This window comes from Anomalospiza imberbis, chromosome 8, assembly GCF_031753505.1.
Source record: "Anomalospiza imberbis isolate Cuckoo-Finch-1a 21T00152 chromosome 8, ASM3175350v1, whole genome shotgun sequence".
Lineage (NCBI taxonomy): Eukaryota > Metazoa > Chordata > Aves > Passeriformes > Viduidae > Anomalospiza > Anomalospiza imberbis.
In genome coordinates, this window is record NC_089688.1 from 31,766,256 (window position 1) to 31,830,141 (window position 63,886).

At 42.9% G+C, this 63,886-nt stretch overlaps 1 protein-coding gene across 1 annotated transcript; it reads left to right on the forward strand.

Annotated features, from left to right (window-relative positions):
• The first annotated feature begins 44,495 nt into the window (after positions 1-44,495).
• GPR26 (G protein-coupled receptor 26) lies at positions 44,496-57,674 on the forward strand. The gene is made up of 3 exons (XM_068198273.1): positions 44,496-45,671; positions 50,929-51,042; positions 57,288-57,674. The coding sequence occupies exons 1-3, from the start codon at positions 45,004-45,006 to the stop codon at positions 57,517-57,519; spliced, it is 1,014 nt and encodes a 337-aa protein (XP_068054374.1). The 5' UTR covers positions 44,496-45,003; the 3' UTR covers positions 57,520-57,674.
• Positions 57,675-63,886: the final 6,212 nt, after the last annotated feature.

The window sequence follows — 63,886 nt, forward strand, 5'->3', positions numbered from 1 at the left end:
ATTACTTAATTTGATAGTTCAACCTTAAAAAACCTTGTAGGAAAAGATAGTTAGCCATTTTGTAGCTTGTTAGTAGAATGCTGTAGAACTCACAACTTGTAATATAGATAAGAAATAATACATATCTGAGTTTAATAGTAAACACCAAATGCTGTCTTTAGTGCTTCAATCCCAACCTTGACAGAGGCAAAAAAGAAGCTGAGAACCAGCAGTGGAGCTCCAGCCCAGCCATGCTTTGTCCAGGTGGAAGGGAATTGCTGCTCTGAGAACGGGCTAAAGCTGGGTTGCAGATCTGGGAATGAACTCTCCAGAGGACATGGAAACCCACAGAAATGCCAAAGTATTTCAGTGAAGTTTGGGTTGGATTTAAAACATGCACCAGTTTAATTCTGCACCCGAACTGAAATTTGCACTTGAAGAGTTTCCTGTAGGATACTGGCACCTGGTGAGCTCTCAGGGCTGGGATGTATCCCGGCTATGGGCAGATCTCCATCACACCAACTTTAACTTGCCCACCTCTGTCTCAAACCCCTATAGCTGCTGCATCTGAACACTTTGCAGGCCATTTGCTCAGGCCTCAAAAATCCAGAGCTCCTGGCAAGTGAAGGAAGTTTGAGATGGAGGGTCTCTGTGGGATCTCTCTCCTGAGTTCCCATCTGCTGCAGCTGCCATGGGAGATTTCCCCATCTGGCTCAGCCTGCTCCAAACAGCTCCCTGCCCTGGGGGCTGTGACATGTGACCCTGAGAAAACAAGTTCTGCACCAAGAAAATGTGCAAATGTCAGATCCGGAACTTGGGTCTAGTTTTTTTGTGATCAGCAGTTTTCAGGCAAAATGTCAGAAAAGCCCTGTAAGAATCAGCCCATCCCTGCCCCAAAGAAGAATAATCCACACATCTGTTTGATTTCACAATAAAATGCAAAGTGAGTTAATCTTGTATGTTTGTATGTTCTCTTCAAGCTATATTTTGAAGGAAAACGCATTCTTCTTTGTAGGAAGTGTAGATAGTTGAGCAAAAATGGCACAGTGTCAAAAATACACAGTTACTCCCATACAATACCTGTTGCTTAAACCAGGTTTTTGATAAACCAACCAGTTTGCTGGAGAATCACATCAATCTTTATTTTAGTGCAAACTGATGCTTAATATTCACCCCACAGAGCTTTTTTTTTGGGGGGGGGGGGAATGGAGGAAACCAATTCTATAATTGATGGCAGAGTTTGTGTGTTGTTTCTTTATGTGGCTTTTTAAAATATTTTTTCTCTTTGCCAGCAGCCACTCTTTTTCCTTTCAAAAGAAGTTTCAAGGCACTGCTGAGTACCAGGTCATTGGGTCTAACCCACTGTGATGGACACGAGCTGGAATTTTCATAGAATCACAGTATCATTTAGGGTGGAAAAGTCCTCTGAGATCAAGTCCATGCTGTGCTTGATCCCCACCTTGTCACCCAGCCCAGAGCACTGAGTGCCACGTCCAGTCATTCCTTGGACACCTCCCAGTGCAAATCCTTCAATCTGAACAGCCCACTCTTGTTTTATGGACTCAGCCCTGTTTGAAAAGTAGGAAAACAATATAAAAGAGCCTTTTTGGGATGGCATTTTGTGTGGGCCTTTCAGAACCAATGCCCTTCCCTCAGAGCTGCAGATGTTGTACCATGTGCATCCAGATGGGTAGCATAAACAAGGCTCTTTTCTTTTTTTTTTTTTATGATTTGGAAAACAGTTGTAATTTCTAAATTGTTGCAGGATTGTTTGCTTTGGTCCACATCTGACAGAAATAATTACAGTCACTCAGCTGTACAGAAATTAAACCAGAATTATTTATATGTCACCTGGGATAGCAGAGCAAGCTGTGATTTCTGACCTCTTGAAGCAACTAGGGAGCATCTGATAAAAACAAAAAGCAAGGTTAAACTAAGAAAAAGGGGATCCTCTTTCCTGTGGGTGGTCAGTCTGGGACCTGGACCCCAAAGTGTTTGGGCAGATTCATGTAAAACCAAAAATTGTCATTTAGATACGTAATCTCTATATCTGACTCAAGAAGTCTCCGAGTCACTGATCAGCAGAAGAGGGATTGCTCTGAAAGTTTTCACTGTAAGATGTTCTGGTCTTCCTTAAGCCTCTGCTGTGGCTCTCTGCTAGACAGTAGGGAATTATATCAATAAATGTTGCCCAGATGAAGTGCAGCTGTTCATTTATTCACATTCACTGAGGAAGGCCAGAAATATTCAGCATCACATAGAAACAGCTCCTGTCATCCCCAAAACTTCAGACAGACCAAGTTCAGCAAGGTGTGCAAGCCCCAGGGGTGCTCATGTCTGGATTTTTGGCAAGCACTTGTACACCTGGATGTGCATCTTGAGGAATTGTAACTGTAGGTTCCTACCATGCAGATTACCATATATAAATCTATGGTCTCACTGAGTCAGGATGCTTTTTGGTCACATCTATATACCCTAGGAGGGTATGAAACAGCAAAGCTGCACAAACCTCCTTACCAAAGCCTCTTTCTCTTGCCAGCCTTTGATATTTTCCTTCTTGGCTCTTGATTTTTTAATGTTTTTTTATATTGACCCCTAAAATACAAGTTATCTGTGAAATTATAGTTATTGCAGCATCTCTATTCCATGGACAGGGAGCCTGAGCAACTGGCAACCTGAATCAACAACCCTGAGCAATTTGGTTGTGCTTTTTTTTGATGCTCTTGTTTTCACCTCGCCCAACCCTGTTCTGGCATGATAAGCATAATAATTTTCTCCCTTGGACTGTATTTAGGGCATATGCTGGAATTTGATCCAACACTCCCCATTTGCTAAGGATAAGAAATGGCTTTAATGCTGCACACCGACATGTGAATCCCATCAATTTTTCCCTGTTTCATTTCTTCCAATCACCCAACCAATTGGCTTGAGCAAGCAATTCAGGGAAAAAAAAATAAATGTAATAGAGTTCCCTCTTCTGAGAAAGGTACTTCTGTCCAATTGCTTTCATCTTGAGAATACAGCTCTGAGGTCTGTTTCTAGGGATGTCCTCCAGCAGGCAGCATGAATTGCAAAATCAGTCACACAAATGGCCTCCCATATATAAAAATAACCAATATATCAACAGGGCTGAAGCCAAGCAGCTGTTAAAATAACTACCAGATCAGTAGCACTAAACTTACAACAGACAGATGCATCTGAAAAGGGAAAGTGCACGGCTTTTTTAGTTTGATTTATGTTGTTGCTTCATTTTTTATTCAAGATAAAAACATTCTGAAAAGCAATGCTAAGACTATGAAGAGATTGCCATAACAAAAGGAAACACAGTGTAAGTGTAGAATTACTGGGGGAATATTCCTGTTTCTAATGAGGCAGGGTGCTGTGGCTGAGGAAAAAATTGGGATAAACTTTGTGGTGGAAAAGCCTTTTTGGGTGGGTTCTGCCATGCCTGTTTGTCTTCCTTGCTGCTGCCTTACCCTGCATGAGACAGCAACTCCCTTTCAGGCTGAGCTGTATTTACCCATATTCATGTTCCTAAAGTTTTCCAAGTGTTTTGGTTTTTTTTTTTTTTTTTTTTTTTTGAGAGTTCCAGCAGGAGGATGGAGGGGTCTGAGACAGGGAAGTAATGAGATAATGTGCACAAATAAAGCAGGGTTATGGACCTCTGCCAGGGACACCTTCCACTAGACCAGGTTGTTCCAAACCCTGTCCACCCTGGCCTGGAACATTTCCAGGATGAAGGCAAATAATGTGAATTTCTATTACATAATTATATAAGATGAGAATAACCTTGTCTGTTTATGAGTACTAGGATTTAATGAGAGTGTAGTTGCTGAAAGACATAATTGATCTGTGTTAGAAGAGAGACTCGTTGCCAAAATTCATGCTGACTTCAGTGAGGCCCGAATTTTACCTATTAATTGATTTTAAAAATGCAAATATATTCTCTTATCTAAATACAATTACTTTATAAATTGTTGCTTCCTAGTTAAAACTCATAGAGGGAATTTTACCCCTTTAGGTAAAATACATGTGCAAGTGAATACAATTCTGGCTATAAAAACAGTTGAGAAAATTCAGATTTAGTATATCTTCAAAGCTCAAAGTGTTTGAGTTGGGCCCAGGGTTAAGTATAAACAGATATTGAATCAATATATTCAACAGATTCCATTCAGACTGAATGGAGAAGGTTCATTTTGAACTCTAGCGACTCCTTACACAGCCCTGTGTTGATTCAGTGCTTTGGAAGCCCCGAAGATGAATTTCCTGTAGCTCTAATATTAATTTGAGCATGTTTTCTGCTGTGCTGGCAGCTGCCAGGCTTACAGGAGACTGGTAATTCATTTTATCAGATGGTTTTCAAGGGGTAAAACAGGTGCACCAGACTTCACAGCCAGTGCCTGGATACCCCACAGGCATCTGTCAGAGGAGAAATTTCCTCCCAGGGTTTTGATAGCTTTATTTATGTGAAATGTGTCAGCAGTGTTTACTTGATAATTAGGAATGTTTGCTTAGCAATTGGTAGTGTTTAATGAGGTATGTTGGTAAGGAGGGTGTCTTTTTAGGCTCTGGCTTTGAAGATGCTGTGCTGCAGTGCTGAACAGGGAATCATACAATTATACAGTTATTTAGGTTGCAAAAGACCAAGGGGAAAAAAGGTGAGTCCAGTGGTTCCCCCAGCACTGACCCACGTCCCCAGGTGCCACATCCACACATCCCTCCAGGGATGGGGACTCCACCACTGCCTTGGGCCTGTTCCAGTGCTTGACAAATATTTTGGTGAAGACGTTTTCTCTGATATCCAAACTAAACCTCTCCTGTCTCAATTTGAGGCCATTTCCTCTTTTGTCACCTCTTAGAAACCAACTGTCACCTGGCTGTCCCCTCCTGTCAGGAGCTGTGCAGAGCCACAAGGTCCTCCCTGATCCTCCTTTTCTCCAGGCTGAGCCCCTTCCCAGCTCCCTCAGCCTCTCCTGGGGCTCCAGAGCCTTCCCCAGCTCCGTTCCCTTCCCTGGACACACTCCAGCCCCTCAATTCCTCGCCATGAGGGTCCCAAACTGTCCCCAGCACTGGAGGTCCCTCAGCAGTGCCAGCACGGGTGACAGTCACTGTCCTGGTCCTGCTGCCACACTGCTCTTCACGGGCACACGAGCTCCTCAGAGGAGAATGATGGTTTGGGAGAGATGCAGGATTTGCTGTTTGACTCCAGCTCTGTCAGGGCATCCCTGGAGTTCCCCTTCCCTGCCGGGATCTGCCAGAATTTGCACAAAGCTCCCAAGCTCCCACGTACTTTCCAAAGGGTTGGCTGACATTTCACCCCAGTTCTCCAGTTCCAGCCCTTCCAGCATCTCCCTGTTCCCACATTTTCCGTGTCCCCCTTCGCCTGCCCGGCCAACGCCACGCGAGGGCGGCCTCGGGCTGCGCATCCCGGGAAAAGCGGGCTGGGATCACCTTCTGACCCAGCATCCCGGGTAAAACGGGCTGGGATCACCTTCTGAACCCGCATCCCGGGAAAAGCACGCTGGGATCACCTTCTGAACCCGCATCCCGGGAAAAACGGGCTGGGATCACCGTCTGAACCAGCATCCCGGGAAAAGCACGCAGGGATCACCTTCTGAACCAGCATCCCGGGAAAAGCATGGTGGGATCACCTTCTGAACCAGCATCCCGGGAAAAGCACGCTGGGATCACCTTCTGACCCAGCATCCCGGGAAAAGCACGCTGGGATCACCTTCTGAACCCGCATCCCGGGAAAAACGGGCTGGGATCACCGTCTGAACCAGCATCCCGGGAAAAGCGGGCTGGGATCACCTTCTGACCCAGCATTCCGGGAAAAGCATGGTGGGATCACCTTCTGAACCAGCATCCCGGGAAAAGCACGCTGGGATCACCTTCTGAACCAGCATCCCGGGAAAAGCACGCTGGGATCACCTTCTGACCCAGCATCCCGGGAAAAGCACGCTGGGATCACCTTCTGAACCCTCATCCCGGGAAAAACGGGCTGGGATCACCTTCTGAACCAGCATCCCGGGAAAAACGGGCTGGGATCACCGCCCTGCCCCTCCGCATCCCGGGAAAAGCGGGCTGGGATCACCTTCTGACCCAGCATCCCGGGAAAAACGGGCTGGGATCACCTTCTGACCCAGCATCCCGGGAAAAGCGGGCTGGGATCACCTTCTGACCCAGCATCCCGGGAAAAGCACGCTGGGATCACCTTCTGACCCAGCATCCCGGGAAAAGCACGCTGGGATCACCTTCTGAACCAGCATCCCGGGAAATACGGGCTGGGATCACCTTCTGAACCAGCATCCCGGGAAAAGCGTGCTGGAATCACCTTCCGAACCCTCATCCCAGCCCCACATCCCTGAAAAAGTGAATCTCTGCAGAACTCTTTGAACTGCAGATCCTTTAAGAATTCATCATAAATGTAACGGGATTTCCAAACTGCCCGCATTACACCTGTTTTTAATGCCTTTTGCCCTTCACCAGGACTTTGTAAAAATCTCACGCCAGCCGCTTTGATTTTGTGGGTGATTTACAGCAATTCACCCTCCAGGGACTGCTGTGCTCCTGGGGTTACAGTCTTTTCACCGGTTCTTGTCTGCTCTTTATTGCTTCTGTGCGATTATTTCTCTGGTACAAGGGGATAACTGAGTGAGATATAACCATATGAATGTTCCTCTGATTACTTGTGATGCCTGTAACACACTGAGGAGGATTTTTCAGCATTAGGAAATTCTCTGGCAAATTCCAGCAGAAACGAAGAGAATTTAAATATTTTAGAACTGAGTAGCTGAGGCCATAAATATACACCCATGCAAAGAGTCAGACAGCTGGGAAATAGCAGGGCCCTACAGCTAAAATTACCCAGATCCAACATTTAGTGGCAGACTGGAGGCTTTTCTTGTGAATTCAGCCCCAGAGGCAAATAACTGATGGTGGCAGAGGGAAGGGCTGCAGTGTCAGCTCACAACTGTCCCACCATCCCTGTACATAAACACACTCCACACAATGGATCTCTCCTTTCCAGCCCTCTGGATGTGATGCAATTTTTTAAAATTTTCTTCTTGATTCAGACTTGCTGATAACATTCCCCTCCCACCAGCAAATATCCAAAACTTTTCCTTGTTTACACACAGAAATCAAGTCATACCTTGTTTCTCTACTTTTTGATTCTCCTTATGAGTCTTAGTTTGGGCTGAGAATTTCCAGGTGAAAGAAAAAAAAAAAAACAACCAAAAATAAAAACACATTCCTTCCTAAAGAAAATGCATTGAAATCAGGTTTTTTTTGTTTGTTTGTTTGTTTTTTTTTTTTTTTAATAGCAACATGTGTGTGGTTTAGATTTTTTCCCCAGCAGTAACAGACCAAAGCAGCTGAGCATCCATCTCCTTTATCCACAGGATGTCAGTGAAGTCCCCTGTAAGACAGAGGCAGCATCTTTCCCTTGAGCAGTTATTTGTATCCAATATCTTCCTGATTAAATAATTTACTGGGACTTTGCATATTTATAGTTTCTTAATGAGATCAGTTAACGATGTGCTGTCAAGACCAGCTGGGAGGTCTGAGACGTGTTGGACACATCTTCTCCTCTGGCTGTACAAATGTGTCCCCAGCCTCAGCAGGTGACATGGCAGTGGCTTCGGTGACTTTCTAGAGGGAAGGAAATATAGAATACCCAAAAGGACATCAAATAAAGTCTCTTTTTGCAGGCAACCTGTGGAAAAAAAATGTCTGTTTTTACAAAAAAACCTACTCTTGAGATCCTGCAAAGGTGTACTGAGAGAAATTGCTGCAAAACAAAAGCAACAGGCAAGAGCTGTGATTCCGCTTCTCCTTATGGGTGCTGAGATTTTCTCCCAGTCAGGAGAAATCATCACACTGCTCCAGTGTGGTGTTTGCCACAGGCACATGAAAACCACATTAAACAGGATGGATGTCACCATGCATTAACCTGCTGTGCTTTTCCCCACCCCACAACAGCAGGTGATGCTTGGAGGAGCTTTAAAATCCCCAAACTGATGTGCTGAGAGGTAGAGCCTCCCCAGCCACTGCAGCTCATAGGTTTTATCTCTGGTGGCAAGATTTGTTTGCCCAGACATGTCCTTAATTTCATGTTTGCTGAAAGAAAAGGGATCAGGGCAATCAGTCCTGGCATCTCTGTTATTCAAGAGAATGCCAATTAATCCAAAAGCCACATGCTGATTATTCTCCCTGTTACTGTTACTCTGTATCATTTCCAAAGCTACTTGGACATTTGCAGGCACTCTCTGCTGTTATGGATCTTAATTAGGCAGTTTCAAGCCCTGGGAAGCTGTTCCTGGGTTCAGATGGCCATTATGGACTTTTATTGTGTTTTTTCTGAGCAAGTGGGTGGCAAGCAGAAAATATATGGGGCTATTACAGAGGATCCCCCCTTCCAGATCACAGAATCATAGAATTATAGAATTATTATAGAACTGTAGAATGGCCTGGGTTGGAAAGGATCTCAGAGCTCATTTAGTTCCAACCCCTTTAGATATCTTCCAAGGCAGGACTTCAGCAGCACCTCCAGGCCCACATGAAGGCCCTGCAGCAGCTTAATTTCCAAAGTTGTACAGATAAATTGTGGAAAACAAAAAGAAAACATGGCTTCATCTAGATCCTCACAGAAGAACATCAGGAGAGATAAGAATAGAGTTTTGAGGCAGGAAACTTTATTGTGAGAACATCCCTGGGTAAGGAACCTCAGAGCAGGGGAGAAAATTATTATAATATGAGTCAGAAATTATTATAATAATAAGCCAGAAAATGATTATAATATTAAATATTTGTGTCCAATAACATGCAGAGGAGATCCCTGTGGGAGTTCCCCCCAGGGTCACTAACAAGGTGTTGTCATTACTTTTCTTTCTGTTTGTCCCTTTCACCTGCTCCTGGGTAAAAAAAGAAAAAAATCTCTTTAGATAAAAGGTGTTTTAAAGTGTACACGACCTTTTGTCTGATCATATTGACCATGTAAACTGAGCTTCTTATGAAGCTTTTCAAGTTACCTAAATTTAGAGTGCACTGAAAAACACGTTAAAAAAAATACACAGTGATGAAGCACCCTGTGGAAAATGTGGGTGGGAAAAGAGGCCTGGGATTATCAGAGCTGAAATCCCAACTCTGTGCAGGCCAAGGCTCATTTGTGTCACCTGGGATCCTGGCGTGGTCCTTGGGAAGTGGCACCACATGGAGTCCAAGGTTGACAGAGATGGAAAATTGCATTTCCAGAAGCAACACAGCTGCCTTTGTGGGCTTTAATCAACAAACTGAAAAGCTGAAACTGAAGGGGAAACAATTAATAATGATGTTGAGAATGATAATAATAATAATAATAATAATAATAATAGCAACAACAATAATAAAAAGACACTTGGGGCGATCAAAGGCAAGGAGACTTTTCTGGATGCGACTGAGGAAATTCAGCCCAACCTCCCAGTATGGCTGTGAGGGAAAATTTTTTGAGCTATTGGCATCTTTTTGATATGTGCTGAGTTGTACAAGGCCCAGGAGTCCTTTGTCCTGGATTAGACAATTAAAAAATATTAAATACATAAAGCATAATTTCTTTTGGTGAAAACTGCCTCTAATCATGTGTTTAAAAGCTTAGCTGAGAGTCTGAAGGTTTTCATTTTCTGACTTGCAATAAGCAAGTTGCTGAAATTAAACACAATAACCTGGTGATTTTAATGAGTTTTTCAACTACAGCTACACAAATACCCACAGACAAATTAATACTATTTAAAAAAAAGTGTCAAAAATCCTGATGAGGCACCAAGCTAACCAGGGGATTACCTGTATTAGAAAGAAGTATTGGGGGAAAAAAATCCCATATTTTATAAGAATGGAAAAATGAAAGAATAATCAGAAAAGTGTCCTTATGCTCCATGTCATTAAGGAATGGAATAAAATGAGAAGTGACAAAAGTTATTTTTTTTTAAAGGCTTTGGGAAGGATTTTAATACAAACAGCAAAAGCTTGTTATAGCATGTAACCATGAAAAGGAAAGAAGCTGGATTATCATGCAGGAAGGATATTTTGGAGCTGGGAGATAATCCACATAAGGCCCAAACTTAATGGAAGTTCTGCTTCCTTTCTTTTCAGAGATAAAGAAAACAAGCACAGCAGAAACAAAATAAATTAATAAAGTGAATGAGGGTATGGAAATGGAAATTACTTCATCAAACTGCTGCATAAATGCAAACTGTCTGCAACAATTGACAGCAAAGAAAATGAAAGAAGCTGGTCATGAGAAATGACATCTGACACCATTATTTCTGAGGAATGGATCAAATTAGAGAGTGACAAAATAAATAAATTAAATAAGGCAAAGCTGGATGTGGCCCTGAGCAACCTGGTCCAGTGGAAGGTGGCCCTACCCATGGCAGGGGGTGGAACAAGGTGGTCTTTAAGATCCCCTCCATCCCAAACCAGTCTGGGATACTGACAACAGACCCAGGTGTTTTCTGCATCAAAACTGAAACAGGAAGAAGCAGCAAACTTAATTTTTCCATTAAAGCCTCTGGGGAAAAAAAAATAAAAATCCTATTTTCATGTTAACATGGGTCATAATGGCATAATGCTTGGAGCAGCCTGCAATATAAGAACTGTAATTTGCTGTGTCATTGGTTGTTGCAGTACACGAGGATAGGGAAACACATTTGCAGACAGCACCATCCTTATAAATTTTCACACCAAAAAAAAAAAAAAAAAAATCAGTTGCTAGCTTCTTTACACAGCCAAAAATCTCATTTATTTGTGTATGAAGCAATTTTGGAGTCCAGCAGATCTCTCTTGCACTCAGCCTTGGAAATATTCATGAGCTGTGATTGCAGCTGAGCACACAAATACATGGAAAAGCTTTCATGGAGCTCCTCTGAGTGAGGTTGCTCAAAGTGTGGCTGGACAAAACACAAATGCCACACCAGTGTTAATAAAAGTGATAAAACTGGGAGCAGTTCCTGCCAGTACAAACACATGGAAATTTTGAGCTGATCTTTCTCACCCTCACTGTAACTGCAGGGAAGGGGAAGATGGGACTCAATGGCATCATGGAGTTAGAGACTGCTCATCATGGACATTTAAATTATTCGCCCAGAGGCTGTAATTTCTTAGAGGAATGTGCTCATCCGAACTCATTTCACACACTAATCATGCCTGTGATTTGTTCTGGAGATTTCTGCCCTTCTCCGGTTTGTTTCTGGTCCTGTCAGTCCTCTGGGATGGCATCTCCCACCACGTGTCCCTCTGGTCACCCAGGGCCTGCTGGACTGGAGCAGGACAGTGCCTGGGGGTGTCAACTTCTCCCTGTGACCAGTGACACGACCCAGGGAACAGCTGGAGTGTCGTCAGGGAGGTTTGGGTTGGATTTAGGGAAAGGTTCTCCCCCAGAGGGTGCTGGGCACTGCCCAGGGAATGGGCACGGCCCCAGGGCTGCCAGAGCCCCAGGAGTTTGGACAGCCAGGGATGCCCAGGGTGGGATTGTTGGGGGGTCTGTGCAGGGCCAGGAGCTGCACTGGGTAATCCTGTGGGTCCCTTCCAGCTCAGGATATTCTGTGGTTCTATGAACCTCCCTAAACTGGAATCCTCTGATGGGTGGGAGGCACTGCACTCTGGATTTTGGATTTGGCACCTAAGGAACAGCTGCCCCAAGGAAGTCTTTCCATGATGAATACTTAAGTACCTCTTGCCCATTTTTCAGGAGGTTGGTGAAGACCAGATGACTCACCTGGGAACCAGTTAAGAGGAACAGAGAGTTTGGGAAAGTCCTTCTCGTTTTTGGGAGGAGCCAACATTGAACCATTTCAACTTAATTTCCCGAAATTAGGGTACAGTAGTGGCAGGTTTTGGGCCTCCTTGCCTGGTGCTTCAGCAATTAGTGAGGTCTGCTAGGCTCCCTGGATTTTACTGCCCTTAAAAGAGTGGAGTTTTCCCCAGAATCCCAGTGGGCTGTGACCCAGAGAGCTCAGGTGTGCCCTGGACCTGCTCCAGCCCAGCTGCTCTCACTGAGCTTTAGCACAAACTGAGATGCTGAGAAACCAGGGGCAGGTGCAGCTCCTGCACCCACCACCCCAGAGACCTCCTTGGTCACACAGGGAGGTGCCCAGGTCTGGCAGTAAAGGATTTGCAGCTTGCAGCCTTCGATTTAGGTGCCAAATTCCACCTAAATCCTTGTTTAGGAAATTTAATCCTGTATTGAGTGCAGCCTTCAGCTCTCTCTGCCTTAGTTCACCTGTACAGCATTTCTGGCCTGAGGCTGGGAGGTTTTTCGAGATGAGTGCCTGTTGCCTTTGGTTTGCAGCAAACTTGTCCAGCAGGGCCTGGAGAGGATTTCACAGCTTCTTGGTACTTGCTCACCAAGGAAGAGCAGCTCACTAACTGATGCCTTTCATTTGTGCAGCTTGAGTATATAAATGTCACCAAATCAGAAAATAACAAACGATGTGGAGGATTTCTTTGCAGCAGCTTGTTAATGATGGAAAAATGCCTCTCAGTGGCTCTGCTAATTGTTGGGATATTTTACAGCAGGGGAATTTTTGCTTAAGGATCTCCCAGCTATGTAAGAGCTGCAAAAATAAAGGAACGCAGGTAAGACTGAGCATTCAGGACAGACCTGTGTCAGGAGACAGGCTTGTTGGAGAGAATTAAAATCACAGTTTGTTCAATGCAACCAGACAGTGAGTATGCAGTCCTTGGCTATTTATATCTCACAAATAAGGCAAGCAGACAGCTAATATAGCCAGGGGCCAGCAGGAACAGAGCAGTGCAGCTTTATTAGCAAACCTAGGTGGACATGTCTTTTGATATAACCATGTGGGAAAGTATTTTTATGGTCTGTGTGTTGAAAAAGGTCAGAGATGCTTTAAAAATGAAATTAAATGAAATTAAACCTTATTGAAGATAGCCGTGTCCCTCAGGCACTTGGGGTCCCCCAGAGGCTCAAAGATGATCTTCAGAGAGAAGTGGGTTAATCACAGGGGACTTCAGTCTGTGTGGAAAAATCCAACATAGCCAGATTTGCACTAGATGGGGAAAGAAACACCATTTAGGAGCATATGGCAATTATCAAGCAATAGAGAATAATAGCTGCTTAATTATAAACTCCTGCATGCAGACTTTCTGACAGGCAAGCTGAAAACGCTCTCTGAAAATGCTGCAATCAAAATAATTCGATGGGGCTGTGATATCTGAGCTCCATGGGCCAGGCCAGCTGCAGCAGAGGGGTTGGTGGCTTTCACACACCTGTACTTGTGCTGGGACAAATCAAATAAAACGATCTGCCCCAGTCAGTGACATTTAGAGGTGTTTTGGCTTACTCTTTGTTGGATTTTTAAACTGGAAATATTTGCAATATTTGAAATATTTTGGTCTGCTTTTGTGCTGGAGCCCCAGTGAGGCTGTGGCAGTGCTGGGACGCCTCCTCTGCAGCTCCTGCTGTCCCTGGGGGAAAGTCACTCGTCCCAGGAGAGCCCCAACAGCATCCACACACTCAGCTTTTGCTTTGGCTAATGACTTTATCTTTTGTATTCTTAAAAAAACCCAAAAACTCAAACCATTTATGGAGGAAGCCTATAGTTTTTCTGTCATTTTTAAATACATTTCATTAAAAACTAAATCAGTGAAAAGAAGTTCAAACCACTTACAGTGACAGCTCCTTTTTTTAAAAAAAGAGAAAGGAGTATAAGTTTCTTCCCTTAAAATTGTCAAGAGGTGCAGTGTAAAGGAAAAAAGCTAAATGTGTAGGAGCTGTGTTCTGTTTGGAGGCACAGCAGTAACCATGCCTCAGGTAATTGCCCATGGAGTGATTTCCTTGTGCATGGGGACCTAAAGTAAATAACCTGAAATGTACTGATCCTTATTGCTTACTCATCCCTGCACTCAATAGTAATGATGGTTTAATTGTTGTGCAAAAGTTAGACATTATTATGCCTCCCTCTGCATTATACTGAATTCAAGTATGCTGTTAGCTTCTATTTTTGTCCAAATAACTTCATTTTCTTCAGGAAAAACCTCCATCCATCACTATTATAAATTCAAGACAAATTATTCCACCATCCAGAAAAAAAAAAAAAAAATCTGTTCCCTTTTTTTTTTAGCTCTCAAATGCATTTTATTACGTTTTTTAAAAAGATTTTTATTTGTGTCAGTGAGGATATGTACTTTCCTCAGGAACCAAGTCAATAGTAAGTGATTGGTGTTACTTTAAAATAAATGGCATCATAGAATCAAAGAATTATAGACTGCTTTGGGTGGGAAGGGACCTTAAACCCCATCCATTCCCACCCCAGCCATGGCAGGGACACCTCCCACTGTCCCAGGCTGCTCCAAGCCCTATCCACCCTGGCCTTGGGCACTGCCAGGGATCCAGGGGCTGCCACAGCTGCTCTGGGCACCCTGTGCCAGGGCCTGCCCACCCTCCCAGGGAAAAAATCCTTCTGAAAATCGAATCTAAACCTACCCTTTTTCAGTTTGAAGCCATTCCCTGTGCCCTGTGACCTCACACCCTTGGAAATATTCTTTCTGCAGCTCTCCTGTGGCACCCCTAGGCAATGGAAGGCTGCACAGTTTGCTTATGATTTCTTTATCCTTTTCACTTTTAAGCTTTTCCTCTGAGTCCATTTTTGATTTTTATCTCGGTGTTGGGAAAGGCAGCAGCAGGAGAGAATTAAAGGAGGTGTTTGTGTGCATTTGAACTCTCGTTACACTTCAAACCCAAAGGCAGCCAGAAATCAACCTTGCATTGCTACAGCCAGAGCAGGGAGAGACAGAGCAGAAGACTTCAGCTTGGAAGGCAGAGATTTTATTTTCTTTAATTTCTCTCAGTGCTGGAAATGCCCTTGAACAGAATGATGCCAGCCTGTGACACCAGCTTATGGACCTCTCTGCTCCTCACCCTCCCCCTCTACAGCAACACGAAATGAAACTCTTCTTGTGCTAGCAAAATTAGGGCAAGATGTGGTCATTAAAAAATTGAGAGAAAATTAATTTCATCTATCAAAGCATCATCCTTTTCACAGAGCAACCTGGAAGAACGCAAAGCCGAGTGAAAAATATGTAATTTTTATTTCCACCACTGCTTTTGATCTGAGGTTTGCTGCGGAGTGTCACAGGGTTTTATATTTTTCATTGCTTCTGGGAGCAAAATCTCAAAGAGTCCACTTGAATAACAAGATAGCTTTGAATTTAGTGAGTGGAAATCAGTAACTTAGGGGGGAAGAGGTTTCTTTTTGTTGGTGAAAAAAGCAGTTTTACCTTCTAGAAGCAAATTCAGCCTGCATGGGTCCTGTAAGATTTGCAAATGCAAGAGGATGTTGCAAAAATCAGAGGCCACAATGCAGAGAGAGAGTGCAGAGCCAGGTAAGAGCACACTGAATATCACTCAACAAGTGGACTAAAATGTTTGTAATTCCCCATTTTAACTTTTCACCTTTTCTCTTTTCTATAAGAGCAGACATCTCTTTTTCTAACCTGAATTAATCTTATTTGTCTTCTTAAAAACAAGAATAAAACCAGGTCATGTGCATAAAATCATAAGAATCTTTTGAAATGCTCAATTTTCAGTGTCTTTAGAATAAATATATTAGTTTAAATTTACTCAGTTTCTTTTTTTTTTTTTTTTTAACTGATGCATTAATAAAATATTTATTCCCTTGGCTAAGGACAATGTTGATACCACCTTTAATTCATGCTGCTATTTTGTCAATGGCAAACCAAAATATTTCCATGTGTAAGGAATGTTTCCTGTACACCATACTGCATAAAAAGGCTTGAAAATAAACCCATTCCTTCAGAGAGAAAAGGACTGGTGGAACTGGGAGAAGGTTCCCATCCCTATGAGCCAAATATTCTTCTGCTTAGGTCAAAAAGCAGCAACCCCCCCAAAAAAAGCAGTTTCCTTGTGCATCACCCACTACACTTGTCAAAAAATATTGTATATTATGTATTTAGAAGAAAACAATAACCAGGGAATTAGCTCAGGCTAATTCAAACCAAATTAATTAATCTACCTCAGGAAAATACAAATCAACTTCCCACTATTTTTTTTTCCACAGCTTTTTGTAACTTTGCAAAAGGAAAAATTCCAGAAGAGCAATCCATAGCTGCACATGCAGCTGCCTAAACCACGAAGAAAATAACTTATTTCTCTGTGCCTCTGACATTTTTCTTGGGTAAAAAAGATATTTAAGCTTCACAGCACAAATATCAAGACTACAGGATCTTCATTTTTCTGGGAGAGACTCATTGTGTGCTTGACTCTGTGAGATGAAGCAGAAGAACCAGGACAATCTTTTTGGCCCATCCTTTGTGTGTCCCTTGTAATTTTTTTTTTTTTTAAGGGTTTGTTTGCTTTCAACTTCAGTGTCTTCTGGGGACTCCTGTCAGTAATTCCTTACTCAGAAGCCCAGTTGCACATATTTTTACTTCCCTGCCACTTCATCTCTCAATGACCCCCTAGAAACACTTTCTGGGGAAATAGTTGTGAAAATCCACACTGATACCAAGAATTTATTTTTTTTCCCTAAAAATATTCTCATAAATAAAAAAAAGGTCACTTGCAGAGATATTCATGAACACTGTATAGTAGGGATTGCAAAGCCAGCCCAGAGGAAAATGTTGGTTTTATTCAGGTAAGCAGATAAATGATGTTTTTAGAAGCTGCATTGTGCTTGTGTGTGAATTTATATGCATCTATATATATAATATATGTATATATGTGCTTGTGTATTTATATACATAGATATTAGAGTTCTAGATACTAAAAATTTTAAACTTTCTGTACTAACAGACTCTAACTCCCAAGAAAAGACTAAATTTAACCTAAATCCATAGAGAAAGCTTCCAAAATTGATTAATAACAGTAAGATTACAAGAGTATAATTTGATTAGAAGTGTGTAATATCACAAGGCAGAAACCTTAAGAGTTTAGAATTTTAGACTATACAATATATTAATATATATATAACAAAATAAAGATTTTAGAACAGAAGCTAGTCCTTCCTCTTCAACATCTTCTTCATAAGTTTAAGTAATATATTGTAATTAAACAAAAAAATCTGCATTGTGGACTTCAAGTGATTAGTTAGTAAGTTAAAAGTAAAAATTGTCATTTCTTAATAAAATAATTTAAACTTAAAAGACCTTATAACTAAAAATAAGTAACCATTTTATACCTTATTAGTAAAATACTGCAAAACTCACTACCTGTGAAACTGTAACATAAATAAGAAAAAATAAACATTTACATCTATACACAAAATCCTATCTCAAGTACCTTCAATCCCAACCTCAACAGAAAAAAAAAACCAAAAAAAACCAAAACAAACAAAAAAAAAAAAAAACCAAAACCAAGAACCACCATCAGTTGGCTTCTATTGTCATGGGTATGTTGATGACAAATTTTTGTCCTGATGAGGTGTCCTGGGTTGCAAGATGTGGCTGGGGTGTGTATTCTATCCCCATCTGTCAGAGGTGGGGCAGTTGTCTCTGTTCATCGGGCAGTTTTTTCTTTATCTCTTCCACAGCCAATCCTCCCTCCAGGAGATCTCTTCTGCTCATGGGTCATTAGTTATTAATTATCTTCTGTTCATGGCCAGTGAGTGTCCCTGCATGGCTGATAAAATTCCATCATCCATGGGGAGATGCTCCACCCAGGGGAGGAGCCAAGCATTCCTACCTGGATACAATCTGACCTTGGAACACCACAGCAGCCTTTGCCCACTGCATTCCCAGAGGAGCAGCTTTCTTCTCCACTGCATTCCCAGAGGAGCAGCTTTCTTCCCCACTGCATTCCCAGAGGAGCAGCTTTCTTCCCCACTGCATTCCCAGAGGAACAGCTTTCTTCTCCACTGCATTCCCAGAGGAGCAGCTTTCTTCCCCACTGCATTCCCAGAGGAAGCCCAGGCCCATCTCCAGCAGCCCTGGAGCTTCAGAGGAAAACTCCAGCCTTGTGCAGGATCCCTGCTCCAGCAGAAGCACAGCTGGCACTGCAGGAGGGCTGAGCCACCATGGCATGGGACTGCTGCCACCACCCTGACCCACAGCGGGTCTGGTTGTGTTCTGACTCTGCCAGTGTTGGGTTTTTTTTGTACTACTGCATTTGTATTTTTAGTTTTTCTATTAAATAACTGTTATTCCTGCTCCCATATCTTTGCCTGAGAACCCCTTAATTTCAAAATTATAATAATTCAGAGGGAGGGAGTTTACATTTTCCATTTCAAGGGAGGCTCCTGCCTTCCTTAGCAGACACCTGACTTTTCAAACCAAGACATGAAGAACGAAATGACTGATTTGTAGCAGCTGTCTACCAGCAAATGCACCCCAGGGATGTGAGATTTGTCACAGGAATATGGAAAAAAAGTGGGAAAGTGTTAATTACACCTCCTGGAAGAGTCAGCGGGAGCCCCCACTGCTGCATCCCACAAACTCTGTTGGCACTGTGGGTCTCCTGGACTCACGTGGCAAAAGCCATGTGCAAAGTCCTAGGGGACTTCCAGCTTCCTGGGCCCTCTGTGGGTACAACAATGTCCACAGGGATATAAATATAGAAGGCATTTTACCCTAGAAATGCACAAAAAATAGATCCTTGATAAAAAATAATTTACAGCATCCATGAAAAATTACAAAGGATAAAACCCCATCCCAAAGCCAAATCATCCTCCCCAGCTGAAGACCAACCACAGACAAAACTAATAAGTAGAAGCAATTTATAAGGAGCTAAGAACGCCATGAGAATAGGGGAATATGAGACATTTTGACTAGAACAATATAATGTTATTGGCAACACAATGGCATACAAGCCTCTGGAGGTGTCATGCTGTCTTCCTTGATTAAAAGCTTGAAGAGAAGCATGAGTATTAATTTAGAAAAACTGTTTCTATCTTCTGTCTCTCTAGAATATTATTAATTGCAGTGTGCAAAATTAGGTCTTCAGAGCTCTTGCAAATTACTGTAAGCAGCAAGTCTTTATGCAGAAGGATAAAGCAAGTATTTCAGAAGCTTTGGGAGAAGTAATTAAGTTCTGTTTCTGGCAAAGTTCTGTTTGTTTACAGGAAGAACTTTCCCCACAGAAGTGGACATAGTTATTTTTCTTTGTTTTCCTAACAAATATTTCCTGAGGGATGGCTACAAATATTAATTAATTCCATTAAATCTAAGGCAGAAAACATCTCACTGCTGTGAGAGACTTGAAAATCTGCACTAGTTATCCTGGATCCTCAGGCTCCGTGACTTGGAGCATCAATAATATCACCCCATCCAAAGGCAGGGGACAGCTGCAAAAACGTCATTTGCAACAATTTCATTCTTTCAGCTGCCTAAAGAGATCAATTCCACTTTTATATGGGTTCAGGTAAGACAGACATGCCTCTCTGATCTTTCCTTTAGTGACAGCATGGGATCCATGAGGAGCTTTATTCCTTGGTATTTGGTGGTGTGGGAATGGAGAAAGTATTTTACATTTATCCCTCCTTTTAGGATTTGAAATCAACATCCACCATTCCTTTTCTATCTGAATCCATCTTCACATATCTGGATACTTTTAAGAGATACAAATCTGGGGCTTAAGGACAGAAAGCAAGCAAAAAAATCATTGAGTGGTTTGTACCATGGAGCAGTAATTTGAAAAGAAAAAAAAAAAGGGGGTCATATTGTGACCTAAGCACATTTAAATTATTCCCTAATTATCACAGCAGTCTCTTAATGGAGGCTTAAACTCTCAAGCTCTGCAGGTCAATCCCAGTGATGGTATGTTCCCGTGGATAAGGGTTAAAGGATTGGGAGCCCAAATCTGCAGCTGGTGCTGAGCAGAAAGCAGAGGCTGGGAGGATGATGTATGCTCAACCTCCAGCCAAAGCCATTACACTGAAAGTAAAGGCGCTCAGGGAGTGCCCATTGCCCAAATCCAATTTTCATAGCAATGTGTTGCTGAGAGTGCAAATTACTGAAAATTTGCCAATCCAAAGGTAATATTCAGAAAAGCCTTTCCAGTAAAAGTGGAAACAGCCTCTCAGTTAGCGGTGTTGCTCTTCCAATAAAGCACAGGTGGAATAAACTGCACATAATTTCAATAAATAAACCAAAACACAAAGCAAACAGCGTTGTAAAAATACTGGAGGGAGGAATTGCATTCTAAGGCTGAGCACATGGAAATAAACCCTTTTGGAATGTTTACACTCCAGCTGAGTTAGAAGTAAAATAAAACTTCATTTGCAGTCAAAGACTGATGGATTTCTTGGTGGGAGGAAAGTCAAATAGTTGAGTATTACCACTAGAAAAGGGGAAATGCTGCATCCTAGCAAAGCCTAAAGTTTGTCTGCTAAAGTGATTTTTCCCCACCTAATAATTTCACTGCCCCTCATATATGACATATTTACCTGCCTCCTTTTCCACCAGATTCATTCCCATATTTCTCCCTGTCCATGCCCACAGGAGATGGTGTGGCTGCTCAGTTCCCAGGTCTCTCACACCCCCCATGGAAAGGCTGTGCTGGTGGTGTGTCCTGTAACCCCTCTGTGGGTGCATCTGTGTCACCAGCCTTGGGTGGAGATCTCCAGAGGTCATGAACTTATTAATTAGTGATTTCCTTTCTAAATGTGGTAATCCAATGTCTAACCTCCCTGGGATGTGTGCCTGTGGATCCCTGATCATTGCTTTACCCCACAGGAGGGAACAGTTTGCTGGCACCACCTGGAAGCTGAGCAATGTCCCCCAGCCCCAGCCAAAGTCTTACTGATAAAAAGTCAAATATTGTGAAAGAAAAACTCATTAAAATTATGGTTAAACCAGGGTGCATAAGGAAAAATACAACTTTGATATGGTTCAATCCTGTAAATATAAGTGTGTGCTTCCACTATGGCACATGCCTATTTCTTTGGCCAGTTTGGGTGGGAATTTCAGAAAGGAGGAGTTGCTTCCATGTGAATGCTCCAGCACTGAGCCAGCCTGGCTTTACCTGGCATGGCATTGGACTGAGTTGTTGTCAGGAATCGTGTCTGCTCTAAAGGAGAGATTGTTTGGAAAATTGTATTTGGAAATCCAGGAGTTCAATGGAAAATGAAGTCCAATTTCTGTCAGTGAAGTTTGATTGCTGAGAGTCAATTTGGTACCTTATGAAACAGGAAAAATATTTTCTGCCTCAGGAAATACGGATGGTAACTGGATATTACTTTGAATATTTTAATATTCTGGCTGAGACATCTGTTCCAAGGAGATACAAACTTCTCTTTTGTATGGCACTTTATAATCTGGCAGCTGATGGAGGGAAAGTGATGAAGACTGTTTCAGAGGAAGATTGTTTCGAAACATGATTAAATGCTACCCTGGGATTTATAAACTTTAATTAGTCCCAGTTCAAGTGCTTTTGTTTCCAAGCAGACAGAAAGTGCTGATGCCTGGCCAGGGCCTGTGCAGCGCTCCTGGCCTTGGGGTGGGGGGCACTGGGTGCTTTTTTCTCCCCGTGCTTTCAGGAAAACCAAATCTCTGCCAGGCACAGCAGCGCACATGCGCTGCCACCAGATCCACACAGATGTGATTGTCTGCCATCCCGTAAACATTGCTTTTGACGATGCCCCAGAAAGAGAATCTAGTTCACTTCCTCCAGGCTACACAGAGCTAACTGGGATGGAAAAGAGTGAGCAAATAGGTGGAAAAGAGCCAGCAGAGAGAAGGAGCTCTAGCATTCCCGGGGAGCAGAGTGCCCTGCGAGGGAGGCTTTCCTGAAGCTGCCCGAGCACAGGGCAGCCAGCCCAGCCTGTTAAAAGCACATTTTCTGATGGATAAATATTGTGCCTGTCATTTGGAGAGGTGATTCTTCCCTATTGTAAATGCAGGTGAACCTGGTGGGAAGAAGTGCTGATGTCTGACTCCAGAAGGCTGAATGATTTCTTTATTACGACTATACTACAATACATTAATATACTATTATATACTATATACTACTAATATACTATAATATACTATTTAAAGGAGATACTAAAACTACATACCTGCTTTTCTAACTACCATATCAAACTCACAACTTGTGACCCTCTTGTGAGAGTCCAGACACAGGCGGATTGGATTGGCCATCAGGCCAAACAGAGGCTCAAACAATCTCACCAGAATCCAATCAAGCAATCACCCCAGGTAAACAATTCTCCAAACACATTCCACATGGGAAAAACAAGGAGCAGAAATAGAAATAGTTTTCTCTTTCTTTCCTCTGTGCTCCTCTATGAAAAAATCCCGAAAGAGAGAAGAATGTGTCTGCCACACTTCCCAGGGAATGCTCCCTTCCCCAAAGACAGGCACAGGAATGCTGTTAAAGCCCTGCTGCTCAGGGAGGGTGTGCCAGGGCTGCTTCCTTGTGGGAAATAGTAAAGGCAAGAAGATTTTCTGAAAGTTGCAGGCCTTAGAAAGAGAAAGAACAGAGAACTTAGAACCAGCTACAGCTGGAAAGTCTGAAGGTAGAAAAAGTTACAATAGTACAGCAAGCAAGGACATGAAACAATAGCTTGAGTTTTAGGCTTGGCTAAGATAGACCTTAAGACTGCAGGAAAATATGCTCAGCAAGATAGTAGAAGGTTTTAAGCTTAATAATGGATTATTGTGTATTGTTAATAGGCATACAAGCATTGTGTGAAGCAGGTGTATGTGTGCTTTTAGTGACTGGCTAGAACAATTGTCTGTAAGCTTTAGCAATGTGCTATTGGCTAGAAAGTTTTATTATTGCTCTGTAACAAAGAAATCTTTGGCTGCTGCTGGCTCTAGGTGAGCTTTTGCCATCTTTCCATTCTCTCAACCATGTCACGAGGCTGATGCTACAAATAAAAGCTCAAGGAACATCTCCCAGCAGCCCCGTTCTGTTTGGGAAAAAGAAAAAACTCCCCAACACCCTTCCTCCCTTCCCCAGTTAATTGGAGAGGATGATTCCATGTCTGTCCAGCTGGGAATCCTCTGCCCTGTGCACTCAAGCATTCAACATTTCTGCTGCACTTTGAATCACTCCATGATACTTCTATTATTAGCAACACCTGACCAGAGCAAATGGAGCACAGCCTTTAAGGGGGATTGTTCCTGCTCTTAGTTTGTTGGTTTATTTATTTGTGAGCACGCTGGCTGAGGGAGCTGATTAAATAATAATAATAATGCTGGGATACAATCCTGAAACAGCTGGTATAGTGTGTTCTTAAAAACCTGACAGCATCTCCACACTGCTGGATAGTCAGCTTCAACACTGAAATGGATTTAAACAAAACAAAAATGCAAACAAACAAACAAAAACCCAAACCCCAAAAACCCACAAAAAACAAAAACTAAACCCTAAAAAATAGACAAAAAAGCCCCAACAAACAAACCCCCAAAAACCAACCAAAAAAAAGCCCTGAAAAAGAACCCCAAAAAGCCAAACAAAAACAACAAAAAAAAAAACCCTCATGTGTGCTTTTAGATGGGATTTATTTCCAGTTTAGTGGGTTAGCTTTCTCCTTCATAATTTTGCTTCTGATCTTGCCCAGCATGGCAGACCTGCCTCACTTAATTGCTGCACAAAGGAGCTAACACTGGATTTCTGTGGTCTCCTCAAACAGCCAGAGAGAAGGGGAAGGGGGCTCTAAGGGATCCTGTGTGGGGTGAAGAGAAGTTGAAGCATGAGAAGCACCCATGAGCACAGAGCTCTGTCCCTCCCCTGGCTGAGGGACCTGTGCAGCTTCACCCTGCACCAACTCACCGCTGCTGCTGCTGCCAGAGTTATCCAGGGGGTTGGCATTGCCTTGGCAACTCAGCAAGAGTCTTCTCCTTGCAAAAATTACCATGTTTTATCTGTTTTCAAACTATGGGAGCAATCTGGGTGTCCAAACGAAGCACTTGTGCTGTTTCAGTCCTTCCAAGCTGTCTCTGCTGCCACCTGAGCTGCCCCCCGGCCCCTCCACAGCCCCAGAGGAGGTCCCAGTCACCCTCAGCGGGGAGGATGGCACTAGGTGCCTGTATTTGAGTCATTAAATATCATCTGGCAGCCCTCTCTGCACACAGAACCTGATGGAATTGAGTGAAAGCATGAGAGAAAGAATAAGCCAAGCAACACAGAGCCTTTTTTAGGATATGCATATGGATAGCTTTCAGCAGTCTGGGGTAAGGGCCAATTTACTGGGGTGTCCCCTGCAATTAGGAGGCTTTTCCCTTGCTCTGGACCTCTGGCAGGCAAGTGAGATGAGAGATCCTCTGGTTTGAGGCATTTCCTGCTGATTATGGCTTTTCCTCTGTGCATGTGCGACAGCTCAGGCCTCCAAGTATTTCCCTTAACAATCAGTGGTAATAGCAATTTTCCCCAATTGAAACACAGGTGGGGGAGAATCAAGGTGAGGAGGGGCTGCCTTCACCACTAAAGCCCTTTGCTTTCCCTGAACCTCTTGCTGCCTGTCTCAGATTGAAAAGCCAGGTGTCTGCTAAGGAAGGGAGGAGCCTCCCTTGAAATGGAAAATGTAAACCCCCTCCCTCTGAATTATTATAATTTTGAAATTAAGGGGCTCTCAGGCAAAGATATGGGAGCAGGAATAACAGTTATTTAATATGAAAATTAAAAATACAAATGCAAGAGTACAAAAGACAAAAAAAAAAAAAACCCCAAAAAAAAACAAACAAACAAACAAAAAAAACCCCAACACTGCCAGATTCAGAACAGGCCCTGGCAGCCTGTGGGTCAGGGAGGTGGCAGCAGTCCCATCCCATGGTGGCTCAGCCCTCCTGCAGTGCCAGCTGTGCTTCTGCTGGAGCAGGGATCCTGCACAAGGCTGGAGTTTTCCTCTGAAGCTCCAGGGCTGCTGGAGATGGGCCTGAGCTTCCTCTGGGAATGCAGTGGGGAAGAAAGCTGCTCCTCTGGGAATGCAGTGGGGAAGAAAGCTGCTCCTCTGGGAATGCAGTGGAGAAGAAAGCTGCTCCTCTGGGAATGCAGTGGAGAAGAAAGCTGCTCCTCTGGGAATGCAGTGGGCAAAGGCTGCTGTGGTGTTCCAAGGTCAGATTGTATCCAGGTAGGAATGCTTGGCTCCTCCCCTGGGCGGAGCATCTCCCCATGGGATGATGGAATTTTATCAGCCATGCAGGGATACTCACTGGCCATGAACAGAAGATAATTAATAACTAATGACCCATGAGCAGAAGAGATCTCCTGGAGGGAGGATTGGTTGTGGAAGAGATAAAAAAAAACCTGCCCAATGAACAGAGATAACTGCCCCACCTCTGACAGATGGGAGATGGATACACACCCCAGCCACGTCTTGCAACTTTTAGGACCCTGCCTCTTTCAGGGGCTGGGTTATTTTACCTGTGCTCACACAGCACGCTGCCCCTTCCCATCCCAGAGTGGGCTCTGCTGGAAGTGGAACTCTTGCTCACTTCTGGCATTTTCCAGCAGCTTCTCTGGATTCCTGCAGGAATCAGAGCTGTCACAGCTCCCACTGCAATGGCACCAACCCCAGATCACACACCTTGCAAGAGTACAAGATCCATCATCTCGCTGCTGAGGCTGGGATTTTCATTGCAGCTGCAGCAGAATCAGACATCCTAAATCCGCTGCGTTTCAGTGGGATTTGTGTGTCTGATTCCCCTCTGACAGTCTTCCCCTCTGTTCCTGCTGCAGCCAGCTCTAAGCCTTTCATCTATTTTGGCAATTTCCACACTATTAGCACCATTTCCCATTAAATCTCATCCTGCATCGAGCTCCTGACACATAACAGTGTTATAATACTTCATAACTTCACATTTACCTTATATCAGTTTCAAACAAGATAAAATGATTCACTCTTTTGGCAATCTCCCTCTTTTGTGGCACATAAATTATTATAGAAGTCTTTAAAAATGGAGTGTGTCTGTTTAAAATATGTTTCTAAGTGAGGAGGATGTATGAACAAAATAAGCTTTGTGCAGAAATGTTTAACCTGGTGGATTTAAAGCAACATTGATTAGAGCTTCCTAATACACCTCTCAAAATCTCTCCCACATCACCTCAGCTGGCTGGCTGCAGGGTGATTTTGCCAGAGTTCTCACAGAGAATGACCAGATTTTGGGGTTCATGCCTCATTATATCCTTCCTTTGGGTCTGGTCTGATTTACTGCCTCTGCACTTGGCTTGGGTGTGGGTTTGGGTGTGGGTTTGGGTTTGGGTTTGGGTTTGTAGAGCAGACCCCTCGTCCCCTGCTGTTCTGTCACCTGAGCACTGGGTGTACTCTCATGCAGTCATCATGGGACAATCAAATCTCAGCACAGTTAGAGTTGTTTTCATGGCTCTTGCTAGGATATTATCTGGGTTTCATAATCAAACAAGGCTGGCATGGTTGATCTTGCACACTGGAGTCTGTGGCTCACCACAAATATGAGCAGTAAAACATGGTCTGCTTCTCCTTTTATCCCCTGTATGTATTCCTAAGGACCAAGAACAACAGGGTGTGAGTTTGCAGGCCCCAAGTTGGGCAACTCCCTGGGGGCTCCCTGGCAGGGGAGACCCTCCTGGAGCAGTTCTGTGTCAGGAATGAGAGACACATTGGACTTTTTCAGTCTTCAGCCTCTGTTTATTGTTACCTTATCAAAACTTCAGCACACTGTCTGCACCAGACTCTGCATGCAGGAAAAACAGCACAAAAATGGCCAACAATCTCTTGTTACAAGGCCTTTTAAGTCTAATCAAAAACTAAGCTACCCAATTAAGAAGTGACACCTAAATTATTTTCCTTTCTACCCCAATAACTGACCCCTAAAAGACCCGCAATGCAGATTTTTCTACCCAATTACAAGACACCACCCAAACCCAAAAAGACGAAGGAAGTAAAATGAACTCGAGATAACACCCTATATCCTCCATCTTGAACCCATCTATAACATATTAAAAATCCTAAAACCTAAATGTCTCACCCATGTGACATACTACACTACTCTCCACAATCTCTACAATCTCTTTCACACTTTTGTGGTTCCTAGTTTACCTTAAGGCTTTGGAAGTTTTCTCCACGAATGAGGGTCAAAGTCAGTGCTCCCCTGGGGGTCAGGACACCCCAGAGCAGACAGAGAAATATTGGGGTTTCCACAACAGGGTTTTGTGAGCCACCTCTGTGTTCTGAGGCCACAAAGGGCTTTTCCATCCTCTGTGTGAGTAGATGAGCCTGGCACACAGTTTCACAGGATAGGATCCTACCATGGAACCACAGAGTGCTTTGTGTTGCAAGGGACCTTAAGGATCATCCCGTTCCAACCCCCTGACATGGGCAGGGGCACCTTTCCATTAGATTTTTCCATTTTTGTGCTCTCTTTCCATAACCAAGGTGTAGCACAAGAGCTTGGAGCTAATAAACACCGAGTGGGATGAGTCTGGGATGGGCAAAATGCCTGGCTAAAGCCCACAGTAGCTATTCGGTGTCTCTGCAGGCCTCTCATCTCAGCTGGTGGGACATCTCCCCTTAGTCCACTGCAGAGCTGGAGGCCAGGTTTGCCCCAGGGAGGGTCGTGGGGACTGGGCTTGACCTCACCCGGGGTCAGACAGGGGGACATCTAGCACTTCTCACCCCCATCCTGCTCAAAGGCTCCGTGCTTGCAGAGCTGGCAGAAGAGCCCTTAGCAAATCTTCCAAAGATGGTGCAAGCAAAATGGACTGTGAGGTTTGCTCACAGCCCTGCTCTCATTAGCAATTAACACTCCTCCCTGCTGGAGAGGAGTTAATGATTCCTTCGTAGGGGTTGACATTTTCTCATCTCCAGAAGTTGCTCCCTGTAGGCAGAATGCCACAAACTGTAGGATATCCTCTCTAAAGTGACTTGTCACTGAGAGATCAACCAGAGAAACAGGCAGCCAAGAGGTTCACCACTTCCAGTTACCACATCTCCCCTCCTGTTCCTATATCCAAACCGTCTGGATCCATCCTGACCTCTGTGGATTGTTGTATCCCCAGCTGTCCCACGACAGCCACCCCTACTGCACTGCATGTATCTTCAGCCAAAAGCAGCAACTCATGAATAAAAAGGGATTTCTACCCACTATATCCTATATTCATACTGCATGCACAGGATTTATTTAGCTTGTGTGGAGTGATTTTATTTGATGGCACAGAATACCTGTCCTGTGCTGCAGGAGCTGAGTGGAGCACAGTGCTTCCCTAACACCTTCCCACTTCTTGGAAACACCCTGCAGGCAGCTCCAAAGTTGCTCACCTCAAGATTATTTCACACACATGCTTTAAAAGTGACATGGTCAGAGTTTTCCATGTTTTACACTATGGTAATAGGTCAAAATTGGCTTTTGCTCTTCTGAGAGTGCAGTGATGCAAGAGGATCCAGGGGAATCAGAGAGTTATGGGATATCCAGGGTTGGAAAGGACCCACAAGGATCATCAAGTCCAGCTCCTGGCCCTGCACAGACACCCCAAAAATCCCACTGTGCTCCCTGCCATGGGAAAGAAGACAAGGAGCTGATATGCAGCAGCAATCCTCCCCCATGGGCAGCAAGCCCAGTGTCTTCAGGGAGCAGCCAATGCTTTTTCAATGCCTGCTGCTTGCTGCCCAAATTTTTACCACCTGGAAAACCCAGGAGAGGGAGGAAGAGCCCAACAGCAGTGATTTCTGGAGTTTGGGCAGTTTGACACCTTCCTTCGGATCCATTCCCTCCTGGGAACCACTATAGATCAGGGTGGCAGCAACACCCCTCGGAGTCTGTGATGGATCAGTGATGTCCATGCCTGGTGGTTGGTGCACAGCCTGAGCACATCTCTTCATCTTTTCCAGGGAATTCTGGAGTTTTGAATTCTTCTGAATTCATATTCTGAGAAAATTCTGGTTTTACCGGGAAATGCTGCTTTCCTGGAGACTTTGAGAAATGTCACATTTGTGGCTCATTTAATCTGCATATTTGTATTTGGAGTAACATGACATTAGGTCAACTGTTATTATCATTCCAGATATTCACTGATTTCCATGTCGGTATCCAGCTGCTGTGTCCCATTTGATGTTACAGCAGGAGCTTTTCCTTCTTTATGTTTAATCTTTACTCCTTAGAACATTTTAAGGAGCTGTAAACCCCCCATAATATGGGAGATAAGGTCGTTTTCAAGTATAGCAGACCACAGGAAGAAAATCCAATCTTTCAATTATTTTTATTTAAATTCACTTTATAACCAGAGAGCGAGGTTTTATTGCTCTTTAGAACATGATGCTGACTTTGTCTGGATTTCTTGGTACAGACATTCATCCAGTTACATTTATTTAATGTGCTAAATGACCTTTTAAAAGTGCTTTTCAATGTCATGTAGAATATCAGCAATACATTTTAGAACAGCAACAATTCAAGTTCTTTTTCTTTCTTACTTTTGCTGTAAATCAAAAAATGAAACATGCTTGCAGTATTTTTTTTTCTAACAGTTTTTTAGACCAATTACAATATGTGTTTTTAAAAAAAGAAGATAAAACTATGTTCAGTCCCTACAGCCCATCCCAGGTATTAGAAGAAATAAGAGACTGAGAATTAATCTGTAATTTCACTTATTTGTCTAAAATTTTCATGTTCATAGCTGAAGGGACTTATTAGTCCTATTCTTCTACAATTTGCTTCTAGAGCTGAAAAATACCTGGAGGAAATGGCCAGAACACCAAACCCCAGAGGTGTTTAAGATGAGTTATATTGGATGGAAAAGCTTTAACAGAATAATCTTTCAGAATACTAATTGGTTGGTAATGCTGACAATTAGTTGCCTCAACTCTGTTTTATTTCCTTCAATTTAGACAGTTAAAGATAGATGCAAAGTTTGCTAATTACACTCCAATTGGGAGATGTACTATAAACAAATAAGATACAGTGTCTAAATTGATTAGCAAATCTGCATAAAGCTTTCTTTAAATGCAAGATGTATTTTTCATTACTGTGTAATTATTCATTAAACACCAGCTGTTAAAAGTCAAGTTAATGAAATATGAAAAAATGTAGGATAACAACCAAAGTCAACTCATTTTAAAAGAATTTTCTTGAAAGGGTTCTCTAAAAATGAACACATTTGATTTGAGCCAGTGAAACTTGTCACACAAATCCAAGGAGGAGAGGATAATGTTTGCTGAGGATTTCATTGTGAAAACAAAACCATTCCCATTTCCAAATACCATTTTTATGTTGGTTTTTGAGAATCAAACATAACATTTTTCCCAAAGTCTCCTAGAGCACAGTGATATCTAAGCTCTTAGGAAGTTTATGGGAAAGCAAAACTCACCACTGTTTTTCTGTCTGAAATACTTCCCAGATTTTCACTGTCAATTACTTCTCATTCTAATTTAAACATGAACTTAATTGCATTCAGCACACTCAGCTGCTTCCATGTGGAATAAGACCACAGTGAGGTTTGACAGAGCACAGAGGTGCTGCCATTTGGAATCCTCCCACGAACTGAAGAGGCAGGAAAATGCAATGGCACAGAGGAATTCTTGTGTGTGCAGCTGAACACTCCTCAAACAGCAGGAGCCTTTACGTAAGGACCTGTGTGCTCATCAGCTGCCGTGGGGGAGCTCAGCTGGCCCATGGAAAGCTCCTGGTGCTGGTTATTCAGCGGAATTGCAGAAACACTGGAAAATATTTGAGTCCCTGCTCCTCGGTTTCCTCCCTGCTGCTGATCTGCCAGCCAGTGCCACTTTATTCAGGAAAGCCAGGAGTCTGGGTGTTGGAATCCAAAATTCAGGGAACTCTCAGAACTTTGGGCCTGTAAGCCAAAGCTTAGAATTAAACACAGGATTTGATCTGAGACGTTGGAAACAGCTTCTAAACTTAGGTGCTAAAAGTGAGAATGTGGATTTATAGTTTAAAGCAGAGACATGTTAAAAAGAGGAAAGTTTCGAGCTTTAGAATTTAAGATATAAAAAACCCCATCGTTACAGAGGTAAACAAGGAGTTTAGAATGCAGTACTGTAGGTTTTTTGTTATAATATGATTGGCTAAGAAAGCTCACATTGTAGCATGAGTCCATAAGATGAAATATTTAATGATTGGGTCAAAAATATAAATATCCTTGTTAGCAGTGTTTTGTTGGTCAGTAACTCCTTAAAATGTCTTGTAACTAAGGGTCTTGTGACCTTCTGAACCATGCAGTGAAGATGTGAGCTGAGCTCACCCTTCCTGCCTGTGTAGAAGATAAGAAAATAAAACTCATCATTTAAAACTCAGAGGCCCTTTCTCAAATTCCTTCCAAAATTACCCAGAAGTGAATTATCACATTTGGGACACAGAGAAACAGAGAATTATAGAATGGTTTGGGTGGGAAGGGACCTCAAAGCTCACCCAGTGGCACTCCCTGCCATGGGCAGGGACACCTTCCACTGTCTCCAAGCCCTGTCCAACCTGGCCTTGGACACTTCCAGGGATCCAGGGGCAGCCACAGCTTCTCTGGGCACCCTGTGCCAGGGCCTGTCCATTCTCATTGTAAAAAATATCTTCCTTAAATCTGATCTAAACTGATCTGCCTTCAGTTCCGAGCCATCACTCCTTGTCCCACTGCAGCAGGTCCTGCTAAAATGTTTGTCCCAGTTTGTCAAACTGAAAAGTCTGACACAGCTCATCCAGCTGCATTTTTCAGCCTCTCTGCCAGATAAGCAGCAAGGGCTGTCATACATAAACATTTTTTTTCAGAAATCTGATATTATTCCCTGCTGCCAATTAGGTTTAGCATAAGCAATTTTTTTCCCCAGCTCTTTTTCCACTCAGTGGAAAAGCCTGATGTTTTTCTGCCTAAGTCCAGCTGAGAAGTCAGCAAGCTGAGTGATTTGCAGAATGGAAAGTTGAAGGCAGCATGGATACAGCAAAACACTTGGTTTTAACTTTTTAAATGGAAGCAAAAGGTTTGGATGGGCCCAAGTCAAAGTGTGCCACTTGGATTTGTTAAATGAAATCAAAACTCTGGATTGCAGTCTGGTCTGACACGGGATGCCCACAACATCTGAATATTGTTTCCCTGGATTCATGATGGTTCACAGACACCAAGCTGATTTCACTGTGGTTCTTCAAGTCTAGGACATAAATCACATGGAAAATCAGTTTTCTAATGTTGTGGCAGCCACAAGGAAAGGGCAGAGTAGCAGGAGGGAGGGGAATATCTTTGGGCTGTTGATAAGAGACAAGAGTGGTTTCTAAACCAGTCTTCTGGCTAAGCCTGTATTACACTGGAGATGATGTTTGGGACTTTACCCTATTTTGATCATTTGTCATGGCTTCCTAATCTTGTTTTATTCCTCAGAGCTGGAAAATTTTCCTTGCATGTCTGTATTGCACAAACCACTTGGGTGTGTATCAGCCCTTATCCAAAATGCTCTTTGAAATTCCACTGTCATTGAATTCTAATGGCAGGAAATGCCTACACAGTTTATTAAATATTGAGTGATTACCTTGGCTACAGAGTATTTATTTCCAGGCTGATAATTTTCTGATAAGAAGCTGAATATGTATAATTAACTAGCTAAATTAGCTCTAAATATTGTAACATATCTTACCTACTACAGTCTTTTTATTTCACTTAAAGTCATGACTTGAACAAGGGCCACACAAATGTAAAAATCTATCTGGTAAAGCAATGATGGCTGCTTAGGAAGTTTGTTCATGTTTATGAGCAGAAACTAATTTTTTAAGAATTAGAGTGCCAAGAAATCTGACTGCATATAATTCTGCCTCTTAGGGCAATAAATATATTAAAAGCAGGAGAACACAACTGCTCCCTTTCTGAAATGTGTCATAGTTCACAGAAAGGATTAATGTGCTTTTCTTTGGACATTTCTTAGGAATAAGAGGTCAAAATATTAAAAGGGGTCTCAGCCTGGCCTTCAAATTTAGATTGTTCTTACTTTCCTATCCCTGAATGCATTTACTCAGCTAAGACATAGAGCATCTTACTGCATTCCATTTTTCCATGGTGAATTCCATGGTGATCAGGGTGTTTTATCATACCTTGTACAGAGCTAACCATGGTCACAGGACACTCCTTGGAGCAGATATGACACAGACAAGGACCCAGACCTAGACCAGAACTCATCATTTTCACCTGAAGAACGAAAAGATGGAGGGAGATCTGCACAGACACATGCTGAAGGTTTTCAATTATCAGCAACTAATGTAAAAATTGATTGGAGAAAACCCTTTAGGCTGGCAGACACTTTACTGACAAAGATGTGTTGGGAGAGGCTGAAGCCTTTAAATCAGTCATTTACAGGGCTGGATTGTCACTCATCTTTCAATCCCATCAGGAGAAAATTGTCTTACTCCATGTGCTGGTTTATCTACTTCAGGGTGACTGAGATCATACAAACCTCAATGTCCTGAGTGACTGATTCAAACTGACTGTTGGGTTTACTTTTTTCATTTTATTCTGGATAAATATACTCAATATTTGAGTTTCATAACCTGATTTGTGGTCTGCCACATTGGGAAGTACTCACTCTTCCCCAATTAATGCAGGAAGGCAACCAAAGCCAATTAGTTTTGTCTGTTTGGGAAGTTTTCCCCTGTTTGCTGAGAAGCTTAACAAGGGTTAATTAAAAGCCCTCAAGTTCTTCCCACTGATCTTTACATAAGTCTTTACTCCAGCAAGTTCAGGGTCAGGCCTAAAATACTGCATGCTATCGGGATGGGTGTCTAAATCAAATAATGAGCAGAGGATAGAAGTGACATGAATGAGAAATAATCCTGATTCCAGCATAAAGAATGACTTAAAATATTGAAATGCAGTAGACTCATGTCTTGAAAACTCCTGCCCATGCTGCAAATAACAGCAAGACACATAAGTAATAGCCTTTTCGATCTAATCTTGCCAGAATTGCTCAAGAAATATCTTTGGGGGGATTAACTGTTCCTGAACACTTTCTTCAGTGTTTCAGCTCAGAAAGCCTTTTTCTTTGTTGTGTCTTTCTTACCTATGAGATTTTTTTCTTCAGACAAAAAGAAACCTTAACCCAGAAAAGTGCAGCTTTTCAGATCCTATTAGAAAAGGCCACATTTTGCTTGTGCCTTTTATGCTGCTGTATTGAGGGAAGAAGCAATGCTGCCACACTCATCTGGGAACGAAATGCTCAGGGCTAACAAAGGCAGCCAGCACAGGAGGAGCAGCTTTAGAGAAAACAGAACAAGGATATTGTTATTTTTTAAAAATATCCAATGAGGCTCTTTCCATATAAACTCAGTAAATCGCTGAAGGAGAATTTAGTGATATTTTAAAACAGTTTCCTCTGGTAGGGGCAGCAGCAGATAAACAGGGTGGTTGCAATCAGGAGACAGCCCAAGTAATCCAAGGACAGAGTTAGGACATATTTTGCTAGGATGGAAGTCTGAGCAGGACACTGTTTTTGTAAGGAGTGTCACTATTCCCAGTTCCCACTTTTCCAAGTCCGCACCTACCCATACCTACAGGTGCTCACACAAACCCAGTCCTTAGAATCCATGTTCCTTTAATACCCATACAGGCAATATCCTTCTTTTAACAGGTCTTGGATGCTCCTGACGCAGGAGCTGGACAATGACAATGACAATACACATTCCATGTTATTCTCCAAATCAAATGATCAGAAAATCCCTCCTTGGCTCTCTACGTACCAGGTATGGCATCCTAATGTGGGACAATTAAAAAATTAAGGAAATGAGACGAAGCACTCTGCTACCAGAATCCCTTAAAGCAGATAAATTTCTGTTTGGATGACGTATTGCCTCTTGGAATTTTTATTGCAGGTCCTGTGCTGTTTTTCACCCCCATTATAATACAGCTTTCTCTGGTGAAAGTCATCCAACACAGTGCTTAATAAAGTTACACAGCAACTAAACCTGTCCTGTGATGGATAAAGGTAATGTCCTGGAATATTCATGGATTTATCTGTATTTCTGTCTGTATCTGTAGTAATTTACCAAGAATAACTACAGGACCCAGGGTTATTCTCATGCTCAGGAAAGAGAGAGGTGGAAAAAAAAGGAACAAGATTATAAGTCCAGTTTTCCTGTTATCAGCTCAAGGATGGAGAAAGAGGGGTTTTTTACCTCATTCCTTGATCTGGGATCTCTGTGGATTCCTGGGAGCAAGTTAAGGCTGTAAAGAGCCTCGAGTCCTTTCTGGGATGGAAAAAGGATTTCGCTAGTTACAGCCCCTACGCCTCACAGCATCTGAGCAAAGAAAGGCAGTAAATTCTCACTGCTGCACTCAGGATCACCACCCACACCAGGGATTTTACACACTGCTCATCCCCTGTGCCATCACAGCTCAGACTGTTCTGTTAAAAGCTGGAAAATCACACAATTTGGCTCAAATTTGTTGTGGGTTAAACCCTCATGGGGTGTCACCGAGGCAAAATGGCTTTTGAGGAACATCCATGTGGAACACAGAGGATTTCTCCGAGCCTGTGTCAGTGCAGGTTTGTGTTCACAGTGCCACAAACCTGTGCCATCACTTCCATTACAGGCAAATATTCTCAGTGATGCATGTCTTGTCAGAAAAAATCATCTTAAAGCTGAGATTTGGCAGTGCAGGACTCATCCTGTGAGGTTTATAAAGAAAAAATAATCCCAAAGCGTACTTTGAAAGAAAAATATTGATTTTAGCTGATTCCTGACTCAGTGGATAAATGTGAGCTTTTATCTTGCTTTGGAAAGCTTGGGAATACAGAGTTTGGGTGTCTCTGTTGCAAAAGGAGATGGCTGTCTCTGGAATTACACTTTATTAGACCAAGTAAGCTGTTTGTTGATAAAGCCCTTAAGTTTGTTTCAATATTGCTTTTTCACCTCCTCTACTTGCAACAACCCAACAAATCTTTTTAAGGTAGGTTTTACTTGTCCCTGAAATGGGTAAATTTTTACAAGATTTATTTCTGGAAATCATTCCAAAGACTACATGAAAATCATGGGCAGAAATTGTCCAAATTTGACATCAAAAGATTTGGATTTTCTGCCCTTTCAATCCTGTTGCCACGTCCATGTAACACATAGGGAAGGAGATGACCTTTAAAGGTCCCATCCAACCCAAACCATTCTGTGATCCCATGATCTGAAATTGTTCATTGCCCTGACAGGGTGAGATAGAGGATTTCCTGGGGGGCAGACATGCAGTTTCTACTAATTGGATTGAACTTTATATTCTGTGTGTGTGCTCTCCAGTATCACTCATTGGGATGCTTTTCCCTTCTCTTAAGTCAGCACCAAAGGCAGACTGTCAGATGTGGAACAGCTCTGATGAGGGAAGAAGTGAAGGAAAGTAGGGAAGGTTTGCAAGAAAGATTAGAAGAAAATAAATTCAAAATCCAGTGTGACTTCTACAGCTGGAATCAAAAAAGGGAAGAAGCCAATGTCCAGAGGGGAGGAATGATGATAGCTGGAAATCCAAGGTAACAGCACTGTTTGAAAATGAGGAAACATTGCAGAGATTTGCATTAAGACAACCTCGATTTCTCTGCCCTTCAAGCCATTTTTGAAGCCACTGTTTTCGTTTCAAACAGTGTAACTGGAAGTAAAAAGAAGCTCCAGCAGCATCTGGCTGTGGGACTGAGGGATATTTCCTGTTTCTCCTGATGTAGGGATGCTCCTCCCGCACTGTTTCCTCTCCTCCCAGGCCCAGAGGATGAGGAGGAATATCCCCTTGAAGCTAATTGAATTATACTGATTTCAGATGGAAATTTAAAAAAAAACACCTTTTGTTAGTGATAATTAACATTTTTTCTTTCACATGAGAGAAAAAGATCAGCATTTTGTAAGGAAAGCAAATTGCCATTTGTAGCTTTTTGTACAAATCTTTAGGGGCTTTGGCTTTCACACAAGTAACAGAAGTGGGGACTCAGTGTTAATTAAATAAAGCTAAAACTTCTGATGAAGAGCAGGAGATCCTCAACACCAGGAACAGAAATCAGTCAGCAACTCCTTTAATTTTTCCCTCTTTACAGCTACCAGATCAATGAGGCACTCAGGGCTGCAGAGGAAATTCTTAACATGAACACTGTTAAAGCATTTTCATCTCCAGAGCTTGCCAAGAAAATGCAGGTGTTCCTGGAGCCCCAAGTAATAAAAACCCAGGGCTCCTGGGTTTGGCTGACAGGGATTCCTGACAAAAGGAAGTCATCTTTCTGCGTGGGAGATAATTGCAGGTGATGTTCATTTTGCCTTGTCTTGATAAAAATCAGAGAGTGATCAGGGACATAGACAAAACTTCACCACTTTCTTCTTTTCTGTCTTATAATTAGGATTTGTGGCTAGAATCCCAGCTATCAGGTGAAATTTAATATAAGAAAAGTAAAAAAGAAAAAAAGTTCTAGAATATTATGATATAAAGGATATAACAGCTCACTTCAAAGTCTCTGTCCTCACTTGCTCCTTCCACAAATCTTCCTGTGTGTTTGCTTTTTTCTTTCCTCATGATTTCTCTGAACCTCTATCAGAAGAATATTTTGGAAAGACAAATGGATTAACCAGTAGACATGGAAACAGCCTACATGAATGTGGATTCAATCAACTTTTTCCATGGGAAGAACTCACTTGAGACAGGTCAGGAGTTCTTGGTAAAATTAAACTGGAGGAATCCCTGTTCATTTACAGCTAATAAATGCACAGTACTGCTGTGGACTGGGCAGCTTTCCCAATTTTTCCATCAGGATCTTGCTGAGCTGGGACACCAGGCTGGTTCTGTCTCTGTCTGACTTTTCTTTCATTTCAGGTAACCTGCACGGGAGTGGCCAATATTTCCTATTTCATTGCTTGGGTTATTTAAAACATTTACTTCATTGGAAAAAAATTAAAGGAGATGACAAGGCAGAGTTAGAGTTGACTCAGAGGCTGTGACTGTTTTAGAGGAGTTTTATCCCTGTCTTCTACTCTAGTAGAGAGATGAGGGACGTTGCTGAGCTCCTGAACAAAACACTGTGGCAGCTGCATCTTGGCAAAGGATGAAACTCCTGGAACCAGACCTCAGAACTCTTTGGGTTGAGCTACTAAATGAAAAAAACAATATTAACCCTTGTGGAATTTAACATAACTCACCAAATTTGCATTTTTATTTTTTATGGAATGTGCTCTGCTCCGGGGCCCAAGGAGAGCCATCACACATGACCTGACATAAAATGAAAGTCATGATTGCTGTAGAAAGCAACTGGTGGGGCTACAAATGGGATATCCTAGAGCTAAAGTGCTGTTTGGTGTCAATAAAGGACGTCAGAATTTGCTCTTCCAGTTTATTGCCATCTTAATAATTTGATACAAGAAGACAAGGTGTTTTCAAAGAGCAGCCACTGATCCTTGTAGTCTTCCTGGATGACAAGGGAGTGCCAGTACAGCTGCATTTCTGGTGATTTCCAGTGTCAGGCTCAGAACCTCCTGGTGAGGGTTGATGGACACAGGGCTGCTTTGCATTAATATAGAAACCTAGGGTGGTGAGTATTCACCTCCTTTCACCCTCCATTTACTCACAGAACCTGTGGCTGCCCCTGGATCCCTGCAAGTGTCCAAGGCCAGGCTGGACAGGGCTTGGAGCACCCTGGGACAGTGGAAGGTGTTCCTGCCCATGGCAGGGGGTGGAATGAGATGATCTTTAAGGTCCCTTCCAGGCCAAATCATTCTGTGATTCTATTTTGCTTGTAAAATATTGACTGAGATTTACAGGTTCTAACCAAAACCCTTTTACACTAATAACATTTCAAAATGAAAAATCCAAACTGATGGCAAGGGCAGGCCACACCTCATTAATAGTGCTTCCCATACTATGGCCCGGAAATAACTTATGTATTTTTAAAAAGCTGCTGAGTTTATTGAAGGGATTGCATAATTTCTTCATTACCACAGTAAGCCAGTTAAATCAATAATTAAAATTAGAATTTCAAAGCCCTTAAACCTACTGGACTTTTAGAAAAGATGCCAGTGAAAAAAGCCTTATAAAACCTTGTCAATATATCACAGATCCAAGGGAATCACAACCCCAAAAGAGTTGTTCCAGGGACATAACTTAATCCCTTAATAGACTGCTTTGCAATGAGTTTTTTAGTCTCTGAGAGAATGAATTGCATGTCTCATTCCCTGAGCTATAATAACATTAATAAGCTTTCCAGCATATTTAAATTAGCTGTGCAGAATTTGCAGGTGACACACAAGGAGTTGAGCCCTGAAGTCCAAAATCCCAGCAGAGTAAGGGAGGCAAAGCAAAACCAAGCTCTGCAAAAAAAAAAAAAAAATACATATGCTCATGGAAATTAAATGTATTTTTGAACCCAAACTCTTCTGCCCAGCCTGCGGCAAAGATCCAAATATCCTTCATTAATAAAACAGACATATTTGGTTAGATCATCCCCATATGTATCATAACCTCCTCCCCTGCAGAACGTATTAGAAAGAGCAGAAATGCTATTCTGTTCAGCTAAAAAAAAAACAAAAAAAACGAACAAACCAAACCCCAAACCAACCAAGATGCAAAAATCAAACATTGCAATCACAAAAGAACAAGATTAATAATGGACATGGCATGCAAAGAAGTGGATAGATAAGAATATCCACAATAAATTGCAATAGTAGAGGAAATGATGAGAAATAAAATACTTAGCTAATTGCTAAATGGAAGTTTACAAGGGTGCATGCTCATGTATGACTTTTTATATAGAAGCAGGCACTGACATCGACGTATCATTTTGAAAGCCTTCTGTTCAAGCCTCTATTTTCATCTTTGCTGAGTGAGAAGGAGCCAGCCCAGTTTAAAACAAGAGGAAATTGAAATACCACACATCTAAAAAGAGCAAGTGTGACAAAAGTGATTTCTGCTCTGACATTTTGAAGGAGTACAGGGTAAAGTGAACAAGTTCTATCTAGAGCAGTGTAGATTTGACAGGTGTCACTTATATCACTTGTATCACATATAGGACCAATATAAAATGTAACATCTAGCAAATCCAGTCCTGCCTTTCCTCCTAAAAAATTGGGAACTAATTTGCTTCACCTGTCTTCAGACAGCCAAGAATATTTGGGGTCTTTAAATTAGCAACTGTCTTCCTTCTTCCTTTGCATTTCAAATATCCAGTGCTTTGTCCAGGACAGTTTAAATCCCAAAGTGACAGCACATCCTAGGTGACTTTATGAGAGGTTACCCAAGCTTAATTCCTTTCCCTGAATAAAAACCTTCCAGTTCCATCACCTTCCCACTTGGATACAGGTCCCTAAATCTCTTCAAGCCCTTTCCAGGTCCCCTGAACAAGAACAAACTTCCCAAGGCAAAGCAAAGCTCAGGCTGCTGCATCAATTCACAAGGCAGATCTGATTTCAAAGACAATTCTCTTTCAGCTGCTGCAAAAAGCATCCTAGAGGGAAATGGAAATGGGAATCTGGCACAGGGTGCCCAGAGAAGCTGTGGCTGCCCCTGGACCCCTGGAAGTGTCCAAGGCCAGGCTGGACAGGACTTGGAGCACCCTGGGACAGTGGAAGGTGTCCCTGCACATGGCAGGGTGGAACTGGATGAGTTTCAACTCCCTTCCAACCCAAACCACTCCAAGATTCCATTTAGAATTATTTTTTTAATTATTATATTTCTAAGATAATATTTCAACAGTTCCTGGAGGCTGGAAATCATTCTTTCCAGAAAAGTTTGAAACAGAATGGGTGTTGGTGTGTGCTAAATAATTCTATAGGCTGCAATATTATGGATATACTAATTTAATTCCATTTAAATAAGATTGAATTTTGTTTGTTTAATTGGAGTTTTTCAGCATCCCTCGAAGATGTTAATTTTCCCATTAGTTACTCTTTCATTCATTAGCATTAAGCAAGAGGCGAGGGGTAAAAATAGGTTGAGAACAAAAAAAAAAAAAAAATCAGAAAACCGAACTAGAAGTCCCTTATATCTTTAAAAGTATTAAAATGTAGCTAATTATTTTTTGTTAATAAATATTTTCTGGGGTGAGAAATGGCAGTGCAATTAAAATCTAATGCCCAAGCTCTGGTTTGAGCCCCCCTTTTTGTCTTTGAGGTAAACCAAATAAAGCAGGTACATCCACGCACTCCCTCCTTTAAAAGAATGCTGTTCTTACAGAGCTCCATATGAAGATGAAGTGTGACTCAATATCTGCATCACTGATGGTGCTGATAGGGAGTGATTCTAAAATATGAATTGTGAACCAGAGCCCCTGCTGGAATATGTCATTTAGCATCCTGCATTTGCCAGAATAACACCGAGGGACCAAGTCACTGAGCTTGCTCATCCCCTAATTGGTCCCCAGGAAGGAAGGAAGCTCTCACCTGGCTCCAAGGGAGCTCAAGGGAGGAGAGAGTTCTGCCATCCACCTACACACACATATCCACCCACAACCCTCCCTGACTCAAAGCTTCCCATAGCTTTCTGCTCTTCCTGGCTTGATTTGATTTCCTTAGCTGCCCTAAGAGTCCTTAAAAACCCATCCAGCAGGCAGAAGTGCCAGGAGCACCAGCCATGTGCCTGATGTTTCTTTAATTCCGTGAAGCAAAGCAGCAGCGACAGCCCGAGCGTGGATAATTCACCAGGAGGGCTCTGGGGAGCAGCTGAGGAGCTGTCCTGGCACTCTCAGCTCCAGGGCTCTGAGGTGAAGCAGTGGAGGGCTTCTGTCCTCTCATCCCCAGAGAGGTGGCCCATGAGAAGCCATCTGGCTGGCCAGAAACTCCCAGTTAGTCCCACACACAGAACCTGCTGGAGAGGAGGGAGCCAGGCAAGCATCCACTGGGTGATGTTTGTCATCTGGGGCTGGGGAGATTAGGAGCTAAGTAAATTAATTTTTGGTCAGGGAAGGTGACAGAGGAGGTGTAAAGGCCACCTCTGACACCCCAAAGAGAGACAGACCTGTGGCTTCTGTCTCCATCAGGCAACCCTGCCAAGGGTTTGCATAGTACGGGCTGAGGAGAGACCAAAGTTAACCCACATGAGAGCCTAAAGAGCTTCCTTGGCCACGATGGTCTTAGACTCTGCTCTAACCCAAATGACTCTGCTCTAACCCTAATGACTCTCTGATTCTATCCCACAGCTCTATCCCAGGATTCCATCCCCTGGGAAAAGGGGAGTGACAGCAGTGCTCAGTTGCCAGCTGGGGTTAACCCTCGACAGATGCCCAGCAGATTCTTTCCTCCTGATCTGCATAAAATGAAGCCATTTCATGGCTCCATCATGCTCCCTTAGGTACACAAAATAAATAAACCCAGAAATGTTCAGCAAACCCCCTCTGCTGCAGGGATTAGCAACAGAGGAATTAGTTATGTAAATAATTTGGACCTTCACAATACAAAATACACACTGACACTCAAATTATTCACTGAGAAAAAGACTTCAGCTTTCTCCTGGTATCTACAAAGGTTTTCCCCTTCATTGTAGATTTTCCCCCAGATCTGACCTTCCATATTCCATCACAGCTTCACTGAACTCTCTCCTTCTGCCTCCCATTATTTCGCATATATTGCTTAGGGAGAATCCTCTTTTCCCAACTGTCATCCCTAATCCTTTTTCTCCGGGCATGAATTTCCTCCCCCACTGTTCACCCAGGCTTGACATTGATGCCAGACCCCTGTCACAGCAGGGAATTACTCAGGAGCAGAGCTTTTCAATTCTGGAGGCACCAAAGCTCACTTAAGGGATAACAGCATGCTCTGTCAGGAAACCACCCTGATAAACCCGTGGCCTCGTGCAGTGGTGGCTGGGGAAAAGCCTGAATTCCCCTGTCCTTGTGCAGCTGGGGGTCTTGCAGGGTTCATTTGAGCCCAGGAGGAGGCTGAGTGTGGAAAGAAGAGCCAGGAATCCTCTTGATGCCAACTGGAGGTGGGTTTCACCTTTACCACTGTCACAGAGTTCCTGCCTCTCATAAATATATCACCAGAATTTCCATCTTTTCCCTGGTTCTTCCTAGCAAATTTCCCCACATTTTTCTTTATGGTGACTCCTAGCTCACACAGCACCTTCCTGTGGTCCTGCAGCTGCCTTTGCCTGCTGAGCTTGAAGGCTTTAAGCTGTCCCTGGGTGTCCCTTGGACACCCTGCTCAGGCGGTTGATGCCAGGAGACCCCTCTCAGCAGGGCTGCTGCTTCCTACCCAAGGAGGAAACTTGTTGAGGTTCTGGTGCTGTGAAGCAGCAGCAAAACCTTCATCTTGTCCCTCATTCCCTCCGTCCACCTCTCCTAAGAGGGCAACAACCCCTCGTATTTAAAGAAGGGGACACCTTGAGGATTTTCTCATAGAATCACTAACATTGGAAAATCCCTCTTAGATCATCAAGTCCAGCCATCAACTCAACACCTCCACCACGTTCACCACTAAGCCACGTCCTCAAATGCCACATCCACACGTTTTTTGAGCACTCCCAGGGGTGGTCACTCCACCACTTCACTGACTTGGGAAAGGAGACAAACGCTGTAGGTCTCTCCTCGTCCCCTCAGCATGAGGAGTCGTGTTCTGGGCACAGGGAGCTCTCAGGGCTGAGGGACAGACCTTTAAAGCCTGGCTTTTGAAAACAAAACAAACCAAAACTGAAGTGAAAGAGGCTTTTTCTCCAACATGCCAAGCCCTGGCAGCGAGCAGGGTGCCGGCTCTGCTCCAGAGCTGCAGTGAACAGCTGCTGTTGGTGGAGATGCACAGCTCTGAAGGGCTCCGAGGGAAAACTGCCCGAGCACCGAGCATCGAGCTCTCCCACACGTGCAGAGGCACTTACTGAGCCCCAGTGACTGAGCTGCAGGGTATCTTTTGCCTTCTCATGGTGCAGGGATTAAAGCCTGGCTGCCTCGATCAGAAAGCTGTCCTGATTGCTCACAAACTCTCAGCCTAACCGGTTAAAACTGATTTAAAGAGACAGGAAAAGCAATGAGAAATCAACTCCTGCTCTGTCCTTTAAAACAAACTTAATTTTGACACCTAATTATGCGCAAGTCAGACTCATTCCTATTTCCTTTGCCAAGCTGCTTTTTAGTTTTGATCTCACAGGGTGTTCACCCTCACAGGGAGGGAGGCTTTGATTAGGAGGAAGGAGAAAGGCTGAGGGAATAAAGGTACCTGCAGCACGATGCTGCCTCTGCCCCTCACCTGCTCTGTGACCTTGGGCATGCGGCTCTGGCATCTGGGCTTTGATTTCCCTGCTTTTAAAGGAGGGGAAGCAATCAGTTTCCTCCTCCACATGGTATTTGGAGACAACGAACTGCAAAGTGCTGAACCCGAGCAGTAAAACCATTCCCGTAACCTAATGACAGCTCCAGAGAAGTAGCAGAATATATCCATTTCCCCCATCTCTTTAAGCAGAGCTAATAAAGAGAAAAGAAAGCCCCTGCCCTGGCTGAGAGCAAGAGGCAGCACCGCAAGTGATGCGCTGAAATGAAGGGAACACGCTGGAGTGCAGGAATTCGGTTACAAGGCTTGTTTGCAAATTAATGGCTAAATCAATTAAATGCAAGCATGGGATTTCTCTTGAGGAAAGTCTAGTCACGGTCGCAGGGAGAAGGGGAGGGGTTGTGGAGCAGGGATGACATAATCACGTTTGCGAATCACCAGCAGTGTGCATGCTTTAATCCATTAATGGGGTTTTTATCTGTGATCATAAAAAGCAGGTTACATTCAGCCTGGAAGGGAGCGAGGGTTGGAGGAGAGGGGAGGGGAGAGAAAGACAGAGAGGGAGAGAGAGGCAGAAAGCAAGGGAGAAAGAGAGCACAATTCACTCAGTGGATTGCTTGCAAGCTTGGGGCTGATAATTGGGGATCTCAGGAGAGCAGCTTCTCAGTATAACACGCTCTCCTCAAAATGGACCGACGGCAGACAGTGGTTCAGTCCTGCTGATATTTTTTTAATCCCTCCTTGCAGTTTGATGGGCATTCCCAGTGCTTTTGTGCACGTCTCGGGAAGCGTTGACGTGGAAAGGAGCAGCGAGGAGGGGGAGGTTGGAGGAGAAAACTGCAGCTCCTCTAAAAATACGGAGGGCATGCACGGGAGCGAGCAGGCTGGGGAGGAGGGCGAGGCGCGGGCACCTCGCACCATGGTCCCCCGGTGCTGGCGCGGCGCAGTTTCGGAGATGTCCCTGCTGTGACTGGACGCACCATGAGCATCTGGGAGCTGCTCCTGGCTTTCGTGGTGGTGGTGCTGATGCTCGTGGCCCTGCTGGCCAACGTGCTGGTGCTGATGTGCTTCCTGTACAGCGCCGACATCCGCAAGCAGGTCCCGGGATTGTTCATCCTCAACCTCACCTTCTGCAACCTGTTGATGGCCGTCTCGAGCATGCCCCTGACCTTGGCTGGGATCATTTACAAAAGTCAGCCGGGAGGAGATCAGGTCTGCCACGTTGTGGGCTTCCTGGAGACTTTCCTCACCACCAACTCCATGCTGAGCATGGCAGCTTTGAGCATTGACAGGTGGATTGCTGTGGTCTTCCCTCTAAGTTATCACTCCAAAATGAGGTACCGAGACGCCGCTCTCATTCTGAGCTACACGTGGTTGCACTCGGCGTCGTTCCCCATAGTGGCAGCTTCTCTCTCCTGGCTGGGTTTCCATCACCTCTACGCCTCCTGCACGCTCTACAACAAGAGACCAGAGGATAGGACACAGTTTGTGATTTTCACTGGGGTCTTTCACGCCCTCAGCTTCCTCCTCTCCCTGGTAGTGCTGTGTTTCACATATCTCAAAGTGCTGAAGGTGGCACGGTTCCACTGTAAGCGCATCGACGTGATCACTATGCAGACCCTGGTGCTGCTTGTGGACATCCATCCCAGGTAAGCTTCCCTGAGTTCAGCAACTGGTCGTGGCAGAAGAAGTGAGGAGGGGGCTTAGTGTTGTGGTAAATAGAGACCAATCTGTCTCACAGCAGGGGATGGGGAGGGGGAGGAAACAAACATCCTCTCAGCCAGTTTCTGTTCTGCACGGTTCTTTTCACTTGTGTTTAATTCTCTGATTGCTGAACTCATTTTTTGTTAGGCTTAAGGACTTGTTTTGAGAGGGAGAGCAAATGAACAGGCAATTTTAGCTAAGCATGCACTTCCCTTTGAGACAGGGATCAGATCACTGCCCTTTGTCTCTGAAGGTGGATTTAGTGGTCGATAGCTTTGCATATTTTGGGCACTGTCAGCCCAAGACCCGTTGCTGGATCCCTGAGAGGGAGGAGGCTGCACATGTCCCTTGGAGTTTGGAAGGGAAGCTGAGCGCTGCCTGCTGCTCCTTTTCCCAGCAGTTTCCCCATTGCTGTGCTCTCTGAAACTTTATCATTCCTGAAGGCAGAATCCTTAAGGGAATTACATCTGCAAAATTCATGTGCTCGAATGCCTGTACTTAAACCTTAAGTGAGAGAGAATTCAGTAATGTAACAATTCAGTGTTAATGTAACAAACATGGGATGTATAAAGCTCATTTCAAATGGCAGATTTTAGGCAAGTCCCATGTGCCTCGAGACAAGAGGAGAAAAGTCCCCAGGGACTGGCAGGATTGTGGGCTGGAAGGCAAGAACCAAACAGGGAGAGGAATGTGTGCAGAAGTCACACCAGGAATTATGCGTAAGCCCTAAATCTTGCATGAATAATCGATGTATGGGTCTGGAAGGGATGCAGGCTCGGTGTGCGGTACCGGGAGGAAATCTGCCTGGAAGAGAGGAGAGCAGAGAGCAGAGGGAGAGGGCAGTCCTATACCACACATCCCATCTGACCATCCCTGCTCCCTTTTGCTCCACCAGCCTCTCCATCTGCAGGCAGCCAGGAGCAGAGCTGCAGGGCTCAGAGCACATGTGGCTGTCCTCAAACACAGGTCATGGTTTGGGGATGCCTGAGGCTAAGACAAATAAGTCTGGAAGGATCAGGGCAGGGCAGCACATTTTAGAGGGACAGAAACATTTGCTCAGAGAGAGAGAATTCTCCTGTTAAGCTGTTTGAGCTGTCTCTTGACCAAGAATGCAGAGCAGAACTTTGGGCAAGTCTTGTTGCCGTTCTTGAGAAATACAGGGATAAATCTTCCCTTATTTACTAAGTCACACTGAGTTAAAAAACACGCTCCTGCCCTAGGTGCTGTCTGCTTGATGAACTGTGCCTCGACTGCCTTAGTTCCTGCAGCATGAGGAGATGTGCTGGTTACTCCCTGGAAAGTGTCATAAACCCACCAGTGCTGTTTGAAACACCATTCGTTTTGCCTAATGCTAAAAGTATGCCTGGACTGCACAGCAAAGTTTAGTAAAAGGGCAAAAATCTCAGTCTTGCTTCTCCTCCCCTGCATTTTTTAGGGTTGAGGTTGATTTGAGGGTGTTTGTGCATTTTGTGATCCTCTCACGGCGGGGTGGATTCAGTGGGGCTGTGGGAATGATGCCTCGTCTCTTCAGGGGAGACAGAGCTGTGCAGGCACTTTGCTGTGAGCAACCTGCACCTCTGCCTTTACCTCTGGCACGAAATTATTCTTAGAGAGAGGTGCCTCTCTCTAAGAAAGGAGTTTTAGTTTCTTTTCTACCAGGCAGAACTGGTGGCTGATTTGACCCCTGGAGGGGCTGCTTTAACCAGTGACAGTTCCTGCTGCTGAAAGGGGCAGATCTCAGGTCACCAACCCTCCTGTGAGAGCTGCACAGGGGCTGCAGCTCTGCTGGCAGAGTCAGAGATGCTCAGAAGTGTCTGATATAACAAAGGCATCATTTGCATTATGTAACAGGCAAGTTCTGTGTGCACTGTGGTACCTGACAGCACAGCTGAGGATGCTGGCAGAGTCCAAATGGGAGAACAGAGTTTGCAATCCCACTTTAGACTACACCGACTCCTCTGGCTCTTTGCAGAGGAATCCCAGTTTCAATGCTGGGAAATGTGTACAGACAATTTTCTGCTTCCCATGACTCAGAATCCATCCGCAGGGGGGTCTGGTGACAGGAGTTGTGGCAGATGGCTTTATTACCTGTGACTTAGAAAGACACGAGTGATCTCCTGAAGATCATTCAGGATGAGCACAAAGGAAACCTCCAAATACCCTGCAAATATGTGTGAGTGTTTAGGGCACGGGGCATTTCAAGTTAGCTGAGGCTTTTTTAGCGGATCCTGCTTTTTCTTTGTTCTTAAGACCAAAATATCTTGAGTATTGTGGGAGATTTGGGCAAAATGTCACTTAAGTGCTTGACCCATGTATTTCTTAATTCAAATTATCTGTACTATCTTTATGGTGTATACAGCTCCACACATCTTAAGGTCCAATATCCCATAAACTTTGTTTAAAATACCAAACCTTCAAAGGGATATAGCTCAGATTTCCCAGGATATTAAAACCTTTAAATGAAAGCTTAGCCAATAATCCTGTTCTATTACTGATGTCACTGCTAGAACTCACACGTGTCTTATCTTAGTGCATGAAAGCGTGTGCAAAACCAAAATATTCATCTGTGTACATGGTCTACATGAAGGAGGGAGATAAAATACCTTCCTCTGTGATGTGGTATTTATTGGATACATCTGGAAGGGCTGAACAAAAGAAATGGGTTTAAGTCTACCAGGACTGTCATGGGTGAGCTCCAGGAGTGAGAGACAGCTTTGCATGTGCCAGAAAGGAAAAGATGTAACTGGGGAAACAGAGACAAAAATTACACCACCCTCTCCTCCCTAACAGCACCTTAATTTAACCTGTTTTGGAGATTCACTTTCCTGTATTGCCATGGGCTTGGGATATTCTGAATTTAAGAACACAGATCTTAAACAAAGCTCATGAAACTATCAGATCATTTTTCTGCACATAAAAATACTCCAAGTTCCTCAGCTCTTGCAGAATTGAAAGCACACAAGGTTCCCTTGAAAAGGTGGATTTTTTTTTCCTTCTCAACTGTCATTTCTAGCTGCAAATAATCCACACATAGAACATGTAACACCTTTAAATGTGTCATGTTCTTTAAGACAAATACAATTTGTTAGAAGAACAAACTTTTCCTCCAGTATTTATTTCATCATGTCGTGATAGCTGCTCTGGGCCTGGCAATGTAAGACCAAATTTAGAATGGAGCAGAAGAAGCACTTTTTCTTTAACACAACCAAAGAAACTCATTGCCACAGAGATCACTGAAACACAGTGAGATCCTCAGGACACAACATGTGCTTGGGTGTTGATAAAACATTTACAGATGAAGTAAATAATGTAAGGGTATGGCCATGAGCCTAAGAGCTGTGACAGTGTGGAGTCTGAGAGTGAGTCATCAATAAAAAATTCACAACAAAAATGGAAAGACCAATGCCAAACAGTTGGGTTAAAAAAAAAAGTATATATATATATATATATATATATATATATATATACATATAGATATACATATATAAGTGCAGGACATGGGCCAGCCCATTCAGTTTGCCTGAGAAGTGACTGTGTCACTGTGGGATCTGTGCAAGGAGTCAGCAACTCTGCCATGTGCACAGAGAGGGGTTCAGGATGCCAGTCTGGCTTTGCTGTGCCCTTTCCAAAGGGATTTATTGAGGTACAGGCAGTCCTGGCACTGTGGGAGACACCAGTGCTGCCCAATCCACCTGCCTGGAGTAGACAGGAGCTCGGTCCACTTCCCTCAGCAACCATAGGGAGCACAGGAGTCCCTCAAACAGGCAGAGGAGGAGGATGAGCTTTCACATTAATCACTGCTTTCACAAGCCAGTGTGCTGATTTCAGGGATTTTTGCACTGAAAGCAAGGCCTCAGCCCTACTGGCACCCCGAGGGGATCCAGAGCTCTCTGGTGGCCTGCTGAGACCACCAACAGAAAACTCAAAGGAAAAACTCCTGTCCTAAAATACCATCGATAGGAAAGAAACCAAGGCGTGACTAATTTGCAATTGTTTAGTTAGAAACAGAGCTGGATTGAGGTGAGGAATGAGGGTATCCCAGACTGTGGATTTATGAAACAGTTCCAGCTTTGGGGAGCATTCAGCCCTGCAGATCTGATGGGATGTTTATGGCCACACAGCTCTGGGACACAGTGAGAGCTCCCATGTTGGGCTGGAGGTTCAGAGTGTTCTTTTCCCCATTATGATTTTGTTGTTTTGTTGGGTATCTTGCTGGGATGTTTCTCCTCTCCAAGGCAGTGGTGTTGGGATTGCTTTTTCTAGGGAAGAAGCATGTTGCCTATCCCACTCTGGATATATGGGGATTTTTGAAGGAATTTTGAATGACTTAGAGACAGGCCCTCTGAATTGCTTTTGATGATGAGGTTTATTTTCTTATCTTCTACATAGGAAGGGCGAGTTCAGCTCACATCTTCACTGCATGGTTCAGAAGGTCACAAGACCCTTAGTTACAAGACATTTTAAGGAGTTGTTGACCAATTAAACACTGCTAACAAGGATATTTATATTTTTGACCCAATCCTTACATATTTCATCTTATGGCCCCATGCTACAGTGTGAGCTTTCTTAGCCAATCATGTTATGACACACAAAGCCACAGTACTGCATTCTAAACGCCTTGTTTACCTCTGTAACTATGGGGTTTTTTTATATCTTAAACTCTAAAGCTCGAAACTTTCCTCTTTTTAACATGTCTCTGCTTTAAACTATAAATCCACATCCTCACTATTAGCATCTAAGTTTGGAAGCTGTTTCCAAGGTCTCAGATCAAATCCTGTGTTTAATTCTAAGCTTTGGCTTACAGGCTGAAAGTTCTGAGAATTCCTTGCATTTTGGATTCCAACAGGATATCTTCCAAATCTTTGAGTATCTTGCCTGCAAATACAGCTTACAGTAGTTCAAGAAGGAGCTGCAAACGGAACTCAAGGATGAATTCCACTGTTTTTTCTATAGATCAATTGATATAATGGGGCTGTGTGTACACAAACATACAACCAAGTATTTGTCAGGAGCTTTGTGGAGGGTAAGACGAAGAGAGAATGCATTAATATTTGGTTTTGTCCCATTTAAACGCAGTGCACCTGCTATTGGTTCACACAATTAAAACAGATTTTTCTCCATCATTCCATGGTGAATCCATTGGGAATTGTTACCTGGTGTTATTTGTGACTGATGTTCTGCTTCGTGTTGAATGTCACGCAGCGTGCGAGAGCGTTGTCTGGAGGAGCAGAGGAGACGGAGGCAGCGGGCGACGAAGAAAATAAGTACCTTCATTGGTACCTTCATACTTTGCTTTGCACCTTATGTAATCACAAGGTAAGTGTGAACCTACATCCTGGAAAAGGCTGCTGAGATGCACTCCTGGCTCAGGGAAGTAGGGCACTCGGAGCCAGAACAGGATTGCAGTCTCCTGGGGAAATCTGACGCGCCGTTTCCACTCCTGCAACGGAGGTTGCATGTACTGAGCTAACAGATGGTGTAAAATGTCCCAGTGCTTCTCCTCTCAGTCCTGATGCAGGCTGAGGGTCAGATTCTGCTCACTCAGCCCAGTCAATGTGCTGCTTGCATGGGAGGGATTTAGGAAGTCAGTCCATAAGGTTTTGCAGATGATGCCTCAGGTTTTGGCTTTTCTATTTTTCAGATTCTGTGCTGCTTTAGTTTGTGGGTCTGGGCTTCATATCAGGGGATGCTGAGCTCTCTGCACAGAGCAGGGAGACAAAACAATTCCTTCTCCAGCTGGGCACCAAGGACAAATGATCCAAATCTCAGCCCCAAGAGCACAAACAACGTGGGCTGGAGAGAGAAAAACAAGCAGGATGGGACTGCATGGGCTAAAGCTGGAATGGGACAATGAACTCCACTGTGCAAATGGAGCAGAACTTATAAAATTTCTGGAGACCCTGTGACTGGTTGTGCATTTTGGGACCATTTTGGTTCATCTTGGGTGTGGCCCTGGCTGGGCTTTTGTGCTGCCCAAGGTGGAACCATGGAGGCCTTTTAATAAATCCCTGCTTTATTCTTTATTTCTATTCCTTAACTCTGTCCAGCCTCTGTTCTAGGGCAGCCTTCACAAGGCATCACAGACATTTTTTTGTTGTCACCTATTGCTCTGATTGACTTCCCAGTCCAGGGGTTGATCTCCAAGGAAACTCTCGCCTGAATAGCTCAGACTAATAAAATTTGGTCAACAAGATTCAGCTGAAGTGAGAACATGGTCCACAGTCTTAGACAGTTTTGTCTGATTGGGTAGGGTTTATTAGTCATAAATATCAAATATCAAAGCTGTGCTGGCTCATAATTGAAAAATCTTCTCGTGATTTATGGTAGATATCCACCATCTTACCTTTGGAAATGGCTTCTGTGGGAAACACTAAATTACTCCTGTGAAATAAAAAGTGTTAGAAAGCGAGTTCTTCCTGAAAAAAGTTATCTGGCTTTTAAAGGAAATTTACAGCTTGCATTCCTTATTATAAGATTTTGGAAAAACTGAGATGCTGCTATGCACAACAGAGAAAGAAAAAAAATTAAGGAATAATAAAGAAATAAGAATAATAATAATAAATAAATATATAAATAATAATAAGAAATAAATATAAATATATATATAGATATAAATATAAATAAATATATTTATAAATATATATAAATATATATTGGTATAAATATAAATATAAATAAATATATTTATATATAAATAATAAGAAGAAATAAAATTAAGGAAAATAAGAATCTTCTATTCCAATAATATTAAGTAGAAATTAGTGGGGCTGACCTCATTCAAACTCAGATCCACCTTGAAAAAAATAATTGAAGAATCTGGGTTAAGAGTCAATATAATTGAACATTTGGCCAACCTTGAGCTTTTCCAATTCAGTGTAATACCCTGAGTCCCCAGAATTAGAAAATTAAAGTAATTTACTAGAATTACCTTCACTTTCACTTTGTGGCCACAAGACACCACTGCAAGCCATGCACTTAAATGGTATGAAAGGACTTGTAATTAAGGGCATTTAGCCTTAATTCTCAAGCTGTAAGATATTAAAGTACTTGTCGTTTTGCAAATGGTTAATTTTCATTTCATGTTAGGTCTCTGAACTTACTGAAAATCCTCCCAGTCACAGAATAGCTGGCAGCTCATCCTGAGTGACACTGAGTGCTCTAACCAGAGCTGTCAGGAGTATTTCTGTGCTCCTGCAAAGGCATCTCAGCACTCAGGCACCACCTCCCCACCTCCTCTTCACTCCATGGCATCCCAATTTGTGTCCCAGTAGCCTTAAAAAACAGAAGAGGGAGTAGAAAAATCCTGAGCCTCCTCCCTTTAGTCTGTACAAGGATCACTTCAATGTTCTCCTGCTGAGGAACAGCTTCTCCACAGAGGGTGATGGTGAGGAGGGGGAAAATGCAGGGTCCTGGATGCATGAGGACATTTTGGGGTAGGGTGGGAGCTGGTCAGACATGTCAGGAGGGGTGAAGTCTCCCACATTCCTGGCCTTTTCAATTCTGACGTGTAAAAAGATCACTGCATATCATTGACACTGCTAGAAATGAAGGGGTGGGACTATTTTCAGGCTAAGAACGATTTATTGCTCAGATAAACAAGGCCCTGAGATTTTAGAGGAGCGAGCATTCGGCCACAGCTCAAGAGCAGTCACAAGTTCTTTGTTACAAGGCAATACAGAACTTTCTAACCCAATGGACAGTTGCCACAGGGTTTATTTTGCTTTTCTAACCCATCACCTTTACTCACTTCTGCTGCACTGAGAATACTTTTGTCCAATGGGTTCTAACTCACAGGCACACATCTGCTTCTGTTGTAACTTCTGAACTCTCAGCTTGTTCCATACAACCCCACCCTTACATTATAAACCCTCCACCATCTTACCCGTGCAGTTTCTCACTTGCTTAAGGCATATTCTTACTTAGAACTACAGAAACACAAGTTTTTGATTTTTCTGCTCCATAGCTGTTTTTTGTATTTTCACATCAATCCAAGCTTCTTCCAAGGCTGCAGATCAAACCCTTCAGTGTCTGTGGGAGTTTCTGGTTTTCCAGTTCCCACAACTGCACAGCAGGCTCAAAGGGAATTCCCTCCCTGAGAGCCCTTGCTGGATATGTGCAGGATTGGGTGTTCCAGGACACTCATCCCTACCTGCCCTGAGCCTCACACACAGGGCTGAGCAACCAGACACCAAGGGGATTGGGAGAATTGGATTTTAATTGTGAAAGCAAGTGTGTAATTGTGTGTAATTTCTGGACTACATCCAGTGCTTTGCATGCTCAAGAGAAACACGATCAATCACAGTGTGAGCCGTGGACAGAAGTCAGGAGAGGGAGTGCCATGCTCAGCCTCTCCTAATCAGCAATATATTTCAATTAAACATGCTTTTAAGTACTCCCTGAACTGGGGGCTGACAGCAGCAAATCACAAGGTTTCACTATAACACCTTCCTGTTTCCACACTAAAAATATTCCATGAACGAGTGAAGGAGTTGTGCTCACAACCCCAGACAGATAAATGCTTCTCTGGGTAAACCAGAGGTCACAATGAGTTAAAAATCAGATTAGGCACTTCATTTATCAAGAAAACACCCTTCTAATTAGTTCAGCAGATGACCTTAAGTAGTGTATTAGAATCTGATTGTCTTTGATCCAGGGTTTCCACTTTACCAGCAGGACAGGTGTAATCCCCCCATTATATATTTCTAGGCATAGCTTGTTTCTTGTTTTGTAAAATAGTCTGCTGGTACACATTTCTTCCTTTGCTATATTTATCATTATGCAATTAAATATACTTGTTCCAAACCTCTTTTCTCCAAGGAACTTTTTCATAAGAAAAATGAAGGTAAGTCATACAAGTTTCTAAAATTCATTTCCAACTCCAGGTATTTCATACTGAAATACAGAACTCTGTTCATGTAAGTTAATAAATGCTGTCAATGTGTGAGGAAATTGGCCTTAAATTAAAAATCCTGAAGCAATAGCAGGCAGAAGTTCATAATCCCAAACCCTCAGGTTACAGAGGAGAATGATGGAACAGGCAGAAGATTATTAAAATTCTGTTGTATCATCTCTGGGGGATAGGGGGTAAGCAAACCCTGGTTTTGAACTGTTGTTTGCCCTCTGCATATGCAGGTCCTGCTTGGGCACGCAAGAAGCAGAATTCTTCTGCCATTTGTGCTCTTCAGCATCCCAGCTGAGTGGGCACAAGTTCAGTAAAATATTTTAGTGTAGTGATTAACTGCACATGTAAATAAAGGATTTCCAGTGTGCATTATGTGTGTAGAGATCAAGGTCACACTCTTCAACATGGCATTCTTGTTTGTTTACTGAAGGGGAAATAAAATAATTGGATAGCCATGTGAAATGATACACTCTACAGGGTTGTAAGTTTCTGAAATATGATCAAAATATCACAGAAAAAGAGCTTACAGCTTTGAAATAAGAAGGGTTTGAAGACCAGACAGTAGAAGAGAGGCTTATGAAAGCAAGACAAGGAATTATGTAGTTGATATTGTAAAATTTAATTTACAGGTAGTACTGAAATATTAATGTTCCTTCACTGAAAATATCTTCTTTTAGGCTGAAACATTTCATGAAAATGGAAGCTGTGCATATAATTTCCCTCACAAATGAAAAACAAAACCTTTCAAAGGCAATAAATTCTGTGATGTGCCTTGAAAGGCTGACATTTATTTGTTTGTACATGAAATGGAGATGCATAGCTCAGGGTTTGGCTACATTTCTGTGTTTGCTGCTCGATAACAGCAAATATAATTTACTATAAAAAATAATACATGAGAATTGAAAAATGTGTAAATGTCAAGGAAGCTTACAGAATGCAAGGAAAATATTTAAGATCTTGTTAATAAAAGTGTAGGCTTTTCATTTGATCAGTCAATGAGGGTAAAATTAGCAAGTCTAGGCTTGCAACCCTGAAGTGTCTGCTTGATGTGCTTTAAATGGAGATTGTTAATGTCTCATAGAACTGACTGACAGAGCCTCAGACACAAATTTGTCATATTTTGGTTATTCAAGGCATCCACTGAATTTAATTAAATGTAATGAAATTCACATCTGTAAAGCACTCAGTAAAAATAAATCATCCAAATGAGATTCAACGTGGTGAAATTCAAAACGTGAAGTAGGCATTGAATAAATGAAGTGGAGAACAACAAGGATGGCTCATGGTAGATTACAAAGCAAATATGACTCAGTAGATGATTAATTTCCAAATTGTCAATTCTCATTTTAGAACACGTTAACGTGGATGTCATAAGTTGCATTTTATTAAAGAAGAGAGAATACACCAGATGAGACCACCTGGAAACTCGAGCAGATGAAAATTATGTCTCAGTTCTCATCTCTGTAGGAAATATAAAGACCATGAATTACAAGGAGAGGTTGAAAGAATATTCATTTAGTTGAGATGAGAGAGAAAAGGGACTGATGAAGGTTCTTTGGGGCCTCAGAGCTGCTGAGCCAAGCAGCACCAGTGGAGCGGCACAAACAATTCCCAAGTATTTTCATATGACATTCCCTGGTCACCTGAAATGCCCCTCACATGGACTGGACTGTGACATCTGCCAGCATTATTTTAAATAATACATTGTATTGAAAGGATGTGAAATGGAATGACTGAGGAAAAAAAATCCTCATCTCTAAACTGCTTGAAGTACCAGCCTCATTGTCATTGCTGCTGCAGGAGCCACCCTTCAGAATGTTCTTTGGAGGTGCTGCTTTGTCTGGAGACACTTGAGCAACTGAAGTATTTCCCAGGCCGATTTAAGAACACCTGCTGCTGCAGACAGGTCCAGCAAAGACCTGACCTGCCATGTGGGGCTCTGTATCAGCGCACGTGGCTGTTTGACCTCCATAAAAATCAATAGTTTCTAACAGCTGTAGAGCCATATTGAACAGAGCTGCCCTTTGATGCTGCTCAAAGGCGTGGGGAGTTATCAATATTTCCCTGTCAAAAATGCTCTCCCTCAGTACACAGTGAACTATCTGGGCTAGTGTAGGTATGAGCAGTATATGAAGCTCTTTCCTCTCCCCCTCCCCTAATGATTTAAAACTTTTGTGTTGCTAAATTTGTTGCAAATGTGAATCCTTGCCCTTTGAAGTGGCCAGTTTTTAAATTCAAGGTACGATACGCCATCTCTCAGCGATGAATTTTCCGTGTGTGCTTCTACAACTCAGACAAACTCAAAGGCATTGAACTCTCCCAAGGAGCTGGACTGGCCAAAAGAGCTGGGTAGCCCTGGTGAGGTGACTCAGGTGCTCTAGAGGGGACCCAGAACCATGAGTTCTGACTGAAGCTGGGTTTTTAGGTTGCTCACAGTAGAGGAATTTGATTCCCCTGAGACCAAACAATGGCACTTTGGCAAACACACCTCAAGTTTACATTTGCAGCCTTTAACATTTTTAAGAGGAGGACAATATACACATTTTCATGAGTAGGGCTTTCTTTAGTTTTGTTACAATTGCCCAGCAATAATTTGAGGGTTTGGGGTGGGTTAATGTAATTTTTAACGTTCACTCTTTCACCCTCCCTCTTTCCCCAGACTTGTTGAATTATCCTCTGTGGTCCACATCAACGCCCACTGGGGGATCATTTCCAAGTGCTTAGCTTACAGCAAAGCTGTTTCAGACCCTTTTGTGTACTCTTTGCTACGGCACCAGTACAAGAAGACGTGGAAGGACATCATAAACAAGATCCTCAAGAGACGCTCCATCAACTCCTCGGCGCTGGCGGGCGAGTCGCACAACCAGAACCTTCCGCAGCTGAACGAATGAGGAGCCTGGTATGGGACCTGGCAAGTGGTATTTGTGAAACAACAGCAACTGGCCCACCCCTAGTAGCTCTCCTCAGCTGTCCAGGTTTTGGGAGGCAGCTGTGGGCAGGGTGAAGCCCAGATCGTGTCCCTCCAGCAGCCCGGGTAACATCCAGGCTGCTCTGGACCTCCTCCCTCCGACTGGAAGAGCGCTATTGATCCGTGGACCTGCAGGCTCCACAAATACAAATCTCCCATTGATTTCCATCAGCAGCTGCATTCATAGATAAAAAAACAGTCCTCAGCAGAGGGATTCATGAAGGTAATGGGGAGCAAACCGCTGCTGGTGTAAGATTATTCTGAAAAGCTGCCCAGGGATATTTGTGCTGTGTTTGTCGTTGGCTGCAGGTAAAGCTCCTTCTGATGTAGCTGCCAGCGTGGCTTTACAAAAACCACCCCACCCTAGCGGCTTGAGAAGGTTGTTTGTAGAAAATATCTTAATGGGAAAATCTTAAAAAAAAAATCTAAATATTCATCCAGTGCCCAACGCAGTTCAGCCTTTTTCTCATATATATTTTAGGAAGAATCCCATAGAATTGAAGGAAGAGAAAAACCACTTTTGGAGTGTGCTGGATTCAACCATGTCTTCTTTAAATTTTTAAAGTTATTTACATAGAATTCCACTAATATTCTCCCCATTAAATTTCAGGGAAATACAAATGGTAGACAGGGTGGAAAGGTCAGGATGCCTCCTGCCTACCTTCCATGTATCTGAGCTCTGAATAGCTGGATTTTGCCCAGAGCTGCAGATCTGGGCCCTGTGCCCAGGAGGAAAAATAACAAATCTCTTTTTCTGAGGAGTTATTAATCATGGGGTTTTTTTCCTACTTAAAGGAAAGATGAGCCTAAATCTGAGTTTCAAGTATAATTTCCAAAGCAAGTGGAGCACAAATAATAGGCCCCCCTCTCCACCATGAAAGTGGAGCCAATAATCTGAATCCACATCTGAATGTGCAAATCTCTGGAGGTGTCAGTACAAATCTTTATAGCTCTGGATTGCAGTTCTGCATAGGAACATTATTAACATTTACCATGCACTCAGATGCCTGCCCAGATTTTAAAATAGGCTTGGTTAATTAGGCTTCATGAATGCAATGGCAGCTTCAGTAACAGCTGACACAACTGGCTGTACTGCAATCTATCCCTGCTCATATCCCAACTGTCAATGCCATTCTGAGGAAATAAGGCCTCAAGTTGTAAAAAAAGTGGGATTACTTTTTAGTTGCCACCTTCTCCCATGCAAGAAAAGGGCTTGGTATGTTGCAAAAAAAAGCCCACTGTTGAATTTTCTGGCCTCTGATTCAAAACCCAGACTGGGGACTCAGTGAGGGTCTTCACCCCAAAGTCAGTGAATGTAGGGTAATACCTCAGTTATTATCTGAAGATTATCAGCTACCATGTAAATAAAAATTTTCAGCTTAAATCTTAATTTCAATTATAAAAAATACCATAATTACAATAAAATTCACACATAATTATAGCCACAGAATTTAAGAAAGCTTTTAAAACACTGCATTCAAATGAGCCCTTAGCCAGATTAAATAGTCTACCTCATTTAATCATTTTGCTTCTTAGGCTTAACATAATTTTCTCAGGTGCAATAGATAAAAACACCCAGTTCAATACTTGTTTCTTAAGAAATTCAAGACAAATTGATGATTGGATTGTATTAGAATGCAGGATGTTAGAAAGTTGAATACTATTGAGTTTAAAAAGATAAAAAGCTCCATATTGAGCATGTTTTACTTAAATTGCACCAGGAAAGGCCACAGCTGTTGTAAACTTACACATGGAGCTGATGCCAAAGCCAATGGGAGGTTTGTATGTCAATAAGGGCAGCTCCAGAAACATTTAAACTTTCAGTTTCAAAGAGAGTAAGCTAATTTCCCAGGAGGAAAAAGCATAATCCATTTAGGATGTCTAGTAAAAGATGGAGAATACAGCACTGGACTTGTCTCATTATGCTTGTGTATCACAGTCAGTCACTGGTTGATTTATATCCCACCATGAGCAATAAATCTCTCCCCTTGTATGTGTTTAAAAATTTGTCTCTCTTTCATGGTGCCTTTCTTCCCTAATTAATCTTATAACAGAGAGTAGATATAATTTCCCCTTCCTTGCATCAGCTCTCTGTCATGTTTTGACCATCTGAAGCAAGCAGGAGTTGTAAATGCTGGTGCTTGACAAACTGCCTCAGTACACGAAATAAAAACACCACCCCAACGTTTCCTGATGACATTTTATAGGATACTCAAAATATGATACTGTGGCTTGTTAAGTGCTAGATTTTCAGCTGAATTCTTATAGGCAACTGGCAAAATTTTCTAAAATGTGTGTCTCAGTGATGAATGTAGATATGAGCAATTATCTGTCTGCTGAGTATTATATGTACTATACAACACTCTGACTGGAGTGAGTTAAAATCATGCTGGTAGATGTAATGCACAGTATTTTTGATCTCTGCTCATGAAGCAGAGCTGTTCTCTTGTCTAACACACGTGTGCAAGGGGGGGTGGGGGAATTTCCATTTGTTACTTAAATATTTTTGAAAAAGTTTGTCAAGTTTGGCTGCAGCCTGTGCCCAAAATCTGGAGCTGCATGTGCAAAATCTGGGCAGCTGCTTAGGCAATATGCAGATTTCTGTTTGTTGTATCTGTGACCCATATGTAATATCTACTCCTCGCACGCATGTTCAATTAACATTTCCTTCATATCTTGTGAATTTGGCAGGCAGAGCACTGGCAGATGATTAAGAGAATGTAGTCCACCACGTTGTTTTGTGGATTCTGTGCTTTTTCCTTTGTTCATTTTAACGGTTTTTGCACCATTTCAGAGCCCTGACTCTGAGCTGTGATCCTGGTTTCTGTTGTGCTCTTGAGCCAGTTTGAATGGGAAGATCTGGGTAATTGCAATTGGCAAAAACAATGAGAGACTGACAAGGGTTTGTTGAACAGCTATTAAGTACCAGGCCCTCTCTTGACATAAATCAAAATAATGGTGGTTTCACCTCAGGATTGGGTCCATTAGATGATTTTACCCAGGGTTTATAGATTTCTTCTCTATGTGTAGGGCCCCGTTTTTATGGTGTTTGCAAATGGAAGGATGTAAACAGGATTTAGGGAGTTCCTCTGTTGTCCAAGTGCTCACTTCCAATGTCAGGCAGCCACATAACTAATTCAGTTCTATCCCTGTTCTTACACTCAGTAGATGGCTCTAAAAACCCCTTTTCAGTAGCCCTAAATCAGACTTTTTAGAGCTTCCCTTATGTCTGAAAAAGAATCTCTTACAAACCTCGAGATTAAAGATTCGTCAGACAAATCCTTATGGAGCCTGATGACTGCTGCAGCTGTAGCCACACATATCACAGCATCCCAGACCAGCTGAGGTTGGAAAGAACCTCAAAAAGCCCCCAAAATCCACATCCCCACCTCTGGCAGTGATTTACCCTCTCAGTAGTGCATCTAGGAAATGATCTTGATCTGCTTCAGGTCAACAGTAAAATCTTTTGGCAAGGATATTTTTTTAAAAAATAACTTTGAGAAGACATTTTAGACTAAACTTCAAAAAACATTTGAAGTTTTAGTCATTAGTTTCAAAAAACATTTAGTTTTAGTCATTTTAGACTAAGCTTCAAAAACCAGCTGTATTAGAACGTCTTTAGGAGGTTCCAAAAGTGAGGCAGGAATGGATGTGAATGGGGGGCTGGGAAGTCCAAACTGGCTTTGCTGCAATGGTTTGGGATTCCTTGGCTGCAGTGAGCTTTTCCCATGCCCTGTTTCCACCTCTCCAAGTCTCTCAGACCTTCACTCATTCCAAATAAAAAGGTGAAAATCCTGTCAAAGCCCTGGAGCGGTGCCATGGATTGGGCTGAGGCTGCAAGAGCAGCACAGCTGCCATAAGAGGATCCTTCTGGGTTTGGGAAGACTCTCATGGTCTTCAGATGGTTTTTATGGAAACTACTCACATAGTTTGAATGACCAGAGAGTCTAATTCTTAAAGTCCAAGAGGTTTAGGTCACTTGAAGAATGTGAATTTTTCTGGACCTACATGCCTAAGGTTTCATAGCTCCCTGAGCTCTCTTAATCCTAAATGAAGAAGGCTCTGAAGATATTCTCCTATGCATTTTTATGTGTACAGTGAATATCTCTGGAATAACCCTTTGGAAATTGCTTTTCACTGCTGTTAGATCTGTCTTCTCCCCACACTCAGTGTTCTTCTGATTAAACAAAGCTTAAAAGCAAAGACAGAGACTTCACACCTCCCTCAGCTCGTTGTTACTTGACTAAAAATCACTGATCAGCACGGAAAGCTCAGTTAGATCCTGACCCCAGAGTCACTGTGTGTTTGCTTTGCTGGATTGTGAGGGCTGAGCACAGGCTTTTGTGTCTGCAGAATCAGGCATTATGCCTTTGCAACCTCCCCAGACCTGAATAAGTGAGAATAATGACATCGTAGCCTTAAATCGATTCATTTTTAATTTGCTTCTTGTGCTTTCAGCATTCAAGATAGTGAAAATTTTCGATGGGTGAATTTTTTTTTAGGAAAGCCATCCTTCTCCAAAAGGCAGGTGTCCCTGTTGGGAGGGTACAAACGTCTACATGGAGAAAAGATCTGCTGCAGTCTTTGTAAAATGTCAGCTTTTTACCTGTACTCCTGGTGTGCTTGGTGTAAATATGTGTTTAGGATTGTTGGTTTTTAAGCAAATACTGCTGATCTATGAGCTGGAGAAGTTGCTGTAGTTTATCACATATGTCTATATTTCTAAGGAGGAGGATTAGCCCTACAGGCTGCAAGTGCCCTTCAGACATGTGTGTGCCAAGAAGCAAAAGCATCAGGGGTGTGACAGCAGGGGTAGCAATTGAGGAGTAAAATAACTTTTTTTTTTTTGTTGTTGAAGAAATGCTATTTCACATGGTTTCAATATACCCAAAGGCACAAGCCCATATGGCTGATTATTTACAAACAAAGTCATGCTAGGAAAAGGATTTCCATCTGGAATTATTAGTGAGTCAGAGAATCATGGAGGGGTTTTGGGTTGGAAGGGAGCTTAAATCCCACCCAGTGCCAGCCCAGCCATGGCAGGGACACCTCCCACTGTCCCAGCTGCTCCAAGCTCCAGTGTCCAACCTGGCCTTGGACACTGCCAGGGATCCAGCCCCAGCTACTCTGGGTACCCTGTGCCAGGGCTCAGCACCCTCACAAGAAACAATTCCTAATTCCCAAAATCCCATCTAAATCTCTGTCAGTTTGAATCCGTTTCCCTTTGTCCTGTCACCCCCTGCTGTGGTCCAAAGTTCCTCTCCATCTTTCTGGCATTAGAAAACTGTTTTCTAGTCACGATGGTTCTACGATTAGAGCTTTAAAGCAAATGTTTTTTAAAAGGCAAACAAAGAACAAAACAATCAAAAGTCCCCATTCCCTTGGGATTTGGATCCAGTGCTTTTTAATGCAATGCCAGAGCATCCCAGTGAGATATCAGTGGGAGTGCAGCAGGTCCATGGTGCAGAACTGGCTGCAGCCTTCCCCCTTCTGCCCACCCCACCGTCCTGCTCTGTATTGCACTCTGAGCTCTTGAACAAAACCTTCAAAAAGCCCTGTCAGATACCAAAGTGTTTTAATTTACCTCCTGACCACTAAACCCTTGTGCACAGACAGGTAAATCCTCCTCCTGTTTTGCTAATGGGATCAACGACCAACAGAGGGGAAAAAATACAAAGGAAGAAATCTCATTAATTGAGTGACTTTTGTGAGGGAAAAGTCAGTGAAATGCTTGGTGCCCTCAAGGTCACATAGCAAACTTGTGAAAAGGTTGGGGACAAGTTCTCTGTGCTTTGTGCCCAGCCTCATTTAAAAAAATAGTAAAATAAAGCTGCCTGCATCAGCCAGACTAAAGAATGGGCTTTTTTATAGCAGAAACTATAGGGCTTCCCAGTCAAGACATTTGAAAACTATTATCACATATTGCCTTGGAAAATAGAAGTAGGTAACTAAGAGGTGCCTTGATTAACTTTATTTATACACTGGGCATTTTTCTAATCCCTAGAATTTTTTTTCACAGCGTTTTTAGTTTTGAAGATTATTTTAGGATTAAAATTTCCATATATTTGGCAATCACTAATCATTCCCTTATGAATTCTTGCAGGAAGGTAACTTATTACCAATCCTTCCAGGTGCAGTTGGATATAAACCTTTGTCCCTAGATTAGACTATTAGAAGACTATTTGATTTTTTAAAAAAGTCATTAGGAGCTGGTTTTACAACTCCTTGCTGCAAGGACAGTGGTGTTGCTTGGGTGAATAAGGACCATTCATATTATGAGAGGTATAAAA

Excerpts from the sequence above, each read along its gene's own strand:
- GPR26 (XM_068198273.1), top strand. The coding sequence starts at position 45,004 with ATGAGCATCTGGGAGCTGCTCCTGGCTTTCGTGGTGGTGGTGCTGATG. Across the intron at positions 45,672-50,928 it reads CTTGTGGACATCCATCCCAG|CGTGCGAGAGCGTTGTCTGG; the intron begins GTAAGCTTCCCT and ends AATGTCACGCAG. Across the intron at positions 51,043-57,287 it reads GCACCTTATGTAATCACAAG|ACTTGTTGAATTATCCTCTG; the intron begins GTAAGTGTGAAC and ends CTCTTTCCCCAG.